At 45.3% G+C, this 60948-nt stretch overlaps 1 protein-coding gene across 1 annotated transcript; it reads left to right on the top strand.

Annotated features, from left to right (window-relative positions):
• The first annotated feature begins 22438 nt into the window (after positions 1-22438).
• On the top strand, positions 22439-28968 carry LOC311010787 (uncharacterized protein). Its single transcript, XM_084005430.1, has 5 exons — positions 22439-22608; positions 23074-23256; positions 23499-23654; positions 23937-24029; positions 25059-28968. Exons 2-5 carry the CDS (start codon positions 23209-23211, stop codon positions 25215-25217), a joined length of 456 nt encoding a protein of 151 aa, XP_083861556.1. The 5' UTR covers positions 22439-22608; positions 23074-23208; the 3' UTR covers positions 25218-28968.
• Positions 28969-60948: the final 31980 nt, after the last annotated feature.

The raw sequence follows: 60948 nt of genomic DNA, 5'->3' as shown, positions 1-60948 counted from the left end.
CCATGTTGAATGTGCTCGACCAGCGTGTGGGGCAGTCATTCACAACAATAAGGCCACACTCTTCCATTATCCTCTGTGTCGCAACCGAGGACTTGCGAAAAAGTTTCACGACTGACCTTGCTTTATCAAGGACCTTTTTCACACCAGTCTCCTTCTGGATCATGTGGACTACCAGTTGTAATGTGTGTACCACACATGGCGTCCGTTGTATATCCAGGTCATCGCATCTAATAAGAAGAATGCACACAAATAAGCATAATTAGATTTTAAAAAATTTCTTTTTAACAGGCATACTCTTAACAATAGAAATTACTACATTTTTTTCCAATGACTCACCTCTGATCATCTTCTTCAGTCTCAGACTCACTTTCAGTCATGGTGGGGTTTTCTTCTTCTGAATCCTCAGAGGTGGCTTCTTCTGCCTCTGGTGTGGTGTGTTTAAAGGCTGCCACCATATTACTCCCATTGTCTGTAATCACTGTGATGATCTTCTCATGTGATATGCCCCACTCTTGCACACATTTGTCCACACATGCTTTGATTATTTATGCGGTGTGTGGATGGGCCACTTGTTCCAGGGCCAGCAATATGTGTTGTGGTTTTTGTAGTTCAGTGCAAAAAAAGCATGCACTTATAGCCAGGAAGGAAGCAGTCAGTCCTTTTTTTGTCCACAGATCAATTCCAATTGATACCTTCCGCACAGCAGCCAATCTCCTTTTGAATTTTTGTGATTCAGCTTCATAATGTTTTTCGATCAGATTACTTATTTTAGTTTTTTTTGGAACAGTCAGTTTCTTATCCATTGTTTCCATCATAAGAACAAAGTCCTCATCTTCAACTGTAGTAACTGGGAGTCCTGTGCATCCAATCCATTTTGCTATAGCCTCCTCCTTTGTCTGTTGCTCTTTCGAGTCAAGTTTGTACTTTGAAGCACTTAGAATGGCCACTGAAATGGTTTGCTGGGACAGTTTAAGTCTCTTTGCACTCTGTGGTCCATCTGAGGTCTTCTGTAGCTATGATGAAGAAGGAAAAAAAAGGAAGAGTTAAAATGTTTCTTGTTACACCAACATTTCTTATGCACCTTTAATCGGTAGGTACCTTTAGCTTTGCATGACAGTGGTGTGTTATATTTGTAGCTTATTACACGGCTCTATTAAAGTCAGTCGTTGTGTCTCACGTGCGTTACGTCTGACTCGCTCTCAGTAGAAGCTGCAGCGACTGTTGTTGCTGCATGTAGCGCTAAACATCAACCAGCTATAGCAATAGGCTGGCTGCTTGGAAGTTAGCAGTGAAACACAACGCAGCCAGCCACACACACTCACTAAACAGGGGTAGCAAAACAGCGGAAAAATCACGGATACAAGTCGTAATTTGATGAAAATCATGTCTCAAATTTAATATTTCACTAGTAAGCCGTGTAATAAACGGGATAAGGTCGAGTGAGTTGTATGTTGTGGAAAATGCTTACCTGTGTGTGGATTTCGGGGTGATTCGACTGTAAATGTCGCTTCAAGTTGGTTGTGTTTTTCCCCGTAATCCTCGCGCTGCATTTCTTACACTGAGTCTTGTTGTCCTTCACGTCAAATATAAAATTCTCCCATATGTCCTCATTTACATTTACATTTACATTTAGGTCATTTAGCAGACGCTTTTGTCCAAAGCGACTTACAATAAGTACATTTGTCAAAAGAAGGAAACAAAGAAACCACGACGTATCATTGCCGATGCAGTAAGAGCTAAAAATAGAACAAGTGTTAGGTCCTCATCTGAGTAAAGTAGTACTTCAAGAGTAACAGTGCTACGATCCGAGTTTTTTTTTTTTTTTTTTTTTTTTTGCGGGGGGGGGGGGGGGTGTCGAGGGAGGGTGTTAGTGGGTCATGCTATGTAGAGTCGAGGTGAAGTCTGAACAGGTGAGTCTTGAGCCTTTTTCGGAAGATGGCAAATGACTCTGCTGTCCTGACATTGGTCGGGAGTTCGTTCCACCACTGAGGCGCCAGAACAGAGAAGAGTCTGGACTTTGCTGAGCGACATTTGTTTGATTTCAGCGATGGTGGTACCAGCCGGCCAGCTGAAGTAGAGGAGCGGAGTGCTCGCTTCGGGGCATGAGGTTTGACAAGTCTTTGAAGGTAGGCAGGTGCCGTTCCATTGATGGCCCTGAAGGCCAGTGTCATCGTCTTGAATTGGATGCGTGCTGCAACAGGGAGCCAGTGGAGGTCACGGAGGAGGGGGGTCACGTGGGAGAATTTGGGTAGATTGAAGATAAGGCGTGCTGCAGCGTTCTGGATACGCTGCAATGGTTTAATCGCATAGGCCGGGAGTCCGGCCAGGAGAGAGTTGCAGTAGTCAAGGCGGGAGATGACCAGTGCTTGGGCCAAGAGCTGCGTTGCATCCTTTGTGAGGAAGGTCCGAATCCTGCGGATATTGTAGAGGGCAAATCTGCAGGATCGGGCCACAGCAGTGATGTTGGGGGTGCAGGATAGTTGGTCATCGAGGATTACACCCAGGTTCCTCGCAGTTGAGGAAGGAAATACTGTGATGCCCTCAACAGTGACCGACAGGTCCATGTGAGGGCAGTCTTTCCCTGGGATGAAGAGGAGTTCGGTTTTATTCAGGTTGAGCTTGAGGTGATGTGCAGTTGTCCAGACAGAGATGTCAGCCAGACAGTCCGAGATGCGAGTTGCAATGTGAGCGTCAGAGGACGGGGGAAAAGAGAGGAACAGCTGGGTGTCATCAGCGTAGCAATGGTAGGAGAATCCATGCGATGTGATAACAGAACCTAGTGATCTGGTGTATAGTCCTCTCTCCTCTTTCTCCCCGGCGTTGACATGCTGTCTTTTCCAGGTGCAGCGCATTCCCGGGCCAGTCTCAAACGCAAACTACGTGTTGACGTACCTTCCTTACCACGTCTCTGATTGGTTCTCTTCCCAATTCCTCCCGCCTCTTCCTAACGAAATGTGTTCCGATTGGATCTCGTCTCTGGCAGACATTTTCATCTCGTTTTTATTCGTTGACAAATATGTCAGTACACCTCGTCATCGTCTTAGTCGTCGTAAATAATTTTTTATTTAGTTATCGTCTCGTTTTAGTCAGAAAAAAAAGGTCGTTGACGATGACTATGACGAAAAATTTTCGTCAACAAAATTAACACTGCTTCCAATAAAGGCCTGGGCAGCGATGCGCTTGAGTAAATAAAGGCCCGGGCCTATATTAGAGGATTTACGGTATCCACGTTTACGTTTCCATGCTGTTTACGTCTTCCTAAATACATTTTTTCCCGCTGCATTATGGTATGTGTCTGCGACCAATCACTGCCTGTGGCAGCTCAGGAAGCAGCAGGTTGTCTCTATTGATCAGTGGCTCGATACACATTGGTGCGGTTTGTAGAATGGACTGTTAAAATAAATATTAGGTGATTTGTGAACGGTCCTGCAGTGTCTCACCTCCTACAGATACAAGCACAATACTTCACCTTTTTTAATGTTGTTTTGGTTCGTATAAGATGACGCATTCAGTCACTGACAATGACGTCACTGCTGTTGTACACAGTTCTCTGCTAGCAAGTTATGTTCAATGTGCAAAGCTTATTTTTCTTTTCCAATGCATTCTCGGGTATAAAGTCACAACGAGCAGGTGTGGATGATGTTGATGCATGTCATCACTTTGTAGGGAAATAAAGAACAAGCACTCTGGCAGGAAGTTTACAAGGGGAGCTCCCTCCCCCCCTTCTTAATAGGCTTCTCTAACAGAAACGTGTGTGAACGTGGAGCTGGGCTGCAGCACTTGATTACACATTCAGACATGCTTTTGTAGGTCTTTTAGCGACGGGTAGATTAGTCGTACCCAGGGCAGAATTCTCCAATACAATTCATTGTACATGTATTTTACGGGCAGTTGTGAGACAGACAGGGGTGAGGCAGGCAGTGGTGAGACAAGCAGGGGTGAGGCAAGCAGTGGTGAGAGAGTAAGCAAGTGTCTCCCCCATTCCTGTCATTGTGACCTGTGGTTACCAATTCCTGATTTTCTATGGCCTGCAGTTATCATGACCTTACAACATATTGCTGAGAACAGAGCTAATTGAGGTTTCTTACACTCAGTGGTTTTTCACTCATGAAGGAGAGTACTTTTAATGCAAGCAAACACGTCTATTGTAATACACATATAAACTTATACTTTTGTTCCTTTAATGCATGATTATAATGTTTAATGTCTTTTTAATGCATAATTATTATAGTTTAATGCAAGCAGAGTATATCATCCAAATGAATATAACAAGAGGAGGGACAAGAAGAGAAAGAGAGAGGAGGATAGTAAGAGGAAATAAAGAAAGAGGTGCACCAGACAGAGAGAGGAGGAACAGAGAGAAGAGGAACAACGAGAGGAGGAAAGCCTAAAGTTTCGCATTTTTCTCATCATCTCATCTTCTACCGCTTATCCGGTGTCGGGTCACCGGGAGCAGCAGCTTTAGTGGGAGACCCCAAACTCCCCTTTCCCGGGCCACATCAGCCAACTCTGACTGGGGGATCTGAGGCATTCCCAGGCCAGTGTGGTGATATAATCTCTCCACTTAGTCCTGGGTCTTCCCCTTAGTCCTGGGTCTTCCCCATGGCCTCCTCCCAGCTGGTCGCACCTGAAACCTTACCAGATGCCCGAACCACCTCAGCTGGCTCCTTTCAACACAAAGGAGCAGCGGCTCTACAACGAGTCCCTCACGAATGACTGAGCTTCTCACCGCATCTCTAAGGGCGACGCCAGCCACCCTTCTGGGAAAACTCATTTCGGCCGCTTGTACTAGCGATCTAGTTCTTTTGGTCATGACCCATCCCTCGTGACCATAGGTGAGGGTAGGAACGAAGATTGACCGGTAGATTGAGAGCTTTGCCTTATGGCTCAGCTCTCTTTTCGTCACAACGGGGCGGTACAGCGAATGCAATACCGCCCCGCTGCTCCGATTCCCCGACCAATCTCACGTTCCATTGTCCCCTCACTCACGAACAAGACCCCAAGGTACTTGACCTCCTTTACTTGGGGTAAGGACTCATTCCCTACCCGGAGCAGGCAATCCACTGGTTTCCTGCTGAGCACCATGGCCTCAGATTTAGTGGTGCTGATCCTCATCCCGACCGCTTCACATTCAGCTGCGAATCGATCCAGTGAGTGCTGGAGGTCATAGACGATGATGCCAGACTTTACCAGGGAGGCTGAGTAGTGTGATACCCCTGTAATTGGTACACACACTCTGGCCCCCCTTTTTGAACAGGGGGACCACCACTCCAGTCTGCCTTAGGCACTGTCCCTGACTTCCATGGCCCATGTCGTTGGTTCTATAAACAGCTGGTTCACTGACCCCCTTCAGGTCCAGCTCCTCCTTCCTGTTGCTATTAAAATTAACTCTGCTCTGTAAACAGACAGAACAACACTGTGTAATAATGTGAATTTAACCATTCAGTTCATCTTAAATGTGGACAGTCAGGTCATAAATATGATTTAACTTTCAAGGTTGGAACTGACATTAGAAAAAGAAATCTAGGCTTCCAGTCATAAGATTTGATATGATAAATTAGGTTATTTGTTTTGTTATGGAGAAGGGGTAAGATCTATTCCACTCCTTTTGGGAAATTAAGTATTTGTTCATGTTGATTATGAATGTTGTTCTTAATAATGCAGACCGGATGGCTACTATTGGCTAAAGTTTGGCTCAAGTGAAAAATCATAGACTAGAGCTTTAAGGCAATTAAACATTGCATTTCCGTCTGGTTTAATTTCTGGAATCATAACAAACATAGAAACAGTCCGCTGTAGCCGACTGTCAAAAATGTCTGCAGTGAGTAGAAAACGTACATTTTAATAGCAGGATTTGTGCAGTGGACGTCCAACACTGCAGCTCTAGTTTCTAGGGACTTGTGGAAGCAGATTCACTCAGTAGAGCTACGTGAGTATGAGTCTGTTGTATCGCTGGGATGGAAGTATCACTGATGCCCCTTTTACACCGAGGCATTTTGAGGACCTGTTCGGAGCCGGTGCCTAATCGAGAACCAGTTCTTCTTGTTTCCACAGCTAAAGAACTGGCTCTTGGCCAGGAAAACTGGTTCCAGAGCCGCACAAATTCTTACCTGGTTCAAAAACCTATGTCAGGGGGCGGGGTTAATGCTGGAGGCAACATTGGAAATACGCTGCTGCAGATCTATTTCAACCTCTCTCAGACCATCACCACGGACTTTACCTTGAATGATGCAATCCTTCAACCTATCCTCGAGACCTTTATAGCAACAAAGTCATGTGACTGACATTAGGAGGCTTGGCTCACCATCTATAAGTGCATCCAGGTGACCACGCCTCTTCCTGTTTGCTTTACTCGCCTCATCCGACACCCTGGACACTGAACTGACTGGTAAACAACATGGCGGTGGTGTCTGCCTCTACATCAACCCACACTGGTGCAAAGCAGTTGTTGTCAGAGAAGAACTCTGAAATCCAGACATTGAACTCCTAGCTGTCTCCCTTCTATCTTCCCCCTCAACTGTTTTTCATTTTGGTTTATATCCACCCCAGAGCAAATGCATCCACAGCCACAGAACATATTAAAAATATGCTCGACAAACTAAAACTATCATCCCCGAACACCCCCAAATTCATCAAGGGTGACTTTGACAAATCACTTAAAGGATTCTACCAGTATGTCAACCGCACCACCCATCTGGGGAAAACACTGGATAAATGTTATGGTTCAGTCCCAGACACCTACAGAGCTGTCTCCCTGCCTCCTCTCGGCTCTACTGACAACCGCAGCATTCTGCTCGCTCCTGCCTATACATCTGTGGTGAAGAAGACGGAGAAAGTCATCAGGGACATCAAACAGCGGACACCGGACCGTATCGACAGGCTGCAAGGGTGTTTTGAAACCACGGACTGGAAACCCTCACATCCTCTTCAACCAACTTCAGTGAGCAAGTGGATACAGTCTCAGCATACATCACTATAGAAGAAGTAGGTCAACAGAGAGGTCAAGCGGGCCAAACATTGCCAAGCTAAAATCTAAAAACAAAGTGGAGCAGACCTTTGTAAAAGGGAACCTCAGGCCATCCAGGTGGCCGGCAGTAGATTCACTTCACTCCTGAATGATCTCAACTTTTTCTTCACCAGATTTGAAAAGGACAACATCACCCAGCTAGAAACTCCATCCTCACCATCAACACATCAGAAGTGATGAGAGCCCTCAAAAGTACTAAAAAGAACAGCTCCAGGATCAGATAACATCTGTGGGCGGACCCTTTGGCACTGTGCTGGGCAGCTGGGAGGGTTGTTCCAGCATCTGTTCCAGGACTCTGACCAGCAGCACAGTCCCCGTGATGTGGAAACACTCAGTAGTGATTCCTATCCTGAAGAAGGGCACCATCAAGGTCCTGAATGACCTTTAAGGCCCCCACACACCGCCCAGAAGTCCAACTGCCTTATCCGACCACTCTCCGCCCACTCTGTTGCCTCTCGTCTGACCCGTTCGGCAGAAAAGTTGCGTTGTACACACCGCTTCGACGTGCTTCCGACCACACAGCAGCGTGCACGTTCTGCGCTTGCGCGAGATGCAATAAGCCTCCTTAACAGCGGGTGGCGCTAGTCTCGTGCCAGTACTCCAAAACAGGAAAACAGGAAATGACGGAACGGAGTGCAGATAAAAACAATGCACACACAGTCTTGGTTCAGTATTCGTTCGACTCGAGAAGACCTTTGTGGACTAAATACTTGGCATTTCTGGAAAGATGACTCTGGCTAGGGTGACACTCGCGTTGTGTGCTCTCGGGCTCATTATTTTACGAAGACGTTGTCTCAGTAGGGAACGAGTAATACGGAGTTTACCATCGTCACTTCCGCCCCGCCCACACACCGCCATTGGATACTCTGATTCGCTAGCACACCGCCAATCAGAGTATCCAATGGCTCAGACGTCCAACAGCCCACCTCCTCAGACTTCGCATGCTCAGTCTGATCAGACAACGTCCGCGCGGCTCCGAAAGCTTCCGACGCAGCTGTACACACCAAACATATGTGTTCCCGACCTCGTCCGAGCCTCTCCAAACGCTTCAGACGCCCAACGGTTGGGCCGGTGTGTTCCTGCCTTTAGACCTGTGGCTCTCATCTCTCTGGTCATGAAGGCCAGGTCATCAAGTATCACATCACCAAGGCAACTGACTCTATGATGGACCCATTGCAGTTTGCTTACTGACCTGGCATGGGTGTCGATGACATAAAAATATTCATCTTAAATACCATCCATAAACATCTGGAAATCCCCAACTCCACAGCCAGACTTCTGTCTGGAGACTTCCCATCAGCATTCAACATGATGCAGCCACACATTCTGGCTGAGAAGCTCATCACACGCTTCCAACTCAACCACCAACTCACTCTGTGGATTATAGACTTCCCCACCAACAGGGGTGTTGGTGAACTACACCCTGTCTGACACCCTCTTCACCTCCACTGGCTCTCCGCAAGGCTGTGTCCTCTCCCCACTTCTCTTCATCCTCTACACAGATGACTGCAGATCCACCCAGCCAAATTGTCACTTTGTAAAATTTGCTGATGACACAGTCCTCCTGTCTCTGCTCTCCAGCCACACACAACATCACAGCTCAGCTCTGCAGGACTTTGCAGAATGGTATGTAAGATCTCGTCTTCAGCTCAACATAAGTAAGACCAAGGAGATGATTGATTCTAGGGCCCGACCGATTCATCGGCCTGCCGATTTAATCGGCCGATTATAGCCTTTTTGAAAATAATCAACATCTGCCAAAAGATTACAACCGATTTTTTTTTTTTTTTTTTTTTAATGTTATTGCGCTTAGTATCCAGCAGAATGCGCTCCTACTCCATTCTACTTAAGAAAGGCTCTCAGTCTCACCCACCGCACTCATTTTTGGACACAACACCGGAGCGCATGTAGCTTGAATGTGCTGAGCTCATTGGATAAACCGAGCAGAGTTTCCCCCCACGGTAAGTTTATAACTAGTTTGTGTAATGAACAATTGGTCCTTTTAAACGTGTAGGTCATGCTTAAAAAAAGGAAAAGTACACCTAACCCCCCACTACCCTTCAAATACAGTTAAGCTAACCTAGCCTTGCTAACTAGCAACTTTAGCAGGAGTAAAAAAGAGGAGATTGAATTTTACCGTACAACATGAAAGCACGCTCGCTCAGGCAGCTGCGCGCTCACCTCACCATTGTACACAAGACCCGTTGTTTGAGCATGTTGTGCCTGTTTTTCTTTAGGTCCGAGGCCATGTTAATTTGTTATACTGTAGACTCTAACGGTGAGACCATACTGCTCAGTGCGCACGTGTTAGTCACTGCTCACGAGCGCAGCACATTGGGAGTTATTTATATATTTCTTTATTTTACATTTGATTGATTTGTTTTCAAAGATGTTGCGTATAGTTACAAAATAGTTCTTCTTCCTGTACTGTCCTGTACTACTTTGTTAGAACTATGTTACCAATAAAAATAAGTTCCTGCACTCATTTTTTTAAGATCTTTTTATTTTATTTTATTGACAATAAGATAAGGCTGTATTCGCACTCATTTTTGACTGTAAATGTATTCTAAAACACTCAAAGGTTCTGCATTCAATTCACATATTCGTCAAAAGTGTTTAAAGTATATTTAAGGTATCAAAAAATACGTTTTCTATGCTTTTTTTTTTTTTATAATCGGCAGATTAAATCGTTATCGTAATTTTTCTCTGAAAATAATCGGCATCGGCATCGGCACTCAAAAATCAATATCGGTCGGGCCCTAATTGATTCTCCCCCAAACAGAGACGGATGGCTGAGGCAGTCACCACTATCATACAGGAGGAGCCAGTGGAGATAGTGGAGGAATATAAATATCTGGGAACATTCTTTGACAACTTGCTGAGGTTTTCCTCTAACACAGAGGAAATCCTAAAGGAGTGCCATCAGGGTCAGTACATACTCAGGAAGCTGATACGATCAGCAGACTGTATACAGTAATCAGCATGCAGGATTCTTCAGGACCCCTCCCATATCCTGAGTTTGAATGGCCCCCCTCAGGATGCTCCGCTGTCCGGGCTGCCAGAGGAGAAAGGCAACCCCAGCGCATTCCAGCTCCCTGATGCTAATCACCTACTTATGAACATGCTGACATAAACCTTTTTGCGTCTTAACATAAACTCTAAGATTTTGGATCACAAAATCAAACTGCACTTTATAAATTATTATTGTGTTGAATGTTGTTGTTGCGGTGTGTGTGTTGCTTGATTGTGCAGTGTGTGTATGTGTGATGCGTCTGTTTGTTGATTGTGTAGTGTGTGTGTGAAGTGAGACATTCATTATTATGTTTTTACTAGAAAAAAATTTAAATTAATGTTTTCTTCAGTGAAAGAGTGAACGCAATTTCGCAACTCAAAACAAGTTAAATGCCAGGCGTGGATGGAAATCCAGCGGAAGGATATAAAACATTCAGACAGATACTATCACCAATATTTTTGAATATTAAAATGTACACGAAGGGGGAGAAACAACATTATACATTTTATAATCCTGAAGATGGGTAAAGATAGATCTGAATGTATTTTTTACAGACCTATATCGATTCTAAATTTTGACTAAAAACTATAAGCCTCAATAAGTGTAAAAATATTAGAAAACATAATTCCAAACATAAAAGATGACTACCACAAAAGCAATTTATTGAGCAGGTTTGATTGTTTTCTGGGTTCATATTGGAATAGCCTAAAACCTATAGGATTAAATATATGACAACTGCCCAAAGAAAAGGGGGATTAACTCTGCTGAACATGGAGAACTTTTATCACTCAACTGGCATATTTGATGTATTGCTGCAGCCCATACTAAATGCAATGCTAAATGGAAAAATGCTCCCACTGATTAATGGATGATTCAACGAATACTGGTTGGTGGTGGAGCTGGTGCTTAAATCTGTGGTGGGTCCGATAGGCTGATAGGCAGCAGGTGTGATCAGGATAGGAAGCGGGGATGAGCAGAGTGGTGAAGACCTGCAAGCCGATCAGAGAACGTGTACTCACAGACAGGAGACACAGGAAGACGGGTGGATAGAACGAGGAGGACTGATGATGCAACAGAAGGGACTTTGGGCTGGTTTTTATTTGGTATTAATGATCTGAAGAATGTGTCGGTTCCTCTGTGTTCGGACAAATGTATTGTTTAAGACCCTTTCAACCTGCTATACACTGTAACACTTAAAGGACAAAAATGTCCCTGTCAAAAAAGTGCCAGACATTTTTTTATATATATATATATATATATATATATATATATATATATATATATATATATATATATATGATTAGCAAAAATATTGATTTTGATGCAATATTATTTTTTGTGTAGTGTTGGATGTTAAAAAAAACTCCATTGTTATGGCGTGCTAAGCCAAGCTAGGCTCGCAATACTAAGAACACAGCTAATCGAGGCTAACCTAGCACATAACCATTCTCACCGCAGCGACAGAGTTTAAAACTTTTATTCCCCTAACCCATTAAACAATAGAAGCAAAAGCTTACTCATTGGGGCAAAAAGGCCCGGCGCTAGAAAAGGGCATCGCCAAGTAGGCCTCAAACACGCCATGTAAACCCATTTTACCACCATTAAACCAGCGTTTATAAGGTTAATATAACGTTATCGGTGTCGTCTTCCTTTCACCAGAAATCCTTGCTTCCTTTTCTCGCATTGCGATAACGTTGCCGAACAAACAATGCGAACCATTTTCTGCAAATCCAAATCAACGGATCAGTCAGCAGTTTTTGAACTTGCTATTAACGATTTGCTACAACAGGCGGGCATATGTTAAAGTGTAGGTCTGGAGTGAAATGGACCCTAGGTAATTTCCACCAAGACCTCCAGCCAAACACCCCCTCGGAAGCATTTTTAGCGATGGTCAGCAGTGGTCAAGCGCTATGGTACTTACAGTATATCTCGTAAATTTCACCAAACTTCTGCAGTAGTACACATAGGGTCTGTGTACATACTGCTAAAGCTACACTGTTTGCGTAGACGGCACCGTGTTTACACAGCTTCTTCTTTGTTGGTGTTTAATGGCAGTCGGCGTATACCTGGCTGTTTCCGTGATGCGAGTTTCATGCGAGAGTATGAAAAGGTTTCGCTTAATTTCTTTTCTTTCATAAATGCTTATTATCAGGTCGACAAGTGTTGACATGATAATACAAGCATTTATAATCGGCGAAACTTTTTCATACGCTGGCGTGAAACTTGCGTCACGGAAACAGCCGGGTATACGCCGACTGCCATTAAACACCAACGAAGAAGAAGCTGTGTAAACACGGTGCCGTCTACGCAAACAGCGTAGCTTTAGCAGTAGAAGCTATCAGGCAAGTGTTCTTTTTAAATAAACTCCTGATGTACTTACAAACTTTAAAATGCCTCGTTTTGTGAGTACAGACCCTATGTGTACTACTGCAGAAGTTTGGTAACATTCCATGCATTATTAGTGGGGAAATTTACGAGATATACTGTAAGTACCATAGCGCTATTACGAAGCTGTTCGGCTGATCGCCCTATCTTGACCACTGCTGACCATCGCTAAAAATGCTTCCGAGGGGGTGTTTGGCTGGAGGTCTTGGTGGAAATGACCTAGGGTCCATTTCACTCCGGACCTACACTTTAATTTAGAGATACGTTTTACAAATGCAAAAATACGTTTAAATCGTTTCTATTCGTCTATAACTCCAACACATGATGGTACTGAAGACGACCCAAAAGGGCATTCGTTTCGTTCAGCTTTAAATGTCCAGTTTCACAAAGAGGACACGTTTATTTTTCAAGGGTGTGGTTTCAGTGGCGCGAACGGGCACAAAGAGCCCGGCGGAGAACACGACGTGAGTCACGAGTCAAACGAAATATAGTTTTACTAACCTTAGCGCCAATCTGGTTTCCACATTGTGTTTGAATTTGCACAATTTCTCTAATTTTCGCTGTGGATGTGGTGTGAGCTCTCAATGAATGTACGTAGTCAACGGCTCAACTCTCGTCTTTATACTACATAAAGACCGCCCCCCTAAGTCTCAGCTCAAATGTTAATTGGCTCATTTGCGCAAGCATAATATACAGACACCATTTTGAACCAATCAAATGTTAAAATGCCCCTCCACCATTGGTCTACCCCGCCTGCCAATAACATCGATATTAACGTTTAATATTTCTTAATTCTGAGCAAAGTTAAAGTAAATCCTTGTCAGAGCAACCCGGCCTTACGCCATTTCTCAATCTGCGCTTTCTGCGCGTTTGGATCCTGAGACTAGACACTATATACCCAAGGGGCCTTAACGAGAGGTAAACACAATGTTATGGTGAGGGGTGGACGGCGTGTGGAACAAAAATTGTGACGGACAGTGCATCAGACTTGCAGCGACAGAGTTTAAAACTTTTATTCCCCTAACAAGCCGTGCCTCCGATTTGGACTTCCATACGTTGTCTACTCCCTCTTTCAAACACGATAGGATACAACTCTCCCTCTTACAACACACACACCCGTGCCTAACCCTAAGTCACACGGGTCTGATGATGAGATGGTGGGTTTGGAGCAACCGGCCCTGTCCGCTTGCCCTAAACCTAACCACTCCCCCCACACCTAACCCTGATCACAGGATATGACGCAATTCTCCCTCTTATAACACACACCCGTGCCTAAACTTAAGTCACACGGGTCTGATGGTCAATTTTCCACTAACACAGTCAAGCCTATACCAGGAGGGACCAACCATAATGTTTTAGTTTAAATGACTGATGACTCATTTTACAATAACAGATTAAAAACCATAATTTGGGGTTACTGTTATAATGTTTAAGAGTAATGACTTGCTACAATGCTGCCTTTGTCCAACGGATAAAAACCACAAATATGGCTCCACAATAATAATGTTTAAGCATGAGCCTGTCATTACATTACATTGGATCAATAAATAAATAAATAAATGTATTACATAAATAAATAAATAAATTATCCATCCATCCATTTTCTACCGATAATCCTGATAAATAAATCAAATAAAAATATTTATATCTATGTTAATGAACAAGTTAATATATATCATGTATTAAAACGGGGGCTGCACGGTGGTGTAGTGGGTAGCACTCTCGCCTCAGAGCAAGAGGGTCCCGGGTTCGATTCCTTCTGTGTGGAGTTTGCATGTTCTCCCCGTGTAAGCGTGGGGAGAACATGCAGAACATCTCCGGGTTCTGTGATTCTATGTGGGGATAGGTTAATTAATGACTCTAAATTGCCCATAGGTGTGAATGTGAGCGTGAATGGTTGTTTGTCTCTACATGTTGGCCCTGTGATGGACTGGCGTCCTGTCCAGGGTGTACCCTGCCTTCGCCCAATGATAGCTGGAATCGGCTCCAGCCCCCCCCCCCCCCCCCCCCCCCCCCGTGACCCTGAATACAGGATAAGCGGTAGACAATGGATGGATGTATTAAAACGTCTTTTCCAGGGAACAGAAAGCGGAGTGGCCCTCTTGGAGGACTCCCAGTGTGAGTTTGACACCCGACTTCCTGTCACCCCTATATAAAAGACTACAAAACAGATGACGTATTTATCAAAATGGCCGACTCGCAAAGGTGAAGCCATACCACGGGTTGCCACAAGGGACACTCTACTCGAAAAACTATTGTTCTCCTCCCAACCGGAACTATACAGTCTCCTGGACTTTTTCAATCGAGCTCGTACAACATTCTCCGTAAAATAACAAGTTAATGCCTAAAAAAGGTTTTTCTAAAAACCGAAACGTGGCGATACATTAACTTGTGATTCCACGCTTCCGTGAGTAAGCTCAGTTTCAATTAATTCTGCAATTTGACGGACTGTGATGACGGCTGGACTGTGGTTAATTACCGCCGCGGCCGTAAAATACAGCGCGACCACCAGCCGCCACCCCGTAACGATTCCCCACACCGCTAACGACCATCTTATGCGTCGGTCGTGCGGAACGAGCAAGATGATAATGCCAGACGCCATTATCGGTGGGACTCCCCTCGCTACCGCCGTTGTTCCCACGTGTGCGACGCGTACATAGAGCGGGACAACAACCCGCAACGTCAACACCATACACCAGGCTTGAGGCCGCAATTTTTTCGACGGCCAGACCAACTACGGGCCGGGTGAGACCGTTGCCCACTATGTATCAGCATTACGTGAGCTGGCTAGACTTTGTGGTTTCGGGACTTTGGAGGATGGACTTATAGTTGACCAGTTAATAGAGAAAACGTCATGTAACCAACTGAGGGAGAGACTTTTACTAGAGCCAGACTCCATGTCACTAGCGGACACTCTTGTAATTGGAAAGCAGTTGGAAACAGCCCTAACGGAGGCGCGCAAGTTCGGCCGCGCTGTGCACGAGCCTGTGACGTCATCACCACCATCAGTTCAGCACACAGAGACCGCAGAGGCAGCTTACAGGGCGAGTGACAGTCTGGATGTACAGAGTGGACAGGGGGCCCAGGGAGAGTGGGCACAAGAGCTGTAGCAACTGTGGCTCCCCTAAACATGCAACCAGAGATCAGTCATGCCCTGCCCAGGGAAAACGTTGTTGTAACTGCAACAAGTTGAACCATTTTGCACGCTGCTGTCGCTCCTCCCCTGCTTGCCATGACACTGCTGCAGTCCCCATAAACACGGTACAGACCTCACAGCCTTCATTCAAGCTCTGCACATGCCGTGTGGACACAGCTCTCATTCCGCTCCTCTTGGAAACAGGGGCTAAAGTGTCAATCCTGAACAAAAGCACATATGACCGCTTCTTCAGTCACGTGCCTCTGGAAGCAGCAGCTAAACCCCTGTTAGGCTACGGCCATTTTCCCATCTCCACTCTGGGTGTTGCCTCCCTCCCCGTCCGATATGATCAACAATGTGCACCTGCCACTAAGTTCTGCATCACCCAAAAGGGAGCTAACATTATGGGACTAGACTTGTTCCTTGCCCTGGGTTTTACTGTGAGTGATGCTAGGGGCCTGCATGTCCTGCAGGTCGCCACCTCCTGGCCTGACCGCTACCCACAACTGTTCAACGGGCTGGGCCGCATGACTTGATTTGTACACCAGCCTACTGTTGACCCGTCAGTCCGCCCTGTTATCCAGCCCCTACGGCGCATTCTCCTGGCTCTCCGTGATGCGGTGGAGGCCGAACTGCAGCGCCTGGTGAAGGCGGACGTCATAGATCCCATTGACGCCTCGCCGTGGGTGTCAAACCTGGTGATAGCCAAGAAAAAGGGGGGCGGACTGCGGCTGTGTGTCGACCTCACAGATGTAAACAAAGCCATCATCCCTGATAAGTACCCACTGCCTACGGCTGAGGAGCTCACTAGCCATTTCCACGGCTCCACTGTCTTCAGTAAGATGGACTTACGCAACGGCTACCTGCAGGTCCCTGAGGCACAGGCAAGCATGGACCTTACAGCGTTTGTCACGCACATGGGGGTTTTCAGATTTAAACGCATGGCATTTGGACTGTCATCGGCCCCGAGCTGTTTGTCACTCATACTGGTTGGTATCCAGGGTGTCTCCATCTACCTGGATGACGTGGTGGTGCATGCGTCCTCCACCGCACGCAGGTCTTTCAGAGTTTCGAACGGCATGGGGTCACACTGAACTCTGAGAAGTGCATGTTCGGGGTTGAGGAGGTCGAGTTCCTGGGCTTCAGGCTCTCGAAGGAGGGCATCGCCCCTATTATGTCCCACACTGAGGCCATTCTGTCCCTGCCAGACCCGCAGTCGGCGTCCCAGCTGTCTTCCTTCCTGGGGATGGCCGCCTTCTACCTCAGATTCATGCCACACTACTCTGACTCAACGTCCCCCCTGCGCCGGCTGCTCAGGAAGGATGTTACGTGGGATTGGACCCCAGCTTGCCACAAAGCTGTACGCATCATCAAACGGCAGCTCACGTCCCCGCCAACGCTGACCCATTTCAGCCTGACCGCACCCACCATGGTCACCTGTGACGCCTCTGGGGTGGCGCTGGGCGTGGTGCTCTTCCAGACTCAAGAGGGGGTGGAACGCCCGGTGGCTTTAGCTTCACGGGCTCTCACTCCAGCAGAGCAAAAGTATTCGGTGGGGGAGACGGAGGCTCTGGTCTGCCTGTGGGCATGTTTACCTATATGGAAGGCGTTTCACCATTCGCACAGACCACCAAGCACTGACTGCACTGTGACTCAAGGCTCGGGACACAGGCCTATGAGACTGCTGCGGTGGGCTGACAGGCTGAACCAGTACAACTTCAGTCTGGAGTTTATGCCTGGGCAGGCCAACACGGTGGCCGACCTCCTGTCTAGAGCTGTTTCGGTGACGAAGGAGACAAGCGGGGTTACATCAGACACGGAGAGCGACGACGACTAGGTCCACATCCTGCACGGGCCCCTCAGTACAGTGGTCACCCTGGCAGAGCTGGGACCCTCACAACTCTCCGCACATACGTTCAGGATGGCTGGCCTGCCAAAGTGGATGACAGGCTGCTTCCTTACTACCGCTTCTGCAACGAGCTCTCCTGCTGGGGGGCGGTGTGCCTAGCTCGTGGCTACTGTGCGGCCGTTCCCGAGATTCTCAGGTCAAGAGTACTGCACATGGCGCATGAGGGGCACCTGGGGGTGGTCAAGGTGAAACAGCGCTGTTGTGACACAGTGTGGTGGCCCCACATAGACTCTGATGTTGAGGAGCTGGTACGTAACTGCGCCTGCTGCCTCCTGAGTGGGAAAACTGGTCAGCCTGCTACAGCCCCTCTCACCCCAACCCCTTGGCCGACTTCACCCTGGGAACATATTCAGGTCGACCTCTGTGGAGAACTTCACGGGGCACCTGCTCATGCTCGCTATCTGCTGGTTGTGCACGATCTTCATTCAAAGTGGCCAGAGGTTTTTCAACTGAGCTCCATCACTGCACACTCCATTATCGACCGCCTGGACAACTTGTTTGGGCGTTGGGGCCTCCCCAGTGTAGTCACAACGGATAACGGGCCCCAATTTGTGTCAGCGGAGTTCACAGAGTTTCTCACGATACGGTCCATCAAGCACATCAGGATGGCAGTGTATCACCCAGAGAGTAATGGGGGAGTGGAAAGACTGAATAAGACTCTCAAAAATGGAATCGGGGCCTGTCTGGAGGAAGGGAAAACCTTCAGCGACGCACTCAACCAAACTCTTCTGACCATCCGGGCATCCAAGCATTCCACCACAGGAGAGTCACCTGCATTGCTCATGATTGGGCGTGAACGAAAGCAACTGCTAGACCGCTTGAGAGCTGAGCCAGTTCTTGCACGTGGGAGCCCAGGGCTCCAGAAAGCCAAAGCTCAGGTGAAAGGTTTGCAGGCTCGGATGAAAGAGAGATTTGATGCCATGCACAGAGTGCAGACCCCCTCACTTTCTGCAGGGGATTGGGTCAGGGTCAAACACCTCCACCGCCGAAATAAGTTGCAGTCATACTGGTCAGAGCCTCTGCGGGTGACTAAGCAGCTGGGGCCGGCCACCTACAGACTGGAGAATGGAACTCGGTGGCACTCAAACCGCCTGCACAGGGTCACAGCCCCCACAGCACCTGCATCACCTCTGTCCCCAGCAGCGGCTCTGGGTTGGCAGCCCAGGCCAAGAGCTAACCGGGTGGGGTGTAACCCACCAGCACCGCCTGACACAGCTTCACAGCCAGCACACCCTCAGAGAATGAGGGTCCCGCCCATCTGGCATGGGGACTATGTGACGGGGTGATAGTTACACTGGGGAATGTGGGCTGGATGTTATGTTTCAGTCTCCAGGGGGGTGGGGGGGAAATGTTATGTCTGAAATCGTTCAGTATTGGGCCCTGTTGGACTCCGTTATGTTATGCACTGTTAGTGACAGGTTACTGTGCCTTTAAGGCTTACAGCGTTAATGTACGGAGTGTCGTAAAATGTATGTTGTGCGGCAGTTGAGTAAAGCTACACGAACGGAGCTACACACCACAGTGTGGTTATTGAGTCCTACACAAACATAATAGACGGCCATAGAACACGGGTCACGCAACCAGTATAATCTACACAGCTACCGCTATAATACTGAGGCGACCATAGAACGTGAGGCACGTAACCAGTATAATCTACGGAACGACCGTTACAATACAGGCGCGACCAGAAACCATGAGGCACGCAGCCAGTATTATTATCAACAAAACGACTATGTCAACAAACCGAAACACAATTACAGACCACAACATAACCGTAAACCGGGTTAAAATCAGGAACAACAACGACAGGCTTTACCTCGCGAGGATACACGGCAGGACAGACTGTCAGAACTGGCTCAGATCTCTGACAAAACAGCACAAGAGGGAAGTTGCCGGCAATTATATTTATTGACAAACCCCCCCATACCAATACCAAAACAACGTCAGGCTATTCTATATCTGTGATAAGCGGAAGATCAGCAGTGTGTGCAGGTGCTTGGCTGCATAAGTGCATGTTGGTTGGTTCCGGAACGGCCGGACGCCAGGCCGGGAATGGACCGAGAGAGCGAGCTGGCGTTCTCCACGTGGTGTTTAACGGCATGGCCCCGCCCCCTCCGAAACACACACCGGAGACTCATCAAGCCTGTCGAAAGAGATTGGAGACAGCGAGAGAAACACCACATGCAACAAACAACCACACCCACTGGGGTCGTCACTCTCGGATGACCCGGACTTTACTGTTAAGGTCCGCATCCTACATAGTTATTAAGACTGTACACCACCTAAAAAATGTATCCGAGCAGGAACCTCCCGTTACAATAGCCCGTATGACTCGAAACCTCTCGAGCGTTATCAAACCGTCGGCTCCCAGCTATGCTACGACCCAACTGATTGAGGGTAACGCTAGAAACTGGGAGTTTACAACTCTACTAATCCTGCGCGACCATTACATGCAAGCGTTGGAGATAGAGATCGATAAGTTAGCGCGCCTACCTACACTCTAAAAAGTGTATTTCAGCAGTAGTTGAAGTTACGTAAGGTTCTGAGTGAGTTTCATTATGATTTCTGCTTTAGTGGAGGCAGTCTACATTTGTGGAGTATATCAACTTGTTATTAAGTGTTGTTCCCTTAGTAACCATGTAACCTGCTATTCTCATTTGAGTGAACCTGCATCAATTCGGTTTCTCGTGACGCTGTGCGTCTGACGTCATGACGTCTCCGCCTTCTCCAGAATTTTCTACCTGCGGTTTAGACGCCATTTTTTCGGCTCCAGCAATTTGGGAAGAAGGTAACGAAGATATTACTTTTTACATCGTCATTGAAGGTAAGTCAAATGTAGAACAAATATTTTAATATGTTAGATATAAAAATAGTCCAACTGTATTGTTAAGTTTGTTAAGTGTTTAGTAAACTGACCTGACCAAACCAGCTATCATTCAGCCATGCTAACATTAGCGAAATGGACAGGTTAGTAGTTTAGTAGTTAGGCGGGACTCTCTTGTTTTAATATCGTAACGTTAGCTTAAAGTTGTGTATTCATGCAGTGTGTTGGTGTTGGTTTACTGTTAGTTATTCGTTAGCAATAGCACATTATAGCGGCAAACCGGGTCGCGGTTCTCTTCAGACTACGTTACTTCGGGCGCGCGCATTTATGCATGAGTATGTGCATGTCTGTCGGCGCGCACAGTTCATGCGATCACGGCCACGGGTGGTGTGGGAGGTAAGGTTAACTAAACTCAGCTTGTACTGATAATAACCACAAATTACTCTGATCACCGCCGACTTCATTGTTCACAAGTGAGAGAAACTCATCCGCGAGACCTGCTGACATCAAAAGACACTGTCGGTTGTACAAATGAAACCAAACGGACTCGTAAAAGTGTATTATTACATTTAAGACCAGCGTATATGATTGATATGTACACTCAACAAAAATATAAACGCAACACTTTTGTTTTTGCTCCCATTTTTCATGAGATGGACTTAAAGATCTAAAATTCATTCCAGATACACAATATTACCATTTCTCTCAAACATTGTTCACAAATCTGTCTAAATGTGTGATAGTGAGCACTTCTGCTTTGCTGAGATAATCCATCCCACCTCACAGGTGTGCCACATCAAGATGCTGATCTGACATCATGATTAGTGCACAGGTGTACCTTATACTGCCCACAATAGAAGGCCACTCTGAAATGTGCAGTTTTGTCTCACAGCAAAATGCCACAGATGCCACAAGCATTGAGGGAGCGTGCAATTGGCATGCTGACAGCAGGAATGTCAACCAGATCTGTTGCTCGTGCATTGAATGTTCATTTCTCCACCATAAGCCGTCTCCAAAGGTGTTTCAGAGAATATGGCAGTACATCCAACCGGCCTCACAACCGCAGACCACGTGTAACCACACCAGCCCAGGACCTCCACATCCAGCAGGTTCACCTCCAAGATCGTCTGAGACCAGCCACTCAGACAGCTGCTGAAACAATTGGTTTGCATAACCAAACAATTTCTGCACAAACTGTCAGAAACCGTCTCAGGGAAGCTCAACTGCATGCTCGTCGTCCTCATCGGGGTCTTGACCTGACTCCAGCTCATCGCCGTAACAGACTTGAGTGGGCAAATGCTCACATTCGATGGCGTCTGGCACGTTGGAGAGGTGTTCTCTTCACGGATGAATCTCGGTTTACATTGTTCAGGGCAGATGGCAGACAGCGTGTGTGGCGTCGTGTGGGTGAGCGCTTTGCTGATGTCAATGTTGTGGATCGAGTGGCCCATGGTGGTGGTGGGGTTATGGTATGGGCAGGCATCTGTTATGGATGAAGAACACAGGTGCATTTTATTGATGGCATTTTGAATGCACAGAGATACCGTGATGAGATCCTGAGGCCCATTGTTGTGCCATACATCCATGAACATCACCTCATGTTTCAGCAAGATAATGCACGGCCCCATGTTGCAAGGATCTGTACACAATTCTTGGAAGCTGAAAATGTCCCAGTTCTTGCATGGCCAGCATACTCACCGGACATGTCACCCATTGAGCATGTTTGGGATGTGCTTGACCGGCGTATACGACAGCGTGTACCAGTTCCCACTAATATCCAGCAACTTCGCACAGGCATTGAAGAGGAGTGGACCAACATTCCACAGGCCACAATTGACAATCTGATAAACTCTATGCGAAGAAGATGTGTTGCACTGCATGAGGCAAATGGTGGTCACACCAGATACTGACTGGTTCTGAGTCCCCAGACCCCCCATAAAGCAAAAAAAAATGCACATTTCAGGGTGGCCTTTTATTGTGGACAGTCTAAGGCACACCTGTGCACTAATCATGATGTCAGATCAGCATCTTGATGTGGCACACCTGTGAGGTGGGATGGATTATCTCAGCAAAGCAGAAGTGCTCACTATCACACATTTAGACTGATTTGTGAACAATGTTTGAGAGAAATGGTAATATTGTGTATCTGGAATTCATTTTAGATCTTTAAGTCCATCTCATGAAAAATGGGAGCAAAAACAAAAGTGTTGCGTTTATATTTTTGTTGAGTGTATATATATATAGATTTCTTTCTTCCTTTTTTTTCCATGACTGGCGGTGGTCTCAGGCTGTACACTCATTTGGACCACCTAAGGTAAGTTGCACTGCTACAGACCAGGCTGAAATGTGGCTGTATGTAACTTACAGGATGGTGTGTTTTGAAGTGAAAAAAATATTTGAAAAAAGAAATACAATTTCAACACTTACAGTAAATGTGAAATGCAGGTGATTGTTGAATGCTTTTAATGTGCATAGTGCATACGGGCATTTGGGTTTTGTTTTAAACTTTGGGTTTTGAACTTAACCCCTAAAATCTAATTAGAGAGGGCTGGCTACATTTGATGAATACATTTTGTGTTTAAATGATTTGCTTTGTGTTGGGCAATGTGGCAAAAAAAAAAAATCACATCACAATCGTATTCATGATATCCAAAAGCTGAGATGAGATCTAGTCTCATATCACCATATTGATATATTGTAATATTGCCCAACCCTACATCTGTGTTTTTTTCAAATTATTTCTATACACCCAGTAAAGCGCATCTCTTTGTTTCTCCAGTGTTACGCTTCACGTGGAGATGTAAGGACTGTGGGACGACATTAACCAAAAGATCTGAACTGCTCAAGCACTACAAACTGATTCAAAGGCATTACGGACGAGGCCACTCATATCCATGCACTTGTTTAACCAAGAATGCAGGATTTCAAGGACAGATGGCCTGCACTCTTCACACAGAAAGAGGTAAGAATGGAACTGAAGTGATCAAAGTCTGTATGCTTCAGGATTTATAGCAGTTAACTTTCATGAATTGGTCATAACTTGATGTGGTTGAGATTGTATAACACTGAACTTAATGACAGAATTTACATTTTGAATTTCCACGTTATACTTTTTGGGGTATAGACATTTTGGCATACAGGATGAGATCGGTTGCATTTTGTTCCATAATACAATATCTACTGTCATTTGTGTTTTGTTTTTAGATAAATACAAAGTTCCAGAGGCTCGTGGCTGTACCTCTTGAGGGGAAGTTCATGGCCCAGTTAGACGTGCACTCAAGTCAGCTGATCAAAGTCATCCGTGCCAAAGGAGGAGCAACACGCCGAAAGACTGCAAACATCATGGACACATTGGACCAGGTAAATCTGTCTGTACCATCAAACGAGACACTTCGTAACTAAGAGGGCTGTCGAATCCTTCATAAATACATTAATATGGGCAGCCAATGCTAATCATTGCTTTCATATGCATGAATGTTTTTAATGACTCAAAAACTACACCACTGAACTCATCCCCTTTTCTTTCTATAATTAATCTCTGGGCTTGCGAATTACTGTTTTTAAGTAAAGTACATGTAAGAGTTAAGGATGTCTGTCTTATGAAATTTCGAACTTAAAATTAATCAACATTTGTTGTTCTAGACTGTGGACATTAATCTTCGGAGGGAATGTGTGATGAAAGCCCTCACCATCTTCCTGGGAGAAGATGCAGATGACCTGATCAAGGAATATCTTGTAAGTTTCAACAGTTTATATGTCAGCACATCTTGTCAAAGGGACACAAAAAAACTGTTGGAACAAACATAACACCTGAACCATAGTAGGAGACATGTTGTATTTATTATCATGGCCATATTTCTCCTCCCCGTCTCCTCTCTTTTCCTTCTCTCCTTCCTTGTCTCCTCTTCTCCTCCTCCACTTCTCCTTCCCTCTTCTGCTCATCTCCTCTACTTCTCCCCTCTCCTCCTCTCCTTCCATCTTCTCCTCCTCGTCTCCTCTTCTTTTCCTCCCCTCTCCTCTGTTTGCTTTCTCTCCTCTCATTGTCTCCCATCTCCTCTTCACCTCATCTCTTCTTCTTCAACCCCCTTTCTCCTCTCTTAGCCCTCTCTCTCTTCTCCTCCCCTCTCCTTCTCCTCTCTTTTCCTTCTCTCTTCACCTTCTTGTCTCCTCTTCTCCTCCTCCCCTCTCCATCTCTCTTTGCCTTCTCCTAGATTAAGTGTACTAAAAAAAGAGAGATTTTTGTTAGTTGTTTGTTGTTAGAACAACCATAACACCTGAACCATGGTTGGATTGCTGACCTGTATATATTATCATGACCATATTGGACATTATGTAATTCCCAGCAACAATACACACCACACTTTATCCTTCTCTCTTCACTGCCTCCCATAGGTTTGGCATGGCTATATTGGCGCTCGACGGCAGATTTATGCGGGTTGAACGATGTTGTGTGCACAATGTTATTTTTGAAAACAGAGCAGGGGGGGATATTCGTGTCTCTAAATACCCTGCTACGTGTAAACGTGGCCTTAGTTGATTATACAAATTCAAAGGAATAGTTTGACATGTTGGGAAATCGTATCTTTCTTGCTTACAATTAGATTGTCAGATTGATACACCTCTCTCTGCTGTTTCTGGTGTGTGATGACACCCAGCCAAGAAATAGCCTAGCACATAACATATTTGTACATCACCCAAACACTTCATCACAGTAAGAAGTGAGGCTAATGACGATTTGTGTTTGTGTCCTGTACCCCTCTGTAGGACTGTGGAGCAGACGATGTTCAGAGGGACCTGGAGCAGCTCACCATGGCAGTGTTTGTGATTCGGAAGGAGGGGGAATTTCCCTCCGTTTGTAGGGAAAGGTTGCATTTCAGTTTTGATGTGTTCAGTTATACAACAAACTCTTGTGACAGTGTGTAACAGTGTGATTTAAAACTAAAAGAAGTGTTCATATTTTTTCATCCCCATTGGTCAGCTAAACTGTTCAGATTCATAATATTCATTGGCTATAGCTAAAGAGAAGTTTCTGTATACTCTTGGGGCACTTTTTCATAGTTGTGATAACACTGTATGTGAAAGAACCTTTTCAGGTGGCATCTATCTGGGCTAGACGTAACCTGGGCCGCCGCCTACTACCGCAACAGACTCTGCAACAGACGGAGGCGTTGCTGACGAACTTGCTATCGGACCAGAGGACCGATGAGGACTCTGACAACCCACTGGAGACGACTGATCTCAGTCAGCTTATCCCTGCGGCCAGAGCACAAACTGCGGGACCAGAGATCGCACAGGGACCCTCTCAGCCGCCTACTAGATGTACTGCGGGACCAGAGACCACACAGAGGCCCTCTCAACCACCTACTAGAGGGACTGCGGGAACAGAGACCACACAGGGACCCTCTCAACCGCCCACTAGATGGACTGCGGGACCAGAGACCACACAGGGACCCCTGCGGCCATCAACCCAACCCATAACGACACCTCTACATCCTAAGATTATACGGACGGTGTCACAGGTGCACATTCCACCCTGCACCATCATAGACTTTGACACACAACACCTCGCGGCCACCACCCCAACACCACCGGGGGCTGCTGCGGAGGACACGACCCCCAAGACAGGGGCTAACACAGACTGGCTTACTGCCCCTGAAGGTGAGGATGAGGACTGGGTCACCCCCCCCACACCCACCCCCACTCCCACTCCGGCCCTGCTTCCACGAACGGGGTCCACTCCACTACGGAGCTTAATACCGAATTTATTCCTGGTGGGCCCCGCTGCGACCCCCAAGGTCTCCGCGGCCGTCAACTCTGCTCTGCCCCCCCAAGTTTCTACAACCAATCCATGTGTGTCGATGCAAGAACTGGACATCATTGAGGCACTGGGATCAGAGGATGAGGGAGAAAAAACTAGAGACTCTTATGCTAGCACACCAGTGAAGAAGGAAGCCGATAACGAGGAGTCGGAGGTGGACACATTGGACACAGAGCCCCCACAACCCCCTCCTCCCCCCTCCCTCATCCCCACCATGGGAATCCAGAGACTACTGCCCACAACGGGGATCGTTCTGACCCCCAGACGCAAAACAACGGTCCAACTAAACTGGACCTGGTCTTGAAAAAATCGCCCTCTTCTCCCAACAGGACGAAATGCAAACCCACTAGGCACCCCAACACGACCAGGAAGTTGCAGTCATGGAGTTTGCATATAGACAAGAAATGGATCGTCATGGGTGACTCCAACGTCTCCAGACTCCCACCATTCTCCGTTCCAGACTTACAAATCGACAGCTTCCCAGGTGCCACACAGAGGCTATTCTCTCTACAGCCACGAGCACCACAACAGTGGACAAAATGGTCCTCTCCTTCGGCCTGAACAATAAGAGCCAACAAACCGCTGACACGGCCGTTAAAGTACTACAAAGAATGCTCAAGACTGCCAAAATCAGATTTCCACATGCGGAGATCCTGATCCCCGAGATCAACTTCTCTAGAACCCTCCCCCACAGAGAACAGACTATTCTAACACATCTCAACCAGTACATTACTGCGAACTGTGGCTTCATTGTAGCTTTACCACAAGACTCAAGTTTCACACTGAAAGGGACACGGTTCGCTGGACCCGATCCACGGCAGTTAATATCTCAGAGCACTGGGCTGAGTACCTAAACTAGACTTCCCCACAAGCCTGTGTAATCAGGAGGGGAAGAGCAGTAACAAAAATATCATAATTCTGGCTAAAAATTACAAACTAACTGACGCACAATTTGCTCTGCTCAATAGGTGTCTTTCATTTATCCCCACAGACGGATGCTACAAACAAATTGTAAACCAAAGTAGGTCTGACATTCAAAAATATCATAGAAAACTAAAGCTGTCGGTCTATTTTCAAGATAAGCAGGATTCGGAGCCGCCACCCTTCACCCCAAAATCGGTCTGGACCCCTCCTGTTGGTAAGATCCCCACAGCCATCACTGATCTCATCGGAGCAGATCTCACATTTTGATACAGCTTTTAGAGTTCTTCCTGTGAAGCCAAACCTCCTCCCTGTAGAAGTTGAGGCACTCAAACAGCTTAGCAGCAACCAACACATTGTGATCAAACCAGCTGATAAGGGCAGCGCAGTTACCATCATGGACAGGTCACAGTACCTCTGGGAGGGTTACGGCAACTTAACGATACACGGTATTATATCAAGTTGGATAAACCCATCTATTTGGACACAATCCCTTTAGTGGCTAAAATTCTACAGTCACTACAAAACAAAAAATGTATTGATTCCAAACAAAAAAACTACTTGTTGGGCAGCACCGTGCCTAGGGCCAGGCTGTTCTATATGCTACCTAAAATACATAAGGACCCCTCAAAGTGGAGCGTTCCACACGTCATTCCACCAGGCAGACCCATTGTGTCTGATTGCGACAGCGAAACATATTACACGGCTGAGTTCCTGGACTTTTATCTTACTCCTCTCTCGACCAGACATCCCAGTTACATCAAGGACACATACGATTTTGTACACAAAGTAAAGCAGCTCCACATCCCTGACCACTCCATTCTTTTCACCATGGATATTGACAGTCTCTATATCACATATGTCAAAGTCAAGGCCCGCGGGCCAGATCCGGCCCGCGAATTAATTATCAATGCCCCCCTGGATGATATTTAATTACTATTAGAACCGGCCCGCAGGCCACAGCCACCCGCTAGTGTTTTGCACGCACCAACACTACATTCCCCACAATGCAACGGTAGCCCGCGAAGTCGCTGCAGCGCGCACAAGCGGCTTCATTATTCATCAGCAGTCAGAGCAGAGATCAACTTTCAGCTACCCCCTCCTCAAAAATGGCCAAACGTAGACGCTGGTGGACGCTGAGAACAGGGGGTTTCAAGCCAGGTGGGAGGCAGAGTACATGTTCACGGAGGTAAAAGGCAAACCTGTGTGTCTTCTGTGTGGAGAAAGTTTGGCTGTAATGAAAGAATATAATCTTAGGAGGCACTATCAAACATCTCAGAAACACATAGACAAAGACAAGAATATGGACACGGAACAAAGGCTACAGAAGGTGGAAGAATTAATGCGAGGCCTTAAGTCCAGGCAGGCTATGTTCACATATGCCAAATCACAAAGCGAGGCTGCTGTCAAGGCTAGCTTTATTGTGGCAAAAGAGGTCGCAAAATCAGCCCGGCCCTTTACAGAAAGAGAGTTTATCAAAAACTGTATGCTTGAAGTTTGTGACGCAGTGTGCCCAGACAAAAGATAACTCTTCTCAAACGTGAGCCTGAGCAGAAACACCGTTGCTGAACGTGTAGACCAGCTTTCCACCAACATAAAAGAACAGCTTGTGACAAAGGGAAAAGATTTCATCGCATATTCTCTTGCTGTGGATGAGAGCACGGACACATCTGACATTGCCCAGCTGTCAATTTTCGTCCGAGGAGTAGACTCCAGCCTGAGCATAACAGAAGAGTTTTTGGCATTACGTCCTATGCATGGCACAACTACAGGACAAGATCTGTATGAAGAGGTATCCAGATGTGTAAATGAGATGGGGCTGCCTTGGGAAAAACTTGTGGGATTAACCACAGACGGAGCACCCACAATGTGTGGGCACAGGAGTGGATTGGTGGCAAGGATGCGTGAGAGGATGCTGGAGGAAAACGTCACAGATGAGTTGACAGCTTATCACTGCATCATACACCAGGAGTCGTTGTGTGGCAAAGCCTTGAAAATGGAACATGTAATGAGCACCATAACGCGAGCAGTTAACTTCATCAGAGCCAAAGGTTTAAATCACCGCCAGTTCAAGGCATTTCTGGGCGAGTTAGATACAGAGTATGGTGACTTGCCGTATCACACAGAGGTGCGATGGCTAAGCCAGGGAAAGGTGCTGCAAAGATGTTTCGAGCTGCGTGAGGAGATCTGTCTGCTCATGGAAAGCAAGGGGAAAGACACAACAGAGCTCCGAGATGAAACTTTCCTGTGTGAAATGGCGTTTCTCTGCGACATCACGAGCCATCTGAATGTGATGAATCTGCAGCTGCAGGGACGGGGACCTGTCATCTCTGATATGTACAGTACAGTGAAGGCCTTTAGAACCAAGCTGAGTTTGTGGGAGACGCAGATGCGGAAAGAAAACTTAAGTGCACAAAACTTTTCCAACTGCCAGACCATGAAAGAGAAGCTCTCTACTGCTGTGTTCCCGAGTGCACAGTTTGCTGATAAACTCAGCATACTTGCCGCCGACTTCCGACGCCGATTTGCTGACTTTGAAGCCCAAAAAAGCAGGTTTGAACTGCTCAGCAATCCTTTTGCAGTGGATGTAGAAAGCGCACCACTAAATCTGCAAATGGAGTTGATTGAGCTCCAGTGCAATGACACACTGAAGGCAAAATATGAGAGAGTGGGTGCTGAGGAGTTTGCACGTTTCATCCCCGACACAATGCCACAGTTGCGCATCCAAGCTGCTCGGACGCTCTCTATGTATGGCAGCACATACCTGTGTGAACAACTGTTCTCTCTGATGAAGCTCAACAAAACATCACACAGGAGCCGTCTGACTGATAATCACCTCCACTCAATCCTGAGGATTTCCCCGAACATTGATGAACTTGTACAAAAGATGAGACACCACCCAGTATCAGGCTCAGCCTCAGACAAGTGAGCATCACAGAGCAGTCACGTATTTTCAGTTTTTAATTCAGTTAAATTTTTACATTTGTTTCTACAAGACGTGGTTTTTCTTTGAAGGAAGTATTGTTTTGTCTGTGTGCCATAGATTTTTGTATTTTATTTTATTGTATTTTATTTATTTATATTTATTTTTCAGTTGAATGGACTCAGGGAAAATTGCAGATAAGAGCCATGAGGAAGAATACAACTGATTTTATTTTTATTTTTTTATTTTCTCATTTTACTATTTGAAAGCAGTGATCAGTAGGATCATAGCACAATAATGCATTTTCAGTTTATAATGCATGCACTTTTATTTATGCATTTATCTTAATATTAAGAAACATATTTTGTTTTTAAAGGACATTTACTTTTTTGCTGTTTGCCTGTTGAAAATGTTTCCCTTGAAGTTACTGACAGAGCCATAACAAAATATTGCTTTATTCATTTAATGTACAGGACATGAGATTTTTCTTTAAAGGAAGTTCGTTTTTGTCTGTTTGCCTGTTGAAAAATATTTTCACTTGAAATTTCTGACAGATCCATAAGAAAATATTGCTTTATTCATTTAATCATTAAATAATATACACTGTGTTAGGTCTTGGTTCAATAGGCTATGTGCAATCATTTCAATATGTTTTAATAAACATTGAACCAGTCCGGCCCTCGGCTTGTAGCAAATTTGTTTTTTTGGCCCTCGGTGTATTTGACTTTGACATCCCTGCTCTATATGAATATTGACATTGGCGAAGGTATTAAGGCCATCAAAAACATCTTTCAAAAATATCCAGACAAAAAGAGACCGGATAAGGAGCTGCTTCAACTACTGGAAATCAATTTGACCAGAAATTATTTTGAATTTGATGGGAAATTTTTCCTCCAAACCAAAGGCACAGCCATGGGAAAGAAATTCGCCCCGCCATATGCCAACATATTTATGGCCCAATGGGAGACCTCGGCCCTGGCAGCATGCAATAAAAAACCTGCACACTACTTCAGGTATCTGGATGACATTTGGGGAGTTTGGACTCATTTGAGAGAGGACTTTGATCATTTTATAACCACCTTAAACACACACTATGCTTCAATCACACTTAAATCAACGGTCAGTGATGACTCTGTAGATTTCCTGGACACAACCACTTTTAAACACAGTGACTTCCAGGAAACTCACAGACTCGAAATAAAGGTGTTCTTTAAGGACACAGACACTCATGCTCTTCTCCACAAGACATGTTTTCATCCCAAACACACGTACCCGGGACTAGTTAAATCTCAACTACTCAGGTTTCATAGAATATGTACTCAACGCTCAGACTTCCTGCAAGCCACTAAGGTGTTGTTCTCAGTTTTGACCACCAGAGGGTACTGTAGAACTTTTTTGAGAAAATGTTTCAGGACTTTCACACTGGGCCCTAGCTTCGTGGCGCAGCGCAGGGCGGCGCAGGGTGGCGGAGCCGGCGCAATGCAAGTTTCGACCCGCGCAGCCTTGCGCACGGTCAGTTTGGCAGTTTGGTGGATCGCCTGCGCCAAGATGGGTGTGGCGGCGCAGCAGGGGGAGGCGTCACAGATTCAGCTTGGCGTAGCGGAAGTTTCGTGGCAAAAAGCCTCGCCGAGACTGCGCTGAAAGCTCGCCAGCTCCAACCTGGTCTACTTTCGGCGCAAGGCGTAAATAAAGTCCATTCATTCAATGCGAATCACAGCTGGCGGAGTGGAAGTTTGGCTGACGGCGCGCAGTGCGCACACGTCACCGACACCTCACAGGCAGGTTTCCACAGTTCCAGGCACATTTAAATGCAATAAATAATCACAACAAACACTATTTAATGCAACTAATTGAATCAACACGTGAATTTATATCTATATAGATTGTCCCGTCACATCTGACGTCAGATCAAAGGCGGATGGCACGCGTAACGGAAACTCAGCCTCTCGGACCAAAACATCTCCCTCTCTCTCTCCTGTTTTTAATAATATCGGCATTGTTATTATTATGATACGCGCGCACAGCGCGTGATGCGCGTGGTGGGAGCAGCGGCGCTGCTTCTGTCATCGGGTTGTCAAGTGACGGAACTTGCACTGAACCTCCCCTAACGCATTAAAGGAGAGGAGAGGAGCTCATTTGATTGGTGAAGATCTGAATCGGCTGTATTAATCCCAGTCCACGCCTCGTCTCCTCCTCGTCTCCCACTCACGCCTTCTTCTCCTCCCTCTTTCCCACTTGCGCCGGTGGGCGAGACGGGAGGTGTGCCTGCGCGAGCTTGCGCGAGCCTGCGTGGTGCACGAAACTTGCAAAGTCCAGGCGGACACACCCCGTCGGCGTGGCGCAGGTGCGCTGAAAGCTGACTGCGCCTGGTCTACGAAACTAGGGCCCACTGAGAAAGCCCATTGTTGTGGATTCTCTTTTGCCGTTCATCACTACATATTCTCCTTCTACTGTTAAGTTGGTTAAGGTGGTTAAAAACAATTTTCAGTCATTTACACAGGGAACTCAGCTGCTACAAGATCACAGGATTATCGCAGCGTTCAGAAAAAACAAAAACCTGCATGATCATTTAGTTAAAGCTAAAGTTAAGACACTTAACAAACCTAGACAATCTGGTCACAGGGAATTTTTTCAGCACCAGAAATGGTTGCGAAATCAATACAACAACAATGTTTTTTAAACAGAATGTTACGGTAACCCCAAGTTGAGAAACAGTGCGTATATGTCATCAAATGTCAACAATGTGCCATACAGTACGTGGGCGAGACCAGTAACACTATGTTGGTTAGGTTCACTCAGCACAGGTATAACGTCCTCAGAAAAAAGAACACTCATGTAGCATGAAATGTTGGACCAAGTGTGTCTTGGTCCAACATTTCATGCTACATGGCAGGCTGTTCGGGCCACAGTCGTACAGTGCAATCTAAGATGGAATGAAGCCCAAAGGTGCAGAAGTGAAAGGGTTTGGATCCTGAGACTAGACACTATATAGCCCAGGGGCCTTAACGAGAGGTAAACACAATGTTATGGTGAGGGATGGACGGCGTGTGGAACAAAAATTGTGACGGACAGTGCATCAGCAGCGACAGATTTTAAAACTTTTATTCCCCTAACCCATTAAACAATAGAAGCAGAAGCTTACTCACAGGGGCAAAAAGGCCCGGCGCTAGAAAAAGGCATCGCCAAGTAGGCCTCAAACACGCCATGTAAACCTATTTTACCGCCATTAAACCAGCGTTTATAAGGTTAATATAACGTTATCGGTGTTGTCTTCCTTTCACCAGAAATCCTTGCTTCCTTTTTTCGCATTGCAATAACGTTGCCGAACAAACAATGCAAACCATTTTCCGTAAAACCAAATCAACGGATCAGTCAGCAGTTTTTGAACTTGCTATTAACCATTTGCTACAACAGGCGGGCATACGTTAATTTAGAGATACGTTTTACAAATGCAAAAATAAGTTTAAATCGTTTCTATTCGTCTTTAACTCCAACACATGATGGTACTGAAGACGACCCAAAAGGGCATTCGTTTCGTTCAGCTTTAAATGTCCAGTTTCACAAAGAGGACAGGTTTATATTTCAAGGGTGTGGTTTCAGTGGCGCGAACGGGCACAAATCGCTGGCTCCGGGAGCAGAGAGCGCCGGCTCCGGGAGCAGAGAGCCCGGCGGAGAACATGACGTGAGTCACGAGTCAAACGAAATATAGTTTTACTAACCTTAGCGCCAATCTGGTTTCCACATTGTGTTTGAAGATGCATAATTTCTCTCATTTTCTTTCCGGACGTGTTGTAAGAGCTCTCAATGAATGTACGTAGTCAACAGCTCAATTCTCGTCTTTATACTAAAAGACCTGCCCCCTAAGTTTCAGCTCGAATGTTAATTGGCTCATTTGCGCAAGCATAATATACAGACACCATTTTGAACCATTCAAATGTTAAAATGCCCCTCCACCATTGGTCTACCCCGCCTGCCAATAACATTGATATTAACGTTTAATATTTCTTAATTCTGAGCAAAGTTAAAGTAAATCCTTGTCAGAGCAACCCGGCCTTACGCCGTTGCTCAATCTGCACTCAATTGTCTTGCGTTCTGGTGGATTTGTGCACCGTCATCAGTTGCAGCCCAAGTCCTCCAGAGTCTGGACACCTGAATCAAACTACAAGCCAAGTCTGAACTACTAAACCCACAAGTCCGAACTTGCCGTACGTGGAAACGCCTTTAGACTTATAATAATGTTCCATACTGTTGATTGGTCACCAAAATATACATCATGATTCATATTACTCTTGTACTTTCCTTTCTGATGAAACCATCTACACATCAAAAACCTATATATATATATATATATATATAAATTGCACTGGCATCCTGCCCTTGTATGTAGCACTCTGAAGTCTGTTTATTTGAAACTAATGTACTGGTATGTACTTATTAGAAGTCACCTTGGATAAAAGTGTCAGTTAAATGAAATGAAATGTAATTTAGTTATTTACGGTCCATTAAGATTGAATAGACCATAAAGCAGATTATGCTTCAGAGAATGGCTAGCTTGTGTTTGAAAAGCCGCTACGGCGTTGCTACAATTGCAATATCTACTAAGATGACTTTAACACGTAGCTGTAAAGTTTTCCTTGAACTATGGAAAACAAGTTTGTTAACAGCTTCAAACCAGAAGCCACATGTGAGACAGATGCAGTAAGGTTGCTGCTCAGGGTCTCGGTCTGCCACTTGTGTTTGTCAGATCCAGCAGTCACTCTTCCAGAGTCCAAACATGGTCACTTGCCTTCACTTGTAGCAAGAATTCCAAGATGGCGACAGCTCAAATCCAGGATGTCGACAGCCAAAATGACGAACGCGAAGCTTCAAAACTGTAGTCTACAAACCGAAGGGTGACGTCACCATGACTACATCCACGTCTTATGTACAGTTTGTCATTTACATTTACATTGAGGTCATTTAGCAGATGCTTTTGTCCAAAGCGACTTACAATAAGTACATTTGTCAAAAGAAGGAAAAAAAGAAACCACAACATATCATTGCCGATATGCTAAAAATAGAACAAGTGTTAGGTCCTCATCTCGGTAAAGTAGTAGCCTACCTTAAGAGCAACAGTGCTATGATCAGAGTGCTATAGGTGAGTCTTGAGCCTTTTTCGGAAGATGGCAAATTACTCTGCTGTACTGACATTGGTCGGGAGTTCGTTCCACCACTGAGGACCAGAACAGAGAAGAGTCTGGACTTTGCTGAGCGACATTTGTTTGATTTCAGTAATGGTGGTACCAGCCCGCCAGCTGAAGTAGAGGAGCGAAGTGCTTGCTTCGGGTTTGGCCAGTGTTTGAAGTTAGATGGGTGCCGTTCCATTGATGGCCCTGAAGGCCAGTGCCATCGTCTTGAATTGGATGCGTGCTGCAACAGGGAGCCAGTGGAGGTCACGGAGGAGGGGGGTCACATGGGAGAATTTGGGTAGGTTGAAGACAAGGCGTGCTGCAATGGTTTAGTCGCAGAGGCTGGTAGTCCGGCCAGGAGAGAGTTGCAGTCGTCAAGGCGGGAGATGACCAGTGCTTGAACCAGGAGTTGCGTTGCATCCTTTGTGTGGAAGGTCCGAATCCTGCGGATATTGTAGAGGGCAAATCCTGCAGGATCGGGCCACAGCAGTGATGTTGGGGGTGCAGGATAGTTGGTCATCGAGGATTACACCCAGGTTCCTCGCAGTTGACGACGGCAATACTGTGATGCCCTCGACAGTGACCGACAGGTCAATGCGAGGGCAGTCTTTCCCTGGGATGAAGAGGAGTTCGGTTTTATTCAGGTTAAGCTTGAGGTGATGTGCAGTTGTCCAGACAGAGATGTCAGCCAGACAGTCCGAAATGCGAGTTGCAATGTGAGTGTAAGAGGTTGGGGGAAAAGAGAGGAACAGCTGGGTGTCATCTGCGTAGCGTGTAGAGTGAGAACAGAAGCGGTCCTAATGCTGAGCCTTGAGGGACACCCGTGTCCAGAGAACAGGTTTTGGACATAGAGCCATTCCATGTGACCTGAAAGGTGCGATTTGTCAGGTATGATGTAAACCAGGTAAGAGCGGAGTCAGTTATGCCAAGTTCAGCCAGGGTGGAGAGGAGGATTTGGTGGTTGACTGTGTCGAATGCAGCAGATAGGTTGAGGAGAATGAGAACGCAGGAGTGGGATGAGGCTCTGGCGTCTCGCAGGGACTCGGTCACTGTGAGGAGGGCCGTCTCAGTGGAGTGATCAGTCCTGAATCCTGATTGATTAGGGTCAAGGAGGTTGTTCTGCGAGAGATAGGATGACAGTTGTCATACAACACTAGATTTGTAAGTATCTTACTCAAAACCCCTGCGACCAGGCTCCATTATATCAAACAACAGTGAAAACCTGTGGCGCTACACTGATTAACATGGCACATCCAGGCACATGATTAAATCGAATAGTTAGTATTATAGTATTGAGCAATATTTAAAAAAAACAATGCAGATTGGGAGGATCTTTCATCTGAGCCTGGTCTGTTCTCCCTGCGACCTCCTGGAGAAACAGATTCAGCAGGTTTGTTCTGGTTCGATCAGCTCACATTTAGATATTGGTGGTTTCCCATGGAATGTTGCCAGAGGTGGACTCACTTTGACCCCCAGCGTCTTCAACTCTTTGTGCATTGCCTGTGCACTCTGTTACCTTTGCGTATCTATCAGTTACAATACTCACTGCAGACCACACATTGCAGTTACAGTAGATTTGCAGTTTGGTGATCATATCTAACTCCTGTTTTCTTTGTCAGTGAGTTAGTGGTACTTTGAGGAAACATTTTATATTTCTTTAGGAATTTGCATTAGCATATCAATTTCTATGAAAATTAACTCATCATTTTATTAAAAACAACAACAAAGAAATGATAATCAATTGGTTTCCACATGCTGAATCCAAAGTCAAATCAACACAAACCAGATGTTTGGACTATGTGCTCCTTTAGAGACAGCTTTTCTCTCCTCGATCATGTGTGAACACTCTCTTACTGCATTCAGGAACGAAGATACTCCTCTCGGATGAGATCTGATCTGAGCTCCTTGGTGGTTGTACACCAAGTATACATGTAGTCCAATCTGGATTACAGAGCAGACTAGCATGGACTCCATATGTGGTTCATTAAAGTTTTCTGTTCCAGAACGAGTGGATAAATCTTTAAAAGACTTAATCTTTTAACTGGCTGTCCGGCAGGTTCTCTTCAACAAACCCTGAGGTTCTCCTGATCCATCTCCTCCCTCTTCCTGAATCTGAGCCAACTCTGGAGAAATGTGCCATCCTTTCCTCCTCAACCTCAGACATGGAAGCAAGTGATTCTAGCAGGCTGATGTCTGAGGATCTCGATTTAAGACTATTAAGAATTTCCCCTCACAATTGCTCATACACACACACACACACACACACACACACACACACACACACACATATTTATATATATACACACACACACACATATACTGTATATATATATATATATATATGTATATAATATATATATGTATATAATATAAAAAATGTGTGTGTGTATGTATAGTTTTAGGAGATTACATAGATTAGTCTCTGTAGGAGATTACTCACTCAGCCCACTGGTCCTGTAGTCCTCCATCCTTCTCATCTGGTCCTGTAGTCCTCCATCCTTCTCATCTGGTCCTGTAGTCCTCCATCCTTCTCATCTGGTCCAGTAGTCCCCCATCCTTCTCATCTGGTTTTGTAGTCCTCCATCCTTCTCATCTGGTCCTGTAGTCCTCCATCCTTCTCATCTGGTCCTGGAAGTTGAGTCTAGGTCTTCCACATGGTCTCTTCTTGTTGGGAGGCTGGTGCAGTGTTACTACTGCCATCAATACCTAAGTAAAACAGACTTGGAGACCTCTGTCAGGAACAGCCACCAACACCTAACTTAAAAAAATATAAATACAATCACTTGTAAATTACACTTTCAGGAGACTCGTGTTACTGCTGTAATCAAATGTTAACTTACCTTTGTCTTATCGCCATCTACAATTTAAACACATACAATACATAACACAACACGCCTCACCAAGGTCTGTCCAAAGGTTTCCCCCACCCTCTGACCCAACTCACCACCAGGTTGTGATCAGTTGACAGCTCCACCCCTCTCTTCACCCGAGTGTCCAAAACATGCGGCTTCAGATCCGATGAAACGATCAAAAAATCGATCATCAACCTTCGGCCTAGGGTTCTCTGGAGCACGCACACTTATGAGCATCCTTATGTTGGAACATGGTGTTCGTTATGGACAGTCCATGACTAGCACAGAAGTCCAATAACAAACGACCACTCAGATTTAGATCAGGGAGGCCGTTCCTCCCAATCACGCTGCTGGAGGTATCAGAACATCCTCCTCTTCATCAGAATCAACATAAAGAAACATGAAGTTGTAGCCTTCACCCTGAACGTCCTCCTGCTCACTGTCCTCATCTTCTGAGACGTCTCCCAAAACACCCCCAACCTGACCTACCTCATCCACAAGTTCATACTACAAAAAGTTTTGACTTCACCCATATATATTATAAGTATATTCAATATGTGACTTAAAAAGAGTTTAAAAATCAATACATTTTTGTGATCGGAAACTTAATTATTGAAAATATGAGGCTGTTTACTCTTCAGTTACTGAACAGAGATGAAAACAGCATTAAGATTAATTAAACCAATAATAATAACAATAATAATAATAGTAATAATAATAGTTATAACAATTACTATTATTTTAGCTGTTTTAGCTACATTAAGGCAAGGCAAGGCAACTTTATTTGTATAGCACATTTCATACACAAGGCAGACTCAAAGTGCTTCACATCATACAACAAAGTGAACAAAAATAAATAAATAGAAGAATTAAAAGAAAATAAAGGCAAATTTAAAAATGCATTACAGAAAGAAAAGGAGAATAAAAACATATTTGCAATAATTAAAAACAGTGCATACATTAAAAGATTTAGCAGAAAGCTATGGTGAACATAAAAGTTTTCAGTCTAGTTTTAAAAGTGGTCAGAGTTGGGGCAAGTCTTACATCTTCAGGAAGTTTATTCCAGCTATTTGTTGCATAGTGACTAAACGATGCTCTCCCGTGATTGTTGTTTACTCTGGGAATCACTAACAGATTGGTCTCAGAAGATTTTAGTGGTCTAGAAGGCTTATGTAGTGGGAGCATATCAGTGATATACTTCGGCCCTAGACCATGTAGTGATTTATATGTGAGCAGGAGGATTTTGAAATCTATCATCTGACATACAGGGAGCCAATGTAAGGATTTAAGAATTGGTGTAATGTGCTCACATTTTTTGGTCTTTGTAATAACTCTAGCAGCAGCGTTCTGAACAAGCTGTAGCTGCCTGACAGTTTTTTTCAGAAGACCTGCAAGGAGACCATTACAGTAGTCTAGCCTACTAGTAATAAAGGCACGTACAAGTTTTTCTAAGTCTTGAGCTGACATGAGCCCTCTAAGTCTTGCTACATTTTTTAGGTGATAGTAGGCTGATTTTGTTACTGATTTAACGTGACTGTCGAAATGTAAATCAGAATCCATAATAACCCCAAGATTTCTGGCTTTGTTTGAGGTTTTCAGGGACAGAGAGTGAAGGTGTTGAATTACTTTAAACTTTACTTTAAAATTACTTCTTTTTTAGCACCAAAAACAATTATCTCAGTTTTGTCCTCATTTAGTTGTAGGAAGTTTTGGCACATCCAGTCTTTGACTTGCTCAATGCACTGGCACAGAAGATCTATGGGGCGATAGTCGTTTGGTGATAGTGCTACATAGATTTGGGTGTCATCGGCATAGCAATGGTGGTCAATGTTATTATTTTGCATGATTTGTCCTAGTGGGAGCATGTAGATGTTGAATAAAGTCGGCCCCAAGATTGAACCTTGGGGGACTCCACACGTTACATTGGTAGGTTCTGATACAAAGTCACCAATGGAAACAAAATAGTTCCTATCTTGTAGATATGACTTGAACCAGCTTAAGACTGTGCCTGAGAGCCCCACCCAGTTTTCCAACCTGTCCAGGAGTATTGAGTGGTCGACAGTGTCAAATGCAGCACTGAGGTCTAATAGCATTAATATTGAAGTTTTGCCAGAGTCTGTGTTAAGACGGATGTCATTTACAACTTTAATAAGGGCCGTCTCGGTGCTATGAAAAGGTTGAAATCCTGACTGGAAGTTGTTGTGGCAGCCAGTTGAAGCCATGAAGTGATTAAGTTGTTGGAGGACAACTTTCTCAATTATTTTACTTATGACGGGTAGATTTGAAATTGGTCTGTAGTTGTTGATAATAGAGGCATCTAGGCTCCTGTTGTGAAAAAAAATAGTAAGCTTGAATATAGGAGGAGAGTCTATGGGTTGTATCAATAACAGCGCTTTATTAGCACAAATATCAGGAAAACATATTCCGGCAGTTATACGTGCACGGACCTAATAGTCAACTCAACATAGGGTTGAATTCACTCAAAAGGCGCTTACACAGAGTGCGCAGCGTATTTCATTGAGACTCCCCATGAGTCTGATTGGCTCATTCAATAGATGCAGGCGGAGCGTAATTTTAGCATGCCGCGGCCTGGTTGGAGCGCTGGGTATTTCCACCCACACTGGCTCATACGGTCCATCCCTCCGGGTTCTGTCATCTATGTATGTGTGTGTATGTTGTCGAGATGCACATATATCATATACTCCCCCCCTGTGCGGATTCCGCTAAGGAATGTGTCCTATGTATATTGTTTGGCCCCTACCCCCGCTGCTCTCTCGCCTGTGCCTGTGGGTGTGTATGTGTGTGTAGTAATTTAAAACATGTGTGATTAGCTTATATATTTACATTTTTCTCCACACTCCGCTTTTTTAGAAGAGGTTTAATGACTGCAGTTTTGAAGGCCTTTGGGAAATTCCCTGATTGAATGGAGTTATTAACTATTTGCAATACGTCTATTGATAGGCAGTCAAAAACATTCTTAAAAAAGTTGGTAGGTAAAGCATCAAGGCAACAGGTGGATGATTTTAGATTTGTCACCATTTCCACTAGAGTTTTAGAGTCTATGGCATTAAAGCTTGCCATCATTGCTGTGTTACTTTTGCCTGAACAGGGTGGTGATCCAACTTTTTTGTTTGAGATATTGATGGCGCGTCTGATGCCTTCAATTTTATTAGTATAAAATATATTTTATACTAATTATTAACATATTATGTATATCTTATAATAACCCAAGATAAAATATACCAATATTAATAACTATAATATTAAATATAATACAATAACAACATGACTGCAATGATATGTGTGGTTGTTGTTGTTATTATTATTAATAATAATGTAACGACTTGCCTGTCGTTTGAGAGGATGAGGTCCTGTATGTTTGTGTGACGCGCTGCTGCTGGGTCATAAGCACGCTGAGTCCAGGTAAGTTTCAATCAATTAATAACTTCAAATAATCACGGCTACTTCAGCGGCTAGATTACACACGCCTAAAGATGGAAAACGTGCACTGGTGGCGAATATGTATTAAAGCAACAAACTGAACAAAATGTGGTCAACAAAAATTGCTGCTACCTACACTCCTCTCTCTCCTCCCCCAGTGCAGCTGATCCAGTTCCCTATATCACCTATGGCAATCATCCCCCGTGCCCACGTGACCCAAGCCCTGTGTATCACCGTGGCAACCAGACCAAACAAATCAAAAGACAAATAATCCACCAGTGACACAATATGGCTCCTACAACCCAGCCCCTAATTATGGAGTTAATCTAAATAATTACTCACATACAGTATCAAGTAGGAGACGTGCACATACAAAAAAACACTTTCAACAGCAATAAAGCTCAACAATTAATGTCCATCAATAATCCACAGCAAAATTTCTCTCTTCTTGAATCAATATGACTCAAAAGTCCAAAGTCTCACCAGTCAAAGTCAAACAGTCCAAGGTGAGTCTCATAACAGTCCACAAGTCAAAGTCACAACTAAAGCCTCAAGTGGCTTCAGCCTCCTGCAGCAGGCAAACCTTTGTGATGGGCTGCTCCAGACAGCTGCTCCGGGTTTTAATCCGCACCTGACGAACCAATCCTTTTCAATCCGGGAAGGTTTGTATGACTCGTCCCACAGGCCAAGAGTTTCGAGGTCCATGACGATTACAAGATCTCCCACGACGAGATTCCTCTTCACTCCTGTCCATTTCTGGCGCTCCTGCAGTTGAGGTAGGTATTCATTAACCCATCTCCTCCAAAACAAATCAGACATATATTGAACTTGTTTCCACCTCCTGTGCGTATATATGTCTGAGGGTTCGAACACTCCTGGTGGTATTGTTGGTGAGGTCTTCAACAGTAGCAGGTGGTTTGGTGTCAATGCTTCCAAGTAATTTGGATCCATGGACGCCTTGGTGATTGGCCTGCTGTTGATTATGGCTTCAATCTCACAAAGCACTGTATGAAGACTTTCCTCATCCAAGTTTTGTACTTTAAAGGTCGAGTTGAGAACCTTTCGAATAGATCTTATCAGCCGTTCCCAAGCTCCCCCATGATGTGAGCCAGCAGGTGGATTAAAGCTCCATTGAATTCCCCTCTGCAGCATGACATCATGGATCTGCACCTGATTCCACTGCCCGATGGCCCTCCTCAGCTCCCGCTCTGCTCCTACAAAGTTCGTTCCATTGTCAGAGCGCAGCTCTCGAACTTGACCTCTCCTGGCAGTGAAACGCCTGAGTGCATTAATAAAGGAGTCGGTGTCCAGCGATGATGCAACCTCAATGTGCACCGCTCTGATGGCAAGGCAAGTAAATATTACACCGTACCTCTTTACCATGCTCCTTCTACTCTTAACCTCGAAAGGTCCAAAGCAGTCTACTCCCACACGAGTGAATGGTGGTTCATCTGGGACAATCCTTTCATGGGGCAAGTCTGCGACAGGTGATGCACCTGGACAAAACTCTCCTGATGGCTGAACTCACACCAGCTACCCAGTACCTCTCTCTCAACTTAGACAGCATATGGTTACAGCCCCCATGTCCAACTTGTTGATGTACATGTCTAAGTAGAAGCTCTGAGATGTGGAGGTCTTTTGCCAGGATTATTGGATGTTTCTCCTCCATAGGCATGGACAATCTACTAAGCCGAACACCAACTCTCAGGACTCCATCTTGCAGCTGTGGACAGAGCTTATGGAGGTGACTGGACTTTCTAACAGGCTGCCCTTTCTGCAGACTCGTTAGCTCCTCAGGAAATCTTTTCCCCTGGCAGAACTTGATAATGGCAAGCTCAGCCTGGTCCAAATCTTCCACTGTAAGACTTCTCTGTACAGCTGTCCTATTAAAATCCTTCATCTGCTCTTCCACAGAGGATGCCTGTTTTTCTTTGGCGATGTCAGACTGTGCAAAGCTCAGGTGTAACTCTCTTCTCTTCTTCACACAGGACATGAGCAAGGTTTTAATCTTCAAGAGCCATGCCACTGCTTTCCTTAGACTTGTCCAAGAGGAAAAGTACTCCATAAGATGAGCTACAGGTTCTTCTCTGGCCTGGACAACATTCACTGCAGTAACGCTTTTGACCTCAGGGTCGCCAGGTGAAAGATGATTGAGGTCTTCATGCTCATCAGGCCATTCACTCTCGAGATGCAAAAGAAAGTGAGGCCCCGACACCCATGTAGCATCTGCAACATATACATCAACTCTCACACCTCTGGAGGCCATATCTGCCGGATTGCTGCTGGTGTCCACATACCTCCATTGGGCCGGACAGGAGACCTTGAGGATTTGTGAGACCAACAAAAACTTTGAACTGAGAAGTCTCATTCCTGATGTATTTCAGAACAGATGTGTTGTCTGTCCAGAACACGGAGTCCAGCAGATCCATCTGTAGCTCTTTCCTCCAGAGCATATCGATGCGGCTGGCCATAGTTGCAGCGACAAGCTCCATCTTGGGGATTGTGACACATTTTAAAGGTGCTACTCGAGCCTTTCCCATCACGAAAGCGCTGTGTATTTCCGAGTTCTTTGTTTTCAACAACAGGTAAGTAACTGTACCATATCCATGGTCGCTGGCATCACAGAAGTGATGTAACCGTGCTGAAGCCACTTCTCCAAAGCCTGGTGGCTTCATGCATCTGCTGACCTTGAATCTGTCCAACAGATGCAGCTGCTGCAGCCACTCCAACCACTCTTTTGAGACTGACTCAGGCACAGCCTATCCCTCTCCTGCACAGGTCTCTCAGGATCTTCTTTGCTGTTAAAACCACAGGGCTCAGCATTCCAAGGGGATCATAAATGGAACTGACAGTTGAGAGGATTCCTCTTCTGGTAAGTGGTCAATCCTTAAGTACAATCTTGAGCTTAAAGGAGTCTGATTTAATGCTCCATTCCACACCCAGCACACTCTCCACAGGTAACGAGTCCAGCTCCATGTCCAACCCTTCAAAGCCTTTTGCTCTGTGATTCTCTGGGACGGCTTCCAGCACTCCAGGCCTGTTACTCGACCACTTTGTGAGAGAAAATCTACCCTTGGAACACAGAGAGACCAGATTCCTGTAAAGCAACACTGCTTCCTTCTCCGTGGCCACTGACACGAGGCAATCATCTACATAAAAGCAGTGCAATAGTTAGTCCACCGTTTCTTAACTGTAGTGATGCCCATAGTCCTCTACACACTTTCTGAGAGCTTAGTTGGCACAACTGGGAGATGATGTCGCCCCAAAGAAATGCACCTTCATCCTATGCTCAGCAGGTAGTTGCTCCATATCCCCGTTAGGCCACCAGAGGAACCTGAGGAGGTCTCTGTCGTCAGGAGGCACCTGTACCTGATGGAACATGGATTCAATGTTGGCCATGATCACAACCGGTTCTCTCCTAAATCGGGTCACCACTCCAATCAGAGAGCTGGTAAGATCAGGGCCCTGTAGAAGTTGAGCATTCAATGATGTACCTTGATATCTTGCTCCACAGTCAAACACAATTCTGATCTTTCCTTTGGTGGGATGGTAAACGCCATGGTGTGGTATGTGCCATACTTTCCCATCACCACGGTCCAGCTCCTCTTTGGGCACCTTCTCAGCATAGCCTTTAGCCAACAGGTCATTTATAAAGGTGTTATACTCAGTATGAAATATTGAGTCCTTCTGAAACCTTCTTTTCAAATAACACAAACACTGCTCAACAATTCTTTTGTGATTTGGCATATTGACATCAATGTTCCTTAAAGGCAATGAAATCTGGTAATGCCCATCCACCTGTTTTGCTGAGTTGGTGACAAACTCCAAGAATCTTTAATCCTCTCTTGACATTGCAGGTTGTTTATCAATGCTGCTTTCAGGGAAGTCAATCTTAAACTGTTCCTGCACGAGGTCATCCAGGTTCACGACTGAAACTCTGTTGACAGTTATTTGTGGATGCTCCCAGTTAACAGTATCTCCACTGTTTCCTGTCAGTGGACCATTGACAGTCTAGCCCAGCATGGTACGGATAGCATACGGTCCATCATTCACGTTACACACCACTTCCAGCGGTTCCAGTGCTTTAGGAACATTGGTTCCTATAAGAAGCTCTATTCCTGCATCAATCTGAGGTAAGTGAATGTCTTTCAGATATGACCATTGTTTAATATCCCTTTCAGGCGGAATATTTCCTCTGTTCACAGGCATGGACTCTTGCGTGTAAGCTTTTGGCAGCTCCAGAAAATTGTTCACCTCCAGTGCTGCAACCTCCAGTCCTGACACAATGTTGCTGCTTACAACTTTCTCCTGGCCCATGGTTCGGAGGAGAATGCGGCCCTTCCTCCCTGTGAGTTGGAGCTTTTGCATTAAGCTCTCAGTGCAAAACACTGCAGTGCTCCCCTGATCCAAGAAAGCGTAAGTGACAACAATTTTGGTTCCTTTATTAGATTTAACCTGTACTGGCACAATAGGCAGTTTGCAGTCCTGGTCTCCAGCCCCTGTAAGACCACTTGACATCAGTGTGTTATCAACACACAGCTCTGGGCTCCTCTGCGTCTGCTCAGAATCTTTAACGGGTTCCTTGTGAAGTACAGTGGGATGTTTAAGGCTACACCTTGAGCAGGAAATCCTTTTACGGCAATCTTTACTGATGTGCCCTGTACACAAGCATCCAAAAAACAGATGCCATTTTCCTTCAAGAAGCCTATTTTCCTCTCATGAGGCATTCTTCCCATCTGTACACATACATCTAACGTGTGTCCTCCTCCACAGCAGATGCATGCTCTCCTTCCCGTTTGTTCAATTTCCTTTTCTTTCCTTGCAGACTGATGTTTGTTCTCCAGAGGGCCTACAGTGGTAGCAAAACTGCTCCCCTTGTTACCAGGACGAAACTGTGGCTTTGGTTTATTTGTTCCTCTAATCATAGTTATTGTTTGAGAGTCTTGTATATTGCCGAACACAGGATCTGTTACAATTTTCACTTGCCTTTCAATGAAGTCAGCAATATCTGTGAATCTAGCTCGGTCGTATCGTTCTTGCAACTCACATGCTCGGTTTCTCCATTTGTCTCTGAATTTGTAGGGCAGTTTTTTAATGATGCTCAACATGTTTGAAGGCATATCTATATCCAAAAGATACTGCACATCCTCCATGACATTACAACAGCCTCTGAGAAAGAGACTGTAGTCCTGCAGGGCCTTTATGTCGTCTGCTTTAATTGGAGGCCATGAGAGGGCTTTGTCCATGTAAGCAAAGGCGATCTTTTGTACATTTCCGAACTGCTAAAGCTTTTGCTTTTGTGTATCCTCGTTCTGGATTCATGTGTTGACAGCTTTTCACAAGCTCTTTGGCATGACCCTTTGTGTGTTGTTCCAAAAAATATAAACGATTGTTGTTTCTGGGCTCTCTTCCTCAATGATCGGTGTGAAGTTTGATTGATAAATGAATCCGCTGAGACAGGCTGGGTGGGATTGATAGAGCAACCTTTATTGAAACAGAATTCTCCAGCCTGCATCAGACCAGGTTGGCCAACACCCAGTTTCTCCAAACTCGGGCAAAGTTCCTAATGAGCTTATGCCTGCTCTACCTGGAAATCCTACTGAGCATTCGATTAGGAAATCCACACGAAAAAAACACCCTCACTTTCTGCATGCGCGTGCCTTTTTGAAGTCCTTTTCGCCTGGACCTACCCACTTCTCCTTATTGGTCATCTTGGATGGATTGAGAGTCCATCCATCCAACAAGGGATCGAGGAGCCTCCAAACCATCCTAATAGGCAGGGATAGTTTACCTTCTATATGTTATCTAAATCTTCTGCTGTCACCCTTGGGACCTGCAAGCCTAAAGCTAGGAAGACCATCTATCTGTACTTATATGGAAATGTATACATTAAGTGAACTATTAAGGTCCTATATCACACTATTTTAGACTATTTTAGAACTAGGTAAGCTGATCACTTATCCTATTAAGGTTGAATTTGGCTAACCTTAGCCCCACCTGCAAGTCTCCCTTCAGGTACACTCCTTCAGCAAATTCTGAAAAGTACACCTTTTTCTAGAAATGTGTGCTTATGGCTAGGTGTAGCTGTAAGGGAATCCCGCAAGTCAGCTGTTTCCCATTCCAAAAATCCACCCATCCTAAAGAGTAGCAAAAAGAGATAGGAAACCTTGCTAGTCAACTTGGAGAATCCACACCTTCAAGCCAATCCAGGCAAGGAAACTCCTTTAAAATTACTGATTAACAATAACCATTTATCCTCTAATTGGATGACCATATGCCAATTTGGTCATTGAACTCCAAAACTTTCATATGTCATATTATCAAATATTATCAAAAAAGTATTATGCCGCTGTGCAGTGGTATAAAGAGTAAAATATAATTAAAGTGTTACAACATTAAGATTATTGCTCATTCCTTCATACATTTGCCTATATCACAGGATTGCAAAACATCCATAACATCAGTATAAAAGGATACAACAAAACACAACAAATTCCACATCATAAAGTATGCATACACATATGAGAACACAGAAGTGTATCTGATTCTACATACCAACTGTTACGAATACATCATCCTTGATGTGTCAGCTGAACTCTCGCTCTTCAGCAGCGTCACCATCTAATGTGGAGTCAGTAATCAGTGTTTTCTCTCTCAGTCCTGTCCTGTCCAGGGCCCGCAATCCCTATTCATCGTTCAGCGAAAACACCGAACAGTATCTTTGCGGAAAAAACATCACATACTATACATTCAGAGTAAGACATCCATTAATATTCCAGCGTGTTATTAGATCAGGCATGTCCAAAATCTGATTCCAGGATCAGAAACAGCGCACTTACCGCTCTCAAATAATCACCCCTTTGATTTCTATTTTTGTGTGACATGCAGGTTTGTCTACTCATAGACCCCTGTCATGCCATACAAATCATAACGCAGTCTGAAATGAACACTCAATGGCAGCAATGCAACACAATTTGCTTTAATAATTTACATTTTCAAATTCAAGCCAAATTTGATTTATTTGCGTTCAAGCTATAATTTTTCATTTTTTCTCTTCCATTCCCCCCTTTGTCCACACTGATTCCCATTCAAAGTTTGGACATCTCTGCTCCAGGCAACGCTACTGCTTTCTATTTGTTGTAATTAACAACAACTAATCCGTTGGTTCACTTTATTGGCAAGCTGAGTAACATAAATCAAACAAAATATGAGTCAAACCAAAAAAATAGGTATTACCCACTTCAAAATAATAAACAAATGAGGGTTGAAAATGACATAACAAAATAACCTCAAGGTAAATGGTAGGATATAATAAGGTTCTATATTCAGATTGGATATCACTCTTTTTCGCTTCTTCCTCATCCTCTCTGTCTGAGTCATTCCCGGCATCGCCAGGAACGTGCACCCCGTTACCCTGACTGTCCATGTCATGGTCGGACCTTCCTTCCGGATCTTGCTCCTGGGAGTCCTCTCGGATTTCTGCTTCTCCGGAATTTTCCACTGGTGTTTCCGTGCCTTCAACATCTTGGCCTTGAGAAGGTGGGATTTCTTCTACTCGCGCCTTGACACAGTGTGATAGGTGATACCACGTCAGTGATACTTTCACCTGGACTGCTGTTCCAGTGCTGCGAACGACTTCAAATGGTCCTTCTCTGCGTTCATTGAACCATTTCCTTCTGAACACCTTCACGAACACCTTGGCTCCAGGTTTCACTCTGTCTAGATTAGTCAAGTACTTCACGTACACCTTCATATCATCTTCCAGAAGGGATAGACGCGGACCCTTTCTGCTTGTGCGCGAACAAGGTGTAGGCATCTGTCTGCCTGTGGCCAATTCATGAGACGTCATATGCAAATCTCGAAGTTCGCTCAAGCAACACGCCATCAACGCGAGCGGAAGTGCCGCTACCCAATTTAGACCTATCTGTTGGCATATTTTGACAACGCGGTTTTTCAGAACGCCATTCATTTTTTTGCAAATACCTTGACTTTAAAGAAGATAGACTGCTCCCAAACGTTTAATTCCCAATTTTTTGTGGAATTAATTTTACCGTTTTGTCCACAAACTCTTTCCCATTATCTGAGGATATGCGATCTGGAAGTCCCATCTGCTTATGACCCCACAACAACAAAGTGACATCTTCCTATTCCAGGAGCCTGTGATAATCTCTGAGCCTAGACATAGTCAAGGCGTATTAACCATGATTCAAAAGATTTTTTAGACTATGATGTGTAAGGATTGTCACAGGATAACCCATCGTAACAGCTGATGCCTTTTCATACATCAAATAGACTCCCACCATTGCTCTATGACACGGTGGTAACCCCAGTTCCACTTCCACCGTAGATGACGGGACTGATAAGGGCTATGTCTCTCCAAACAACCCGTGCCCCACGCACATCACCCAGGCTGTGTTGGGGGTGTGGACAACCAGGACACCTCCTCAGGCATTGCCCATAAGCTTCCACGGGCCCGGGAAACGGCGCGGCGTGGGGAGGCTGTGCGGACCCCAACCTCATTCTCTCCCTCTTTGTCGTCTGCAGGAGGGGCCCAACAGCACAGACGGGGAAGTCAGCCCTACTTTCCCCAGAAGCGGACAACAACATTTCCCGGGAGCCAGTGGTAGTGTTGGGACAGACATGTGTTGGGGACTTTTGCCATGTCCCAGTGACTGTAGAGGGGGTCCCCTGCTCTGCCCTCGTGGATACGGGATCCACAGTGACCATTGTCGCAGGTGGGTGCTGACGGTGAGAGGGTAGTGTCCTATTTCAGCAACAAGGCTGAAAGACGTTACTGCATAACCCGACACGAGCTCCTGGCAGTGGTACTTTCTGTGCTCCACTTCAAATACTACCTGTGTGGGCTGCCATTCACTGTGAGAACCGACCACTCAGCTCTCCAGTAGCTGATGTCATTCAGGGAGCCGGAGGGACAGGTCGCCTGGTGGTTGGAGAAGCTCCAGGCCTATGACTTCACAGTGGTGCACAGGGCAGGAGCACAACACAGCAATGCAGACTCCCTCTCCCGTCGCCCATGTGCTGCGGACGGATGCTGCTATTGTGAACGAAGGGACAGTCGTGAGCATGAGCTGTGTGAAGAGCAGCAGCAGCAGGTAGTATGGCAGGCTGAGGTGGTTGTCTGTCGGGAGCTGCAGACGGTGAGTGCCGGGGAATAGAGGCATCAGCAGGAAATCGACCCCGACTTACAGCCTGTGCACCAGTGGGTGGAGTCACAGCAGAGTGGCAAGACTCTCACAGGCCACCAAGGGGCTGTGGTCCAAGTTTGACGCGCTGCGCCTGAGTGATGGCGTTCTGCAGAGGGCGTGGAAAGAGCCGGCTACAGGGGAGGAGCGTTGGCAGCTGGTGGTGCCCAGGGGCCTGAGGTCAGCGGTGCTGCAGGCTGTACATGGAGCTCCGGGGTCAGGCCACTTGGGTGTGACCAAGACGCTCCACCAGAGCTGCTATTGGTTACGCTTTCGGAGGGACGTTGAATACTTCTGCCGGCGGTGCGACTTGTGTACAGCGCGGAAAGGCCCACCAGGTCGGTCACATGCCCACCTGCAGAAACATCTAGTGGGGGCCCCCATGGAGAGAGTGGCTGTCGATATTGTGGGCCCACTTCCCCGAACAGATGAGGGCAAATTCTACATCCTCTCTGCCATTGACTATTTTACGAGGTGGCCTGAGGCCTATGCCCTACCAGACCAGGAGGCAGAGACGGTCGCTGGTGCCCCGCTGGGAGGCATACTCAGCCGGTTTGGGCTGCCTGACATGCTGCACAGTGATCAGGGGAGAAATTTTGAGTCCACTGTGTTTGCTGCCGTGCGCACTCGTCTTGGCATAAAGAAGACACGTACCACCCCATTACGGCACCTAAGTGATGGTTTGGTGGAGAGACTCCACCGCTAGAGATAGACCGATATGGTTTTTTCAGGGCCGATACCGATACCGATTATTAGTAGTCAAGGAGGCAGATAACCGATATTCGGAGCCGATATTCATTTGCAGTAAAAGTGAAAATACTGGTGTCAAAATTTTGAATAATACAAACACCAACACTTAACTTCTTTTAAATGCCTTTAAGCATATGTTTATTAAACAGCTTTTCAGAATTGCAACATGTATAATATAATTATAATAAACATCTGTTTTAAAATTTTAACAAAAAGTGCAGGAAGCTCCCAGGCTCAGCAGCATGTCTTAAGGATAAATGAAAACGTAAACAAATAAATATCTCCCTGAAGTTAAATAAAAAAAGTAAATAAAATGTTCCAAAATTTCAATATAACTGAAATGTTATTTTATCTTCTACTCATCTTTGTTATCTAAGTTTTGAGTAGAGTCCATGGGCGTTTTGTTTTGCCAGCAATGGTCCTTTCCTCTCCCTGCCCTAAATGTGTGTGTATATAGTGTACTTCTTCTGTGCCATTTATGTATTTAACTTTCTCTATCACTACAGTAACTTTTTGACCATCATTTGCTCTGCTGTGAACTCCTCCGTGTGTCCCGTTTGGGCAAACACAACAACTCACGGCCAAGCGTAAATCAGGCTTTCCGATTGGCTGTAAAAGCCGCTACGGGAGCCAATAGGAGTGTCCGAGACATAAACGTAACTCTATACGTCACTAGCAAGATGGCGGATGAGAAGTGATCGACGATATACATAAACAAAACGGAGAAATGCGCCACGGAGACGAGGAGACATCTAGTCACATATTTTACAACTTTACACATTCGTTTTGTTGTCAGAAATAAATCGCTCACATGGGCAAGCAGGGTACCGTTATTTAGCCCAGTTTCTCTAGTTTAAGAGGAAAAAAAATGCATGTTTCTCGCGCAAACCATTACGGAGTTATGACGCTCTAAAGACAACATGATATTTTGTAGCGTATACGCTACAATGGGTCTCAGTTAACAGACACCTCATGAGGGACTGCGAGCGAGCAGAGCTGCCGCTTATGTTTGTGTTTTGGGCTCATGGTAACGTTTATTACAATTTCAGGAGAGTCTGCTGCGTTAACTTACCTTCGAAACTCATATCTGCCCTCCGCAGCTTCTCCACTCGGCGAAACTTTTTCTCCTCGCCGCCGCGTGTGTGAGCAGCACTGAGCATGCACAACTTTCACTGCTGATTGGCTGTTACCCATGCCATGGCCCTGTGTGTAACCAATCAGATGGTGCTGTGGGTGCGACAATGCTGGAGACAGAGTAGTGGCTGCAGACAGAGAGGCGCGGCTCCATCAGAGCCAAAATAACCCAGTTTTAAATTGATCTCTTATCGGCCGTCGGATTAAAGAAAAAGGCCGATGCCGATTTGCGTCGAAATGCTGAATATCGGTGCCGATAATCGGCCCGGCCGATAATCGGTCTATCCCTATCCACCGCACCCGGGGTCAGCAGCTGGCTATACTGACATCGAAGCATCAGTGAGACTGGGATGAGCATCTTCCGCTGGTGCTCATGGCGTGTCGGTCCGCGGTCCAGGAGTCAACAGCGTGCACCCCGGCTCTCCTTATGCTTGGGAGAGAGCTACGCACGCCAGCAGAGCTGGCTTTTGGACGGCCTCCAGACTCCCCTGCTGTCCCCCCAGGCCCTGAGTATTCTAGAAGGCTCCAGGACCGGCTTGAGTCTGCTCATGAATTTGCCCGAGCGCAACAGGAAAGCGCTAATGCGCGGCAGAAATGGAACTATGATGTGAGGGCCCAAGGAAAGCATTTCCAGGCGGGAGAGCTGGTGTGGGTCTACAACCCACAAAGAAAGAAGGGAGTGAGTAATTGAGTGTCTTAAACGTCTTAAAACATTAATCATAATTAAGAATCACAATTCATAAGATTTAACGCATTTATATCGATTATTGATGAAGCCAAAAAGATTCATTCCATTTATTTATTTATTTTAGCGGATCGATTTGGTTGAATCAGTAGGACTAGGAATCGATTCATCGATGGGTCGCATGAATCGTTACCCCCCTGTGAGTAAAGTGAGAAGAAGTTTTAGTGAACCAATGTCTAATGTCATGTGTCATCCCCCCCCCCCCCCCCCTTTTGATGCGTGGTCCTGACCATGCGTCAATTTATTTTATTTTATTTATTTTATTTAATAAGTTTATTTGTATCAGGGACAATGTACAAAATAACATTAGTCTCGAGATGAGACGAGATGCCTTGTACCGGATTTAGCTTACTAGCTACTTTCCATCCGTAGTCCCTGGGCAGGTGAATAAGAACAATAGAAATATAAGAATTATCAATTTACATAGCATTCTAAACATCCATACACATATGCATATACACCCTCTCACACATCACAAACACTCAGGACATAGTCCTATTTCATATCAGTTAACAAAACATACAGTTATTAAAATACTTCACACTTTGCCAAGGTTAAGAATAATTTAGGCTCATGATTAATGCTGACATGTCTGATTTCTTAGGATCCATTGTTTGACTTCCCGGGAGAAAACATTGAAGTCTGTACAAAGTTTCAGATTAGTTGGAAGATTGTTCCATGATTTGACAGATTTAAAAGAGAAGGCAGATTGAGCAAAGGCAGAGCTACGCTTAGGGATGTTACAATCTCCACTTGAGACAGATCTTAAGGCTCTGGTGGAATGCTCAGAGCAGAGTTTAACAAAGGTTTTCAATGGGGGAGGGGCAACATTATGAATTATTTTGTACACTAGACGGACATTAGAATACATCATTAGATTATCAAAGCTAAGCATTTTATATTTGTTTAGTATTTCACAGTGATGATACTGTCGTGACTTTCTGTCTAATATTTTCAGTGCTTGTTTGTGTAGTAACCTGATGGGTTTCAGGACAGATGGACTTGCCTGAGACCAACAGGACATACAGTAATTATAATTTAGCGTAATGGTGAAACAAATAGCCTGGTAGGCTTTCTCTGTGTTGGTCTGCTCTGCAGTTCTTGTAAGTTTGCATCGCGTGTTACAGCTGGGCTGGAAGTGATAGCGAGCTGTGTTATCAATTGTTGCTTAGCAGCGACCTTGGCTGCAGCATCAGCACGGGCATTTCCTTGTGAAACGGTCTGTTTTATGTGTGTGTGTTTTGCATATGGCAATGTGGTGTGGCTGCAGCAAAGCATCAAGGAGGGAAGTGACCAGTCTATGGTGAGCGATGGGTTTGCCAATGAGAAAGTCTCGATTGGCCCAAATTTGTCCAAAAGAGTGGCAAACCCCCCGCTATCTGTGAAAATAGTGACAGTCTTACCTCTAGCCAGTTTGCATGCCTCAGTCAGAGCCACCAGCTCTGCAGCCTGTGCTGAATAGTTAGATGGGAGAGGCTCGGCCAAAAGTGTCTCATGTAATGTGGTGACTGCAAACCCTGATTGGTTGAGGCCTGTTTCCAGGTTCCTTGATGCTGAGCCGTCCACAAAGAGCTCCATGTCGGGGTTGTCAGGTGGTGTTTCCCGGAGGTCAGGTCTGGGGGAACAGATTTCATTATTCCATTATCTACAGTATACCAAGAAAGCTCCTAACCTGGTTCTTTGTGACTGGTTTGGAGATTTCTTGGATGGCAGAGATGCGATATTGGGAGAGCGTTTCCCTCTATTTTGATATACGTCCCAGAAAGGTGACCTGATTACAGGCGAACTGTAATTTAGACGAGCTGACCTTGTGGTCGTTGTCGGTCAGGTGTTTTAGCAGGGCCAGCGTGTCAGCCACGCAGGCTTCTCGTGTGGGAGAACAAATCATTAAATCATCCACATATGCCAGCAAAGCGCTGTTTTGTGGCAGACTTAAGGATTGTAAATTGTCGCGCAGAGCAGCGTTGAAAATGGTGGGAGATTCGGACAGGCCCTGGCACAAACGGGTGAATGTGTACGTTTTACCTTCAAATGTGAACGCAAACCAGTACTGGCTGTTGGGGTGTATGGGGACCCTGAAGAATCATTAGCCAAATCACAACAGAAAACCACTTACTTTCAGGTGGAACCTGTGAGAGGATTGTGTGAGGATTTGGTACCATAGGGGATTGCTGCATTTACCGCCTGCAGATCCTGGACAAACCTCCATTCATCTGGCGCACCTGGAGGCCGAATCTTTCTCACCGGGCATATCGGCATGCGGACGGTGAATTTTCGCAGGTGACGATGATGCCTGCTTTGAGGAGAGCCTCAAACGCCGGTTTGATGCCCTCGACAGCCTCTTTCCTTAGTGGATGCTGCCGCTGCCAGGGCCTGTAGGAGGATTTTGGAGTGAAAACAATGGGTTCAGCATTCTTTATCAACCCTACATCATGTTTGTGTCGTGCCAACACCTGCAGTGGTACCTGTTTTAGCTCTGGGATGTCACTGACATTATTGATCATCACCTTTTCGTGTGGACGAGTGAGGTGTGGTGCGTGAGATACCTGGGTTTTGAAGTTTAATTTCGACGGTTCTCAGAGCAGCGATCACTTTCTGAATTTTAAACCGGTGCACCTTTTAACCCTGATGATATTCGGAGGCGGGGTCGTCCGTTTGTCTCCACTCGGTTGCATCGATGCATTTTTTTTTCAGCCAAGGTTCCAGGTTTTGTGGCTCCCCCCATTAGGGTGACCAGATCCCAACAAACCAAATGTGGGACAAAGATTATGTTTGTGTGGGACAATGTGGAACACATTACCAATGCTGAGAGGGAGTCTAACATTTTGAAATAATGTATATCTAACTGTTAAAAAATGGCGTGTGTGTGTTTTTGTCACTTTGGAGCTGAACTATTGGTGTTTTTAATTCTCTCAAACAAGTCTCTACAGAGGCAGGTGCAAGCACATCTGTAACTATGGACGCCGCTTTTGTGCGACCACAGGACATTTTTTTTGCAATCTCTGAGTCTGGAAAAATGACCGGTGCTAGCTTATTACCATTCTTCTGATCTGTATGACTGAGAGTGCTGCACGGTGTGGTAAACGTTGGTTATTTCCGCTGCTGTTACCTTATCTGTCTGGCAGCAGTCGTCTTTGGGTTTCAGCAGGAATACATCCATAGATCGGGTTTTCTCTTTCTGAGCCACACGTTTCTTGTGAGTGTCGCATATACTGTGTCGCTTGACATCGTATTCCCCGCCATGTGAAACAGAAAAATAACTCTGGCAAAGTTCGCAGAAAACGAACGTGTGCCCAGTTTGATTGACAGCATCAGCATCAAACAAACAGCCCCGTAATGACGGTATTGACAGCCTTCTCTGTTTTCTACGCAGCCATTGGATAAAAGCCAGACGTAAATAAAAAACTACAGCTGCCAATCAAATTGCGGGACATCATCTCAATATGCGGGACGCGGAAAATGTGATGAAAATGCTGTGCAGTCCCGCACAAAGCGGGACATCTGGTCACCCTACCCCCCATTGATCAAGGAAACAAACGGGAACTGCGGCACAAATATCAGACAGGCACACAGAGATTACACATCGTGCGTCATCCCAATACAGATAAAGCAGGTTTAGGTTATCACTAGTGTTGTCACGATACCAACATTTTGGTACCGGTACCAACATGTGTTTCGGTACTTTTCGATACTTTCCGATACTTTTTCAAATAAAAAGTGAATGCATAAAATGTCATTACTGACTTTATTTTAATAGAAAATCTTAGAACAATAACATATTAATCAGCAAATAAAATAAAATACCACAAAGACAAGCTTTTCTAATGCACACAATTTTTAAAATGTTAAAATATAAATACAATAATATAATATAAATAAACCAGCTCTATTTTTTTTCTTCCAGAGCTACTTTTGTTAAGAGTGAAGGGGGTGGCGCTTGCTTTTAGCACTGAATGTGGCTTTTATGTAAATGACCTGTCGTTCCCTGAGCTCAGTGTGCAGGTCTGGGGGCTTGTCCTTTAAGTCGGAGGTGTTTCTGCCGTTAGACATGCATGTTTTTCAGTGATGGGAATAACGGCGTTATAAGTAACGGCGTTATAAGTAACGCTATCGTTACTGCCAAAAAATGTGTCGCGTTACTACATTGAAGGCAGAAAATAACAAATGTTACGCTATAGTAAACAGAGACGCTTCAAGCACTAGGACCAAGCGGAAGACGGCCGCTCAAACTGAAGCCTGTTTCCCTTAGTCTAGACCGCCCACAAGCTCCTCGATTGGCTCTGCCGTTTCTTGTGTGATTGGCCGTCCCCGCTCTCACTCCATCTTGCTTGCACACCGACAGTCTGCTAGTCTGCGGTCAGGAGTCCTACAGGAGTCCGCTACTGGAAGTTGGGAGTTTGTTCTGCCTGGTTCACGTCAGCTAGAAGGATTGTAATATCAGAGGTTTCATTTACATTAACGTTTGAATCGGTGTCCATGAGCGTATGTGCGTGCACCAGGATGTCTAAAAAAGAAAAGTGTACATAAGCGAAGTGTAAATTACTCAAAGAAATGCGTTACACCCATCCTGCAACACCTTCACTGGCTCCCAATAAAGCAGCATATCCACTTCAAGATCATCCTCATCATTTACAAAGCTCTCAATAATCTGATAAATTAACAAGCATAATTTAATTTGGCTTAGTTGTGACCCGTTGAGGTGCAATAAATATCAAAAGTTCCAAAAGATATATTGTGTTATTTTTATCAATCCACTCTATAAGCATAGTAATTATAATATCTCCAATAAAATGGTTTAGATTCGTGCACCGTGGATTTCTGTTTGCAATGTATTGAGTATCCATTCCATTATAATACTCAGATTTATCATAAATAATTGAACACGCATATGTATTTTAAGTTCTGTCAAAGAGGGATGGAGATGGGGTCCAAATTATTTGACACATCAGTATTTAAAAATTATTTGAAAGTAACGCAATAGTTACTTTCCAAAGTAACTTGCTTGCTTGCTTTTTCTTTTTATCTCCCCAAGCTGCGGCTCGCTCCTCGTCCTCTCAGGCAGGCACGTGCAGAGGGGGGGGGGATCGGAGGGTGCTGGAGCACCTGCCCCTTTGCCCAAAGTGCTCTTTTGTCAAAGTTATTTTTTCCCCCCAAAGAGTGTGTGTGTGTGTGTGTGTGTGTGTGTGTGTGTGTGTGTGTGTCTGTGTCTGTGTGTCTGTGTCTGTGTGGCCCAAAATAATAATAAATAAAACAAAATAATAATAATTTAGATCTACCTTGGTCGGTCGTGCCCTCACTCTGCCGTCACTGCCCTGACGTGCCCAGACATGCCCTGCTGCTGAACGCTAAGCTGCTGGAGACGGCCACTGCTCGTCTCGCGAACCTCACTTTTTGACGGACAGGGAGTAAACAACTGGTCCGGTGAGTAGGTTTTGCAGTGGTATTCGTTAGTGCACGGTCTATTCTTGCAAGATGACTGACGAAGTGAAGTGAGTAATGAGCCTCCTCTGTGTCGTCCAACTCTGCACACACTCTTCTCACAATTTAAGGCCATTCAAGTATGTCGGGCTTCTTTTTTTTTAGTTTCTGTATGTTTCTCTTGTCACGGGCAAAGTGCATTAGAGAGATAATATGTGTTATTTTACTGTCAAGCTGTTTTTTCCTATGTTTCTAGAGGCAATGAGGCAAAGACTGTTATTTCACTAAAACTATGCAATATACATATTCACATCATTTTGAACTATTACAGTATAAATACAACAATAATAGAAGAATTAGAATTTAGATTTTCTCAACCTCTCATTTAACAAATTAAATATAATATGCATACAAATTATATAACTTTTAGAACCTTGCTGTCTTGCGCAAAGTCGATAGTCAAACTGAGTAAAAGCACAAAAATATTTAAGTAAATGATTTCAATATCATTTAATTATTTTTTACTTTATAATTTAGCACTAGGAATAATAAATGGCAGATTATGAATGGATTAAATTTGTGGCTATACAGTACAATTTTTGAAAAGGTATGAAATGTCACTGTGTGTGTGTGTGTGTGTGTGTGTGTGTGTGTGTGCGCGCACTGGCCATATATGAGGTATGGACAATGACATGGTGTGTTGTGATTCCATGCTACATTCTTTAAGAATATGGGTCTCTACCATTCAATCGGTTATATTGCAAGGTATATTTCTGTATGGTGTGCCCCCTTTTAACTTTGAGCACCTGCCCCTCAAAAGGTCTCTGCACGGCCCTGCTCTCAGGTGTAGTTACAACGCAGTGACGTCACGCAGCTGTTGCGGGCGCTGCCGGCTGCGCTGCAAGTACCGGTCCCGTCCAAATGCAATATAGTACCGTTTTAAATGCCTCAGTACCCCGGTACCAAATTAGTACCGGTATACCGTGCAACCCTAGTTATCACACAAGCTGTTCTGTCCAAACCATGTTTGTTCAAATAGTTCATCTTTCCCTGTGGAGGCGTGTGCAGCACAATACAAGTGTGTGTTATTCATGACATCAGCGTGTGTGCGTGCGGCTGTGTGTGTGAGTGTGTTTGTTATTGCAGCGAGGTCTGAGTAGGGGAGGTGCGTGAGAAAGGCTTGATTGTGTGAAACATTTCTGAGTATGGTGAGGCCTGAGTTTATGTTTATGCCTAAACCACACATAAGGTCTCTCGCCATGATATTTATCGGACATAATTTCGACAAAAGAAAAGAGAGTTTAAAACTGCCCTTCAGCTCGTCTACACATCTCAGTGGGACAGTTTGTTCTGTCACCAAGGTACCCGAGGCCCCGACAGTTTTTACACATCTGCCGCTCAATTTAGGTGTTGGTTTAAACTCTGTGCGCCGTGTAACAGACTCTGTTGCTCCTGAATCTACCAAAAAAGTGAGGGGTGTGTCTGCAACGGTGAGTGTTAGTACATGTGGGTAAATTCTGATAGGCAGCTGAGTTCAGAGTGAGGCACACATTCCGTCAAGTTTTCTGTTTTCTGATGTGTGTGTGTGTTTTCTAAGCAATCAATGGCCTTGAGTATGGAACTGCAATTGTCTTGTGTAGGCTCTGTGGGTGTGCTGGTGTGCTCACGTGTTCCATGATTGGGATTGGGGTCTGTCTCCGATCCAGATGCGCCTGTCACTCTCCCCAGCCCTCCGGCTAGTCAGTCACCCCCGTTGCACCTTCCCTGGCGGTTGTTCTGCCATTGTCCACGCTCCGGACAATCGTTTTGCCAATGTCCAGGTCTCCCGCAGATATAACAGTTGCCGTTGCGCCCCCTGGGCCTCCGTCCACGCCCTCTGCCTCGATTGTCACTTCCTTCCCAGCTGTTTCTGTTTGGCCAGGCAGGGTTTTCTCTTTGGCCGGTCATGCAGTTTCCCTCGTACTGTCTTGACGAGGGCCGGTCCACTTGAGGTGGTCTGGGGGTCCGGTCTCTCTCTCTCCAATACGGCCAAGTCGTTGAGGGGATACAGCGGTTGCTGTGGCTGTTGTGCGGGTTGGGCGGCTGCCTGGCCCTGTGGCAAACTGGCCTAGCTGGAGGAGCCGAGTCGAGGTCAAGGGTCGCATCTAGTTTGACATTGAAAGAAGGAGGGGGGGAGAGGTTGTTCTTTCCCTGCCTGCCTGTTGTCTCTTTTCCCTCAATCTGGCTTCCTGCAACCAGCTGTCATAGGCAGCCCAATCAGCTTTGAAAGGCTCCCTTTTTC

The sequence above is a fragment of the Eutrigla gurnardus genome (genome assembly GCF_963514095.1).
Source record: "Eutrigla gurnardus genome assembly, chromosome: 3".
NCBI classification, from domain to species: Eukaryota; Metazoa; Chordata; class Actinopteri; order Perciformes; family Triglidae; genus Eutrigla; species Eutrigla gurnardus.
The sequence above is the reverse complement of the archived record's forward strand: the minus strand, read 5'-3'. Positions and strand labels throughout refer to the sequence as shown.

Excerpts from the sequence above, each read along its gene's own strand:
- LOC311010787 (XM_084005430.1), top strand. The coding sequence starts at position 23,209 with ATGCAGGATTTCAAGGACAGATGGCCTGCACTCTTCACACAGAAAGAG. Across the intron at positions 23,655-23,936 it reads TCATGGACACATTGGACCAG|ACTGTGGACATTAATCTTCG; the intron begins GTAAATCTGTCT and ends TTGTTGTTCTAG. Across the intron at positions 24,030-25,058 it reads ACCTGATCAAGGAATATCTT|GACTGTGGAGCAGACGATGT; the intron begins GTAAGTTTCAAC and ends ACCCCTCTGTAG.